Consider the following 72,089-nt stretch of genomic DNA (forward strand, 5'->3'; position numbering starts at 1 on the left):
GTTGCACCCATTCAGCATGATGATGGATTTGGATTCAGCGAAGAAGTGAAAGAGATTGAGAGAATTCTGAACCATGCTCCTGAGCTACCTCAGTCAGGTAATGCCTCTTAAAAATCTTTACCAATCTCTAATACTAGGCGCCTTCAATCTATTTTGCAGGCACCGGTGGTCGAACTAAAGACACTTCCAAAACATCTCAAGTATGTTTTCCTTGGAGAAGGAGAAACATTACCAGTCATCATCTCCAATAGTTTGGAAGCCGATCAAGAGGAACAATTAGTCAAAGTTCTACAAGAGCACACAAGACTGCTGTTGGGTGGACTATAGCAGACATCAAGGGAATTAGCCCTTCTACATGCATGCACAGAATTTTGATGGAGGAAAGAGCGAATCCCTCACGTCAGCCGCAAAGAAATTTGAACCCACCGATGATGGAGGTGGTGAAGGCTGAAATTCTGAAACTCCTTGAAGTGGGAGTCATTTACCCAATTTCTGACAATCAGTGGGTCAGTCCAGTCCAAGTGGTGCCCAAAAAAACCGAGATAACTGTGGTGAAGAACAAGGATGATGAATTGGTTCCCACCCGAATTCAAAATGGGTGGAGGGTTTGTATAGATTATAGGAAGTTAAATGCTGGAACCCGAAAGGACCATTTCCCTTTACCCTTTATTGATCAAATGATTGAACGCTTAGCATGTCATCCTTATTATTGTTTTCTTGATGGGTATTCTGGTTATTTTCAGATTGCTATTGTGCCGAAAGATCAGGAAAAGACGACATTCACTTGCCCGTTTGGCACCTTTGCATATCGACGGATGCCTTTCGAACTCTGCAATGCACCGGCCACTTTCGAACGGTGTATGGCTAGCATTTTTTTCAGATTTCATTGGGCATATCTTAGAAGTTTTTATGGATGATTTCACTGTCTATGGCGATTCATTCGAAAACTGTCTGTCTAACCTTGCTCTTGTCCTTAAGAGGTGTGTCGAAACCAACTTAGTCCTAAATTTTGAAAAGTGTCATTTTATGATTGAACAAGGTGTTGTTTTGGGTCATGTCATTTCATCTAAGGGAATAGAGGTAGACAAAGCTAAAATTGATATTATTCAGTCTCTCCCTTACCCCACATGTGTGCGGGAAGTGCGTTCGTTTCTTGGCCATGCAGGTTTCTACAGGAGATACATTCAGGACTTTGCCAAGATCGCATCCCCCATGTGCAAACTGTTGCAAAAAGATGTCCCGTTTGAGTTTGATGAACCATGCAAAACATCTTTTGACAAACTCAAAAATACATTGACATCTGCACCAATAATCCAACCACCGGACTGGAGCCAACCATTCGAGATCATGCGTGATGCCAGCGACTATGCTGTGGGCGCAGTTTTAGGCCAAAAAGTTGGGAAAACATCGCATGCTATCTACTATGCTTCGCGTATCCTAAACGATGCCCAACGGAACTACTCCACCACTGAAAAGGAGCTCTTGGCTGTAGTTTTTGCATTATAAAAATTTCTCTCTTATTTACTTGGTGCTAAAGTCATTGTTAATTCTGATCATTCAGCTCTTCGTTTTCTGATGGCGAAGAAGGAGGCGAAACCAAGTCTAATAAGATGGATACTACTCCTGAGCGAATTTGACGTGGAAATCAAGGACAAAAGAGGGACGGAAAATCGAGTCGCTGACCACTTAAGCCGTCTAGTTCATATCGATGAGGAGCTGAGCTTGCGTGAAGAATTTCCTGATGAACAATTGTTTTCAGCAAGCGCCGAATTACCCTGGTACGCAAATATTGTCAATTATTTAGTTACTAAAGGGTTTCCCTTTGAATTCTCCAAGGCACAAAAGGACAAGGTGAGAAGCGATGCCAAGTATTTTGTATGGGATGATCCATAATTGTGGAAACACTGCACTGATCAAGTTATACGTCGATGAGGTAATCCTTATTCTCACATTTTGTCATTCTCATGCGCGTGGTGGCCATTTTGGAGCAAAAAGGACAGCGAGAAAGGTGTTGGATTGCGGATTTTTTTGTCCATCCTTATTTCGAGACGCTTACGTTTTTTGTAAGTCGTGCACTCAATGCCAGAAGACAGGTAATATCTCTCAGCGTAAGGAGATACCTCAACAACCTATTTTAGTTTGTGAAGTATTTGATATTTGGGGCATCGACTTCATGGGACCTTTTCCAAGTTCATATGGATATATATATATATATATATATATATATATATATATATTACTTGTTATTGACTATGTTTCGAAATGGGTGGAATCAAATGCCACCCGTACTGACGATTCTAAAGTTTTTGCAGAGTTTATCAAGCACAACCTTTTCTCTAGGTTTGGAATTCCACAAGCAATCATCAGTGATAGAGGAACACACTTCTGCAACCGAATTGTGGCTAGTTTTCTTAAAAAGTACCTTGGGACGCACAGGATCTCCACTGCATACCATCCACAATCCAACGGTCAAGCTGAGGTATCGAACATAGAGATCAAGTCCATCCTAGAAAAGACCGTGAATCCTACAAGAAAGGACTGGAGCTTGAGTTTGGATGATGTCTTGTGGGCGTATAGAACCGCGTTCAAGACGCCGATTGGAATGTCCCCATATCGGCTGATTTTTGGAAAACCATGCCATCTGCCAATAGAATTGGAGCATAGAGCCTATTGGGCTATCAAAAACTTTAACATGCAGATGGATGAGAGCGGCGAGCACCGGAAGCTACAGTTGCAAGAATTAGAAGAGATCCCCAATGATGCTTATACCAGTTCAAAGATCTACAAAGACAAGACAAAGGCATTCCACGACAAAATGATTTCTAGACGAGAATTCGAAGTCGGTCAGAAAGTTTTACTCTATCACTCACGACTTTGGCTATTTCCAGGTAAGTTGCGTTCACGTTGGAATGGTCCGTTTGTTGTAACTAATGTCTTTCCCAATGGTGAAGTCGAAATTCAAAGCTTGGACACATCCAAAACATTCAAGGTCAGTGGCCACTGGCTTAAACACTACTATGAATGAGTCCAAGCACATGTAGTAGGGGACGAGCATGATATCACTCTAGATGCTCCGCCATATGTCGAGTAAATCGCAGAATTCAGTCGAGCCAACGACCGTAAACAAAGGCGCTGACTGGGAGGCAACCCAGTGTTTCTATTCCTTTTGTTTTTATTTCGTCTTAGTTGTTTGTTTGTTTGTTTGCTTTGTTTTTATTTGGGTTTTAGAAAATTTTGAAAAAATTACAAAAAGTTTCACTGAATGAATGCCGCGCTCGATCTTGCGTACTCATGGGATCGGGCGCGCGTTTTTTCCTCAACTCTCTGCCCCGAAATATTGGGCGCACTCGATCCTGCCAACTCATGGGATCGAGCGCGCGGAAATCCCAAATTCACTGCCCCTGACTTTTAAGTGGCGCGCTCGATCCTGCGTACCCATAGGATCAAGCACGCCCCCTTTTGCGCGATATATTCCCTTCTTTTCTTTTCTTTTCTTTTCCCTCATTCTCCCCTCACTCACTCCCTCGGCTACCTAGAACCCTAAACCCCCAAATTTTGAATTCTCTCAAATTTCACCAATTGTTCTTCATCTCTTGCAGGCATCATTCTACGGCTCAGAATCATCACCCCTTCTCCCATCTCCACTTCCCCATCGCCATATTTTTCTAAGAAACACCGGAAATTTTGGTGCACACCACGTGTTCGACGAATTGCCTCTATCAATTTTTCTTGAAATTCTTGCGACATCATGGCCCCAAAACGCAATCGTGAGATATGCAAATCTTCTCGCCAGGGCACACGAGCTTCACCCGCTTCACTCACTGTAGTGACCCTTACCCGGATCACCTACTAAACAGAACTTATGCATGCAATTAACTTAATTAAATAGATATCAGAATAAAACTGCGGAAACCATAAACAATATACAATCCCAAGTAAAGGAATCTGTAATTTTATCCAATAATATACAACCAAATCGAATAGCTGTATGAACCCAAACAACAGTAATAAAACCTAGACGAAGCTCCAGCTGGCCAACCACTGACTAGCCCCTCCTAGATCCACCCTCCTCGTCCAATCGCAAACCTGCCCCATGGAATAGGGTGTCCAGAAAAATACAGAGTACGAGACGTGAGCATAAAACGCTCAGTACGAGAGTATGAGTATACATGCATGCAAAGTGAACTCCCTATAGACTCGAGGTCAAGGATCAGATAACAGAGACAGACCGGGCCCTGGTATGTAGCACGCTGTGCCGTCGCTTCAGGAGGTGGCTCCCATACCGAGATAACCGTGGATACGCCGGACCCAAATCTATGGAAGTCCATCCACTAACAGGATAGGGTACAACCCTACTAACAGACATCTCGAAAGAGATACAGCAAGATGCAAATGAATGCAGCATAATATCATGGCATATAAATCATGCAGTCACATAATACATGCATACTCAGTCAGGATATCTCGAACAATACTTTCGTACCTCAAAACAGTGCAAGCTCTACCAACTCTAGGTCCACGCCTATAGTCTGCTCTACACTGCCAAATGATACTACTATCATTAAAGTGCTCTAAAAGCCTTAACTAAGCTATTGCATACTCCTAAATATTTATAGGAAGCAAAAGCTATACCTTCGTCCGTCGTTAGCCCTTTGATGTCGATGCCTCCAGAACTTGGGCACAACTCCGCTACGACTACCGAACGCCTCGCCGACCTCCGAACCAAGCCTAAGAAGACTAGAACAGCTCCAAAAGGACTAGAATGGAAAGGAGAACTCGGAATTGGCAAATGAAAGTGAAGCCTCGGCATTCTATTTATAGACAACAATCGGAACTTCCGATCCTTGATCGGAACGTCCGAACCTCGATCGGAACGTCCAATCCTGCCATCGGAGCTTCCGAAGATCCTGATCTGCCACGTGTCAAAATATCACTTGTTGACTCCGGATAGGGGTGATCGGAGCTTCCGGTCCTGATCGGAGCTTCCGATCTTGCCACACGTCATGCCTGACGTAATATCGATCGGAGCTTCCGATCCTGTTCGGAGCTTCCGATCCTGATCGGAGCTTACGAACTCACCTTCGGAGCTTCCGAACCCTACCCAAGTAATTATGATTAATTCCTTAATTACTGATTTTGGCTACGGGCTACTACATTCTCCCCCACTTAAGATATTTCGTCCTCGAAATCAGATCTTAAGTACCGAATGCAAATACAGAAATCAGAAACATTCTATATTCAAATCAAACGTTTACAGAGTTTGCAACTGAATACAACTTAATGAATGAAATCAAAACAACTCAGGATGGTCTTTACGCATCCTGTCCTCAAGCTCCCAAGTAGCTTCCTCAGTGCCTCGGCGCTGCCACTGAACTAAAACCAAAGGAATGAATTTGTTCCGTAAAACCTTATCCTTATAATCCAGGATACGAAGAGGTTTCTCAACATAAGTCAAATCCTTGTCTACCTGAACCTCAGACCGCTGCAGAATATGAGATTCATCCGCCACATACCGTCGTAACAGAGATACGTGGAACACGTCATGAATACTGGATAGATGCGGTGGCAAAGCTAGTCGATAAGCCAAATCGCCAATGCTCTCCAAGATCTCAAACGGACCGATAAATCTAGGAGACAACTTGCCCTTAAGGCCAAATCTGAGAATCTTGCGAAAAGGTGACACTTTCAGAAAAACTTTCTCCCCGACCTCGAACTGCAAGGGCCTACGCTTGATATTAGCATAACTGGCCTGACGATCCTGTGCAGTCTTAATCCGTTTCTTGATTTGATCAACAATATCTATCGCCTGCTGGATAAACTCCGGTCCCTCAGCCTGTCTCTCTCCCACTTCTTCCCAAAAGAGTGGAGTACGACAACGTCGCCCATACAATGCCTCAAAAGGTGCCATCCCAATACTAGTGTGATAGCTGTTGTTGTAAGCGAACTCGATCAACGGCAAATGATCCTGCCAGGCTGAACCAAAATCCATGACGCACGCTCTAAGCATATCCTCTAACGTACGGATAGTGCGCTCTGACTGACCATCAGTCTCCGGATGATAGGCTGTACTCAAACTGAGAGTAGTACCCATCGCACGCTGAACACTCCCCCAGAATCTAGAAGTAAACCTGGGGTCCCGATCGCTGACAATGCTCACAGGCACTCCATGAAGTCGAACGATCTCCTGAATGTACATCCGTGCCATGCGATCTACAGAGTACTCTCGGCTATAGGCAATGAAATGCGCTGACTTGGTGAGTCGGTCCACCACAACCCAGATAGCATCACAGTTCCTCGGGGATACCGGCAAATGGGTCACAAAGTCCATTGTGATAAACTCCCATTTCCATTCAGGAATAGGCAGACTGTGAAGCAATCCTCCAGGTCGTCGGTGCTCTGCCTTGACCTGTTGACACACCAAACATCTCGAAACAAACTGATAAACACTGCGTTTCATTCCCTTCCACCAGAAACGAGTACGTAGATCCTTGTACATCTTGTTGCTTCCAGGATGAATACTCAACTTAGTGCGATGCGCCTGAGACAAAATCTCCTCTCGCAACTCTTCATCCTGCGGAATCACAAGCCTACCAGACAAACACAGAAAGCCATCTGACTGATAATGAAATCCAGATGAGCTACCCTCGTTAGCTAGACGAGCTAAACGCTGGGTCTTCGAATTAGACATCTGAGCATCTCGGATCCGCGAATACAAGGCTGGCTCAGATAATATCGCAAACATCTGGATGCTCTGCATACCTTTCTTATGCTTGAAGGTATAACCTAAAGTACAACAGTCACTGATTGCACTAGACATCGAACAAGTCTGAAGTGCGGATAGTCGCACCTTGCGACTCAAAGCATCAGCGGTGAGATTAGCAGCTCCCGGATGGTACTTAATCTCGCAATCATAGTCCTTAAGCAAGTCCATCCAACGTCTCTGCCTCATGTTCAACTCCGCCTGAGTGAACAAATACTTGAGACTCTTATGGTCGGTGAAGATCTCAAATTTCTCGCCATATAGATAATGACGCCAGATCTTCAAAGCGAACACAATGGCTGCTAACTCCAAATCATGGACTGGGTAGTTGTCCTCGTGAAGCTTCAGCTGTCTAGAAGCGTATGCGATCACATGCCCATTCTGAGTCAGGACACAACCTAACCCCTGAAGAGAAGCATCCGTGTAAACTACATAACCTCCAGATCCGGACGGTAATGCCAACACCGGCGTAGAAGTCAACCGCCGTCGAAGCTCACAGAAATTCTCCTCACACTCGGAGGACCACTCGAAATCCACACCCTTGCGGGTAAGCTGCGTCAACGGTCGAGCTAACTGAGAGAAGTTCAGAATGAAGCGACGATAATACCCTGCTAGACCCAGAAAACTACGGATCTCAGCAACTGTCGTCGGACGCGACCAATTAAGTACCGCTTCAATCTTGCTTGGATCAACAGAAATCCCTTCCCTGGATATGATATGGCCAAGAAAGACCACTCTATCCATCCAGAACTCACACTTGCTCAGCTTGGCGTACAACTGCTCATCTCGAAGAGTCTGTAGTACTAACCGCAAGTGAGAAACATGTTCTTCCGTATTACGCGAATACACCAAGATGTCGTCAATAAAGACCACGACAAACTTGTCCAAATACTCCATGAAGACACGGTTCATCAGATCCATGAATATAGCCGGCGCATTAGTCAAACCAAATGGCATCACTAGGAACTCGTAATGCCCATAGCGAGTACGGAATGCATTCTTGGCTACGTCCTGACCACGGACTCTCAACTGATGATACCCAGATCTCAAGTCAATCTTGGAGTAAACTGATGTGCCCTGCAGCTGGTCAAACAAGTCATCAATACGAGGCAACGGATACTTGTTCTTCACAGTGACTCGATTCAGCTGCCGATAGTCAATGCACAGCCGCATCGACCCATCCTTCTTCTTCACGAAGAGAACAGGAGCTCCCCAAGGAGATACACTAGGACGAATGTACCCCTTGTCCAAAAGATCCTGTAGCTGATTCTTCAACTCACGCATCTCTGACGGAGCCAGACGATACGGTGCTCTAGAAATAGGCGAAGTACCCGGCATCAACTCTATGCCAAACTCGACTTCCCTAGCAGGAGGAAAACCCGGAATCTCATCAGGAAATACATCTGGAAATTCATCCACAACAGGAATGCTCTCTATCCCAATACTCTTAGCGGACAAATCAACTGCATAGATAAGGTAGCCTTCCCCGTCAGACTCTAGAGCTCGACAGGCTCTCAAAGCTGATACCAAAGGCATCGGGGGTCGCGCTCCCTCACCATAGAAAAACCAACTCTCACTCCCCTCCGGATGAAAGCGTACTAATCTCTGATAGCAGTCCACTGAAGCTCGATAGGTAGTCAACATATCTATTCCCAGAATGCAATCAAAGTCGTCCATCGCCAGGACCATGAGATTCGCTAACAGAATGTTCCCTTCGAACTCTAAAGGGCAACCCATCACTAGACGCTTAGCCAAAGAAGATTGGCCCGTCGGAGTAGAAACAGACATCACTACGTCTAGTGCAATGCATGGTAACTTATGCCTCTGAACAAAACGTGCAGAAATGAAGGAATGAGATGCACCAGTGTCAATAAGTACAAGAGCAGGTATACCATAAAGCAAAAATGTACCTGCGATGACTTTCTCGTTCTCCTCCACAGCCTGATCATGTCTCAGGGCAAACACTTGGCCAGAAGCTCGTGGCCTCAAATGAGAACTCCCAGCAGACTGTCCCTACGACCTCTGCTGAACGGTATCCTGAGACCCAGATCCTGAACCAGATCCAGAACCGCCTCCCCCAGACAGTGGACAATCCCTCCGGATATGACCAGTCTCTCCACAACAGAAACAAGCTCCAGAAGCTCTATGGCACTTGTCGGATGGATGGTTCTTCCCACAGTGATCACACTTGTCCTTCTTACCGTAACGGACAACACCTCCAGAACCAGAGGAAGAAGAAGATCCAGACTTCTTGAAAGTTTGGGCACGGGGACCCAAAGAACTAGCAGGCCTCGACTGAGGGAAAGACCTATTCCGCCGAATGCTGTCCTCCGCCTGATGACAACGGCTCACCAAACCCTCGTAGGACATGTCGTCGCCAACCGCCACACGGTCATGGATCTCAGGGTTAAGGCCCTGAAGGAACAGATTATACTTCATCTCTGAGCTATCAGCAATCTCGGGGCAATAGGATAGCAGATCAAAGAACCTTTGCTGATACTCATCGATAGACATGGCTCCTTGTCGCAGACTCAGTAGCTCGCCTGCCTTCGACTGACGGAGTGCAGGAGGAAAATACCACTTTTGGAAAGCTATGCGGAACTCGGCCCAGGTGGCCACTCCTCTCGCCGCAACAAAAGGTGCAGAAGTAAACCTCCACCACCTGCGCGCACGCCCATCCAGAAGATAGCCAAGGGTCTCCACCTTCTGCTCCTCGGTGCATTGGAAAGTCTGAAAAGTCATCTCCATGCGGTCTAACCAGTTCTCCGCATCCTCTGGAGACTCACCTCCAACTAAGGGCTTAGGACCCATATCTAAGAATCGACGCACAGTGAAACGCTCATCGTCATGATGACGATGACGCCGTTCTCGACGAGGCTCCCGGTCGGCATCACCCCAACGCCCACCAACACTGCCATGAGAACTCCGGTCGTCACGATTTGCCATCTACAAAAATACCTCATGATGAGACTAAATCCCAAGAATTCTTTTGCATGCTCTGATACCATAAATGTAGTGACCCTTACCCGGATCATCTACTAAACAGAACTTATGCATGCAATTAACTTAATTAAACAGATATCAGAATAAAACTGCGGAAACCATAAACAATATACAATCCCAATTAAAGGAATCTGTAATTTTATCCAATAATATACAACCAAATCGAATAGCTGTATGAACCCAAACAACAGTAATAAAACCTAGACGAAGCTCCAGCTGGCCAACCACTGACTAGCCCCTCCTAGATCCACCCTCCTCGTCCAATCGCAAACCTTCCCCATGGAATAGGGTATCCAGAAAAATACAGAGTACGAGACGTGAGCATAAAACGCTCAATACGAGAGTATGAGTATACATGCATGCAAAGTGAACTCCCTATAGACTCGAGGTCAAGGATCAGATAACAGAGACAGACCGGGCCCTGGTATGTAGCACGCTGTGCCGTCGCTTCAGGAGGTGGCTCCCATACCGAGATAACCGTGGATACGCCGGACCCAAATCGATGGAAGTCCATCCACTAACAGGATAGGGTACAACCCTACTAACAGACATCTCGAAAGAGATACAGCAAGATGCAAATGAATGCAGCATAATATCATGGCATATAAATCATGCAGTCACATAATACATGCATACTCAGTCAGGATATCTCGAACAGTACTTTCGTACCTCAAAACAGTGCAAGCTCTACCAACTCTAGGTCCACGCCTATAGTCTGCTCTACACTGCCAAATGATACTACTATCATTAAAGTGCTCTAAAAGCCTTAACTAAGCTATTGCATACTCCTAAATATTTATAGGAAGCTAAAGCTATACCTTCGTCCGTCGTTAGCCCTTTGATGTCGATGCCTCCAGAACTTGGGCACAACTCCGCTACGACTACCGAACACCTCGCCGACCTCCGGACCAAGCCTAAGAAGACTAGAACAGCTCCAAAAGGACTAGAAGGGAAAGGAGAACTCGGAATTGGCAAATGAAAGTGAAGCCTCGGCCTTCTATTTATAGACAACAATCGGAACTTCCGATCCTTGATCGGAATGTCCGAACCTCGATCGGAACGTCCGATCCTGCCATCGGAGCTTCCGAAGATCTTGATCTGCCACGTGTCAAAATATCACTTGTTGACTTCGGATAGGGGTGATCGGAGCTTCCGGTCCTGATCGGAGCTTCCGATCTTGCCACATGTCATGCCTGACGTAATATCGATCGGAGCTTCCGATCCTGTTCGGAGCTTCCGATCCTGATCGGAGCTTACGAACTCACCTTCGGAGCTTCCGAACTCTACCCAAGTAATTATGATTAATTACTTAATTATTGATTTTGGCTACGGGCTACTACACTCACCCTCGTCGGCCGATTCGTCAACCAAACGACTCGGGATAGGTATGATCATGCTAATCAACATCGCTCCCTTATTACTGAAAGGGGTTTAGATCTTGAACCGATGAAGAATGGTTGCAACCAATGCGCCCCATTGAAAAAGCAGCTATCGATGCCAAACGAGCATATCGGAGAAGCCAATTCGTGGTGGATAATCAATTTATGCCGGTCCACGATCCCGTACGCCCTGTGCCGCCTCCCCGCCGAACTACTACTGTCACTGTTCTGGAGTTGGCCAACTATGCCCAGCACCAGTCATCATGTTGCATGCATCATATATATACGTTTACTCATGTTTATGTACTGGGCGTTAGCGCTCACGTCCTAGTTATTATCTTGGACACCCTATTCCACGGGGCATGTCGCTGGATGGACGGAGCCGGTAGCTCGAGGCAAGACTAGGGAGCTGGAGCTTTTCAGGGGATTTTATACAACAGGATTTGTTTAGCTGTATAATGTTTAGACAGTTGTATTTTAAGCTTTTCGATATGATTGTATCACTATTACAATAAGCCTAGATATGTTTTACTAAGCTTTGTTTTTATGGATTATGTTTCCACACGTTTTACTCTGTTAAGCATTCTTGCTTTATTAAGTTTAATGCATGCTATTAGTTTCCAGTTAGTAGGTGATTTAATGTAGGGTCACTACAGTTTCTAAGTGTTTTTAAGGGCATTTTAGCCATAGTAACCGAGGGTCGGTTGATAGGAAGGCGTTTCGGGGTCGTAGCGGAGCTGTGCCCAAGTGTTTGGGCTATCACCATCAGCGGACTGACGACGAAAGCTGGTATAGTTTTGGCTTCCTAAAAATATTAGGGAGTATATAATAGCTTAGTTAAGGCTTTTAGAGCTTGTTAATGATGCATGGGTATTTTGCATTGTAGTGCTGAACGGTAGGCTTGGAACCTAGGGTGGGACTTATAGGACTACCTTAGTAAGTTACATAAGTACTGACCGAGATAGCCGACATGATATATGATCTGATATGTTGCATTTGTATGTGCTTTGTATATACCATGTTTTACTACTTTACCACATGCATGATTTATATCCGACAACATCTCGTGAGATATGGGGTCAGGTGGGGAGGCTCAGCCCTGTATGGTTTTGTCTATCACTGGGAGACACCGCGACGGTGGAGACTGACGCTATAGTGATAGGGGAGTATACGAGTACCCCGCGGAGTCGCTCTCCAGCACGGTCTGTATATTCGTTGGTGCCCCTGTGCAGACTGATTTTACCTAGTTTTAAATTCATCTGTATGCATCATATTTGTTTATATATCATTGATTCCGTATTGAGCATAGTTGCTCACGTCCAGTGTTTTCTGTATGTCTGGACACCTCATTCGACGGGGCAGGTGCAGGTACAGGTAGTTCGCCCAGTGACTTGGAGTAGTCGGTGATCAGAGAGGATAGCAGTGTTAGCTGTTAGGTTGTATTTTAAATTATTCAATTGGTTTGTATTATTGGATTTATTTAAACAAGTGTATTCCGCTGGTCCAGTATTTATTTTGTTTCCGCAGCTTTTCTCTGATTAATTTTAATTGCATGCTTAATAAAGCTTTATCCTCTGATTAGTAGTGGATCCGGGTTGGGTCACTACATGCATGCTCATCCATATAATGGGAATAAACCAGAATATCATCAATGAAGACGATGAAAAATGTATACAGGTAATAACTGAACACACGATTCATCAAATCCATAACGACTGCAGGTGCATTAGTCAAACCGAATGGTATCACCAGGAATTCATAATGTTCATACCTAGTACGAAAAGCAGTCTTAGGAATATCTGAGTTGCGAACACTCAACTGGTGGTATCCCGATCTCAGATCAATTTTAGAATATAGAGAAGTACCTTGTAGTTGATCAAACAGATCATCAATGTGTGGCAATGGGTACTTGTTCTTGATGGTGACGCGATTCAACTGTCGATAATCAATGCATATCCGCATCCATCCATCTTTGTTTTCCCACAAACAGGATTGGTGCTCCTCAAAGAGAAACACTTGGGCGAATATATCCCTTGTCCATCAAATCCTTTAATTTTTGTTTCAACTCCCGCATCTCTGACCGAGCCAGACGATATGGCATTCGGGATATCGGAGATGTTCCTGGCAATAAATCAATGCCAAATTCTACCAAGTACCAGAGGAAAACCAGGAATCTCGTCAGGAAAAATGTTAGAGATCTTGCTGACTATGGGAATATGCTCAATATCATGACCACTCTTGGTAGTATCAACATCATAGATGAGATAGCCTTCCTCGCCAGACCCAAAGGCATGACAGACCTTCAGAGCCGACACAAGTGGCATCGGGGGTTCGCTTGCTCACCATAAAAATACCAACTGTCACCCTCATCAAGATGAAACTGAAACAACCTTTGGTTATAGTCCACAGTAGCATGATATAATGTCAACATATCTGTTACGCCTTAAACGCATACAAATCTCGTGTTGTGAGATTAAAATTTTTAATGCATTAACATATCTCAAAAATTATGTTTTGATGATTACAAAACTAGGTTAATTATTACTAATGTTTTCAAGTGAGAAATTTGTAGATATTAGAAAATAAAATTGATTGCAAGTTCAAAAGATTGAAGAAATTATTGTGCACACTTTGAAAACCATTTCCGAAACTTGTTCGGAAGCTGTACAGAAGCACTGGTTCGGAAGCTCTGATCAGCGGTTCGGAATCTCCGATCATTATTTGTCATTATTTAAAGCTTTGGAAGCAAGTTCGAAACCAGCGTAGGCCGGTTCGGAAGCTTCGATTGCAGATCGGAAGATCCGATAATTTTTCCATCATTTGTTTATTCTTCGGAAGCAATTCGGAAACTGCGAAGACATTGGTTCGGAAGCTCCATTCCCAGATCGGAAGTTTCGATCTCCGACGATGAAGATAAGATATTGTTCGGAGACTTTTTTCCCGACAATGTATTTAATATCGTCGATTGAAAGCTACGATGTACAGATCGAAAGTTCGATCTCCACTCGACGCCAAAAATTTAAATTTGAATTTGATGACGATCGGAATATTCAAATTCTGGATCAGAAGTTCCGATCTCACCCGTTTTAGCGCTATAGAGCACTTCCGAGGCCATTTGGAGACACAACTCATCCAAAAATTCTCTCATCCATTCAAGCATCTTTTGAGAGATCATTGAAGCTTTCTAAGCATATTTCGAGTCCCTCAAATATATTTGTGTAATCGAGTTTTATAGTGCTTGAAAATCAAAGTTGTATACTCAACTGTGAAGCCGAGTTTATCGAGTTGTTGTGGCTATCCTTGGAGCCCTTAAGGCCAAGTGTATTGAGTTGTTGTGTGGCTATCCTTGGAGCTCTCAAGGCCAAGAGATGCGGTGATCGTATTATTGTTGTATCGGCTTACTTGGAGTCATCAAGGTCAAGAAGAAGTGCTAGTGATACCTAGGTTAATCGACCTTAACCAAGAAGGGGAGGCGCAAACGATTTATTGTTGAACTTCCATAAACATATCCTCTATTATATACTGTTTTATTTACTTTCCGTCATTTACTTTATTTACTCACTGCATTAATATTTGATTGTCCCTAAGTCTTCCGCCTGCATTTTTTCAAAATCATTTAAAATTGCTAAAGTTGCCAATAGAAACTAACCAATAAGTAGTATCAGAGCCACATTTTGAAAATATTTTTCAAAAGACTCTATGGCCAATCTAGCGAGTGATTATGCTCAAGGACAATCAACCAATCATCCTCCTCTTTTCAACGGCATAAATTACGGGTATTGTAAAAATAGAATGTCTCTATATATTCAATCCTTATATTATGATCTTTGGAAAGTGAAAGTGAAAGATCCCTATATCCCTATGAAAATAGTGGATGGTAACGAAGTTCTGAAAGGAATGGACGACTTTCAAAAGAGGATATGCGATTATTTTCTCAAAATGTTAAAGATATGAATATTTTGCATTGTTCTCTAGATATGAATGATTACAACCAGATCTCTATGTGCTCCTCCGCAAAAGAGATTTGGAACAAATTGGAGATTTGCCACGATGGAACGAATCAAGTGAAGGAGACAAATATTGATCTTCTACAACTAAAATACGAGACCTTCGAGATGGATCCAAAAAAAGATATCGACACAATGTTTCGAAGGATCACTCAAATCATCAACGAACTTTCCCAACTCGGTGAACACTATCCAACCAAGCAAGTATGGAGAAGAGCACTTCGAGCACAACCCAAGGAGTGAGATGCAAAACAAACGGCGATTATCGAGTCAAACAAAGGCGACACTGCCTCCTATGATCTCGACCAACTTCATGGGACCTTAAAAACCCATGATCTAGAATTATCCATAAGAAAGGAGATAAAGAAGGAAGATGAAAAGGTCAAAGCAAAGGGGATAGCCTTATCAAGCCATGTTGAAGAAGAAGATGATGATGATATGGCTCTCTTTGCAAGGAAATTCAAAAAATTAATACGAGAGAATAAATTCAAAAAGGAGAAGCAGTCGGAGAAGGAAGTGACTTGCTACAACTGCCAACAACAGGGGCACTATGCAAATGAATGCCCTCTCTAGAAGAAACTTGACTAAGGGAAAAAAAAGGCACTCATAGCAACGTGGAGCGACATTAACGATGACGATGAGGAAGCCAACATCTGTCTTATGGCTAAGCATGATGACATCGTCTCCGATGATGATGATGAGGTATCTTTTTATTATTAGTTAATACATTCTTATAAACTTATGTTTGATATGGCTAAATCACTTAGAAAATTTTAAAATGAATTAGAATCTAAGAAGCATAAAAACCTGAGATTAAAGGATGACATAGCTCACTGATAAGTGCATTTTGTATGCATTAGTTTGTGATATTTTTATGTTTATTTTGTGTGCATTCATATTGTTTTTATGTATTTTTATGTGTTTTAAGTGCATGTGTGTGTATTTCATTACTCCGGTTAATTTTGTAGGAAAATGGATTTTTGAAGAGTGAATTATGGAGCAGCCTTGATCGAAAAATCATATTTAATTTTATAGAGACCCAAATCCGATCTTACCAATCAGAATGAAGTTAAAGATGTTTTGAAATTGATGTCCAAATTTCAGCTTGATCCGACGGCTAGAACTCAAGATACGAATTTTTCAAAATTGTCGCTCGGAGCAGGTTGAAAGTTGCGCTGATGGTGAGTGTGTAGCGCGTTTGCCCTTGTGTTTGGCGCTAACAAGACATGGTGGAGGCCCTATCGCGCTAAGGAAATGGAGTTCAGCGCAGGGGAGAAGCGCAATCGCGCATGATTAATTCTTTGGCGCAATCGCGCATGATTAATTCTTTGGGCAGAAACTTGCTCGCTTGAGCGAGAGTTGGTGCTCGCTCGAGCGAGCGAGACGTGATTTTTATTTTTCGGAAACAGAGAGTCTCTCGCTCGAGCGCGACCCTATGCTTGCACTAGCGAGCGAGCCGCACGACCAGAGTTTTATTTTTGGAAAATTCTTGCTCGGGAAGGATTTTATCTTTTTAATATTTGGGACCTATAAATATATTTTTTAGCATCAGAATAAGGGTTCCAGTTCCAGATTTTCAGAGACGGCGGCTACTACAACTTGGGAGAGAAGATTTCTCGTTTCTTCTTCTTTTCTTATTTTTATTTTCAATTCATGATCAAAAACTTTGTTTGAATTATGAAATTGATTTTTGAGTAGTTTTCCCTTTCGATCAAGGCCACGTGATTGGGCCAGACAATTTATGTATAAAACTCGTTTGTTTATTTGAGATTTTCAGACTTGATTGATTTTATTGATTATCGATTTTATATTTGTCTTACAAATTTCTTGGCCAGTTATTTGTTTGCTCGTTAATTGATTCCAAGTCGACAGAGGAGGTATCGAATTCGATCACTTTGATTTTCAACATAGTGTAAAACTGACTAGAAATAGAATTCGGTTTCATTATGCGGTTTAGGTGTTTACTGAATTTTCACAGTTCGTTATGCATTCAAATTTGATTAGAATTACGAAAGATTAGTTCATCAATATTTAAATAGGTTTGATTGTTCTAGAAATAGTCTTTTGAAAAAATTAGGAAAATTCCCATGAATTAAGATTAAGTCTGATGTTTTAGATCGACTGCTTGTTACATGAATTGTCTGGTACCTACGTGAGTCCTTGATCGAATTTTCCCAAATTTGAAGTAATCCAAAATTTTCCAGCTGCGTTTTTACTTAATTTAATTTTAAATGCAATTTTAAATTATTAGTTAAAATCTGAAATCGCTATTTTTGATTAGTCTAGATTAGGTAGAAATAAATATATTTTGGTAATCATTTTTATACAGTCCCTGTGGGTTCGACACTTGGACCTTTGTCCACTATATTATTACTTGACCTGGTACGCTTGCCAGTTGAATTTATTCACACCGATTAACGCGGTCTAGTTTTTGGCGCCGTTTCCGGGGACTGTTTTGATATCAGAATTTTTGTTTCTCTTGAGATTAGACTTTATTTTAATTTTTTTTTAAATTCTGAATTCCTCTCTTTTCTTTGTAACTTTCAGGTGCTAGGATAGATGGCGGACAATCATACTGTTTGGGATATTATTAAGCCGCCAGTTGAAGGTTATGGATCTAGCATCGTTCGCCCCGCTGTTGAGGCGAACAATTTTGAACTGAAGCCCTCTACAATTCAGCTGATCCAATTACAAGCTAGATTTGGGGGTACGTCTGTGGAAGACCCCTACGCTCATCTGGAGCATTTTCTGTCGATCTGCGACACATTCAAAGTTAATGGGGTAACATCTGATGCAGTGCGACTGCGGTTATTCCCATTCTCTCTTCAAGGCGAAGCTATTGAGTGGTTAGATGATTTACCTGCGGGTTCCATCACTACATGGAACCAACTTGTTCAGACTTTTTTGAACAAGTATTTCCCTCCTACTAAGATGGCGAAGTTGTTCTCAGATATTATATCTTTCAAGAAAAAGGAGGGAGAATCTCTACATGCGGCGTGGACCAGGTTCAAAAAGATGTTGAGGACATGTCCTCAGCATAATCTTACTCAAAGCCAGCAGACCCAAACATTCTATAATGGAGCCGATCAGTCGGTTTGATCTATGCTGGATGCTGCTGCTAATGGATGCTTGTTCAGGAAAACGCCGGCAACTGCCTGGGAGATCATCGGTAATATGGCAGAGAGCAATATTGGGTGGCCGGATTTGAAGAAACAAAAGAAATCCGGAGTTCTAGAGGTCGATGCTCTAATGGCTCTGAATGCAAAGATCGACGCTCTCACACACCAAGTCGCACTCATGAAAACAGCGTCAGTTCAAAGGAATCTGCAAGATGAGAAAAAGTTGTTTGAAGTTGAAACGGCTAACTTTACAGGAAATCAAGGATGACAGCCGTACAACTCCTACAACAACAATTATAATCAGAACTGGCAGCCCAAGCAAGAGGAGAAGAAGCTGAGCTTCGAGGAAATAATGATGAAATATGTGGCGGGTACTGAGGCTCGCTTACAAAATCAAGAAGCTATGATGCAGAGGTTGGAAAGTCAGATGGGTCAAATCGCTTCTCAATTGTCAACTCGTCCTGCTGGATCCCTACCGAGCAACACTGAGCTCAATCCCAAAGGTGTGAATGCGATTATGGTAGTGACGAGATCACAAACTGACAAACCTGAGGAGCAGACCACCAAGAGGAGGTGCGGACAGAAAAATCCTCCAAGGCAGGTAAAAAAGGTAAGACTTCAAAATTTGAAGTTAATGAGAATGTTGATATATCTACTTTACCTTTCCCCCTTAGAGCAAAGCAACTGTTATTTGATTCTCAATTTAAAAAGTTTCTTGAAATTTTCAAGAAACTGCATATTAACATTCCTTTTGCAGATGCCTTAGCTCAGATGCCGAGATATGCTAAATTTCTGAAAGACCTGCTGAAAAATAAGAAAAAATTGAATGATCTTACGCAGGTTACAATGAACAAGGAATGCTCGGCGGTGCTGCAGAAGAAGCTTCCAACAAAGTTTCATGATCCAGGGAGTTTTTTTATACCCTGTCATATTGGAAGTCTGTCTTTTAAAAATGTTTTGTGTGATCTAGGATCGAGTATAAATTTAATGCCATATTCTATTGCTCGAAAACTAGGTGTAGAAAATATTGAACCTGCTGCTATCTCTCTCAAATTTGCTGATGGTTCTATTAAATATTCGAGAGGGATCGTAGAGAATGTCCTAGTCAAGATATATAATTTAATTTATCATGTAGACTTTGTTATTCTTGACATGGAGGAGGATTCAGAGGTTCCAATTATTCTAGGACATCCTTTTCTTGCTACAAGTAGGGCGTTAATTGATGTTGAGAGAGGAGAGTTGGTGTTGAGACTGAACGATGAACAAGTAGTTTTTACTATGTCTAAGTCGGCTACTGAGAGCCCAATTTTGAAAGCTTTTTCTGCTATTCGTTTGATTGATATGATTGGTGTTGAAATTGATGCATGTCAGCAGGTGCAGTTGTCTGCAGGAATTGGTCAAATGCATAAAATTTTAATGATGTAGCATGCAAGTGCAGGACTGATTTGAGTTTTTCACAGACGGTGGATAAACCACCTTGAATTTCGCCACTCAAAAGATGAGTATAGTCGGGCTATAGACTATAAATTTTGCGCCGACTGGGAGGCAACCCAGTGTTTTTGCTTTTGTTTTTTTATTTTGTTTTTGTTTTGTTTTTATTTGAGTTTTGTTTTTTGTCCCATGCCAGTTGGTCGTGCCTGCCGATATTCTAGAATGCTGGTACCGTCCCGAAGGATTCTGTCAAGAAGGAAGAGAATGAATCGAAAACCAGGGGAGTGTTATTTTTGTTTTCTTCGTGTTTTTGTTTTTCATTGCATTGTGTGTTTGTTTGCATTATGTTCATTGTTCTGAAGCATTGAAGGCAATGCTTTGGATAAGTATGGGGGGGTATACTAGTTCATTGCATTGGTTATTATCTTTTGTGGTTATTATCTTTTGTGTTCTTTCTGTTTGCATTCATTTGGTTTAGTTTTTGTGTTTGATTCGTAATCATGCATATCATTTTGTTTTTGTTTGTGTTGTCTTGCATGAGTAGGATGAGTCATGGTAGCCTATGATGATGAAGTTTTTTTTTTTTTTTTTTGAAGAAAAAAAAGTTATTTTTGAAAAATTTTGCTCTTGACTTGACATGAGAAATTGTAGGTTGAATCGTGAATATTTATAAGCACTTGTGTTAGAACAGTGGAGTGTAACGAAAGATTTCATGAAGTTTCTGTCTGTTTGACCATTGCACGGCAATAGGTGGTTTGTGGATCTTGATTGTGTTCTATGAATTTTGATGAGACTCTAGTTTACACTTGTGATCTTGGGCGCACCTAGAAAAAAAAAAATTAATATACAATTCCATCCGGGCCTTGAAAGGATTAAAATCCTATAAAAAATTAAATTTAAGGCTAAGTATGCGGGTTAAATGGGATTGATGCTCCATCCGGGCTATAGACCAGGGGATTAGAAAGAAAAAATAGAATGATTTTTCGTATCCTAGCCAGTCATAGCTAAGTCAGCGGGTAATTATTGGGGCTAAAGCAATACCGGGTGCAAATTCCGGAGGTGTGTAATTCATTATCTCAAGGGAGGTGGGTATGTCTAGAGGTAGTTGGAAGGAGTGGACACTTGAAAAGTGAAACTTGCACTAAATTGTCATAGGTTGCTAAGCAGTTTTGAAACAAATTCGGTCTAAGTTGCATGAAACTGGAATGACATTTCACACACACACGTTCACATTAAATCGAAAGTGTTTTATGAAAAGTTGAGAGCATGTCTGTGTTTTTGGTTTTATGATTGAACTTCTCGGAGGCTTTGCACATTTATGAATCGTCCTTATTATGTTTTTGTTTGCATTTTGTTTTGCATGTCTTGCTCGAGGGCGAGCAAGAGTTAAGTATGGGGGTGTTGATAAGTGCATTTTGTATGCATTAGTTCGTGATATTTTTATGTTTATTTTGTGTGCATTCATATTGTTTTTATGTATTTTTATGTGTTTTAAGTGCATGTGTGTGTATTTCACTACTCCGGTTAATTTTGTAGGAAAATGGATTTTTGAAGAGTGAATTACGGAGCAGCCTTGATCGAAAAATCATATTTAATTCTAGAGAGATCCAAATCCGATCTCCACCAATCAGAATGAAGTTCAAGATTTTTGAAGCTGATGTCCAAATTTCAGCTCGATCCGACGGCTAGAACTCAAGATACGAATTTTTCAAAATTGTCGCTCGGAGCAGGTTGAAAGTTGCGCTGATGGTAAGTGTGTAGCATGTTTGCCCTTGTGTTTGGCGCTAACAAGACATGGTGGAGGCGCTATCGTGCTAAGGAAATGGAGTTCAGCGCAGGGGAGAAGCGCAATCGCGCATGATTAATTCTTTGGGCAGAAACTTGCTCGCTCGAGCGATAGTTGGTGCTCGCTCGAGCGAGCGAGGCGTGATTTTTATTTTTCGAAAACAGAGAGTCTCTCGCTCGAGCGCGACCCTATGCTTGCTCGAGCGAGCCGCGCGACCAGAGTTTTATTTTTGAAAAATTCTTTCTCGGGAAGGATTTTATCTTTTTAATATTTGGGACCTATAAATATATTTTTTAGCATCAAAATAAGGGTTCCAGTTCCAGTTTTTCAGAGACGGCGGCTACTACAACTTGGGAGAGAAAATTTCTCGTTTCTTCTTCTTTTCTTATTTTTATTTTCAATTCATGATCAAAAACTTTGTTTGAATTATGAAATTGATTTTTGAGTAGTTTTCCCTTTCGATCAAGGCCACGTGATTGGGCCAGACAATTTATGTATAAAACTCGTTTGTTTATTTGAGATTTTCAGACTTGATTGATTTTATTGATTATCGAATTTATATTTGTCTTACAAATTTCTTGGCCAGTTATTTGTTTGCTCGTTAATTGATTCCAAGTCGACAGAGGAGGTATCGAATTCGATCACTTTGATTTTCAGCATAGTGTAAAACTGACTAGAAATAGAATTCGATTTCATTATGCGGTTTAGGTGTTTACTGAATTTTCACAGTTCGTTATGCATTCAAATTTGATTAGAATTACGAAAGATTAGTTCATTAATATTTGAATAGGTTTGATTGTTCTAGAAATAGTCCTTTGAACAAATTAGGAAAATTCCTGTAAATTAAGATTAAGTCTGATGTTTTAGATCGACTGCTTGTTACATGAATTATCTGGTACCTACGTGAGTCCTTGATCGAACTTTTCCCAAATTTGAAGTAATCCAAAATTTTCCAGCTGCGTTTTTAATTAATTTAATTTTAATTACAATTTTAAATTATTAGTTAAAATCTGAAATCGCTATTTTTGATTAGTCTAGATTAGGTAGAAATAAATATATTTTGGTAATCATTTTTATACAGTCCCTGTGGGTTCGACACTTGGACTTTTGTCCACTATATTATTACTTGACCTGGTACGCTTGCCAGTTGAATTTATTCACACCGATTAACGCGGTTACTCACCTAGGAAAATCATTTGATAAATTCAATATTAGTAGCAAAAAATTGAATAATCTACTAAGCATGCAACAGTGTAGCTTTTATAAATGTGGATTAGGATATGGTAGTAAATCTATTGACTTTGCTAGTCTTGTAGCTAAAGCTAAAATGAGATCACCTCCTATTTGTACTTATTGCTATAAAACTGCTCATATTAGATCTAAATATAGATCACTTAGACATCAATATAATAAAAGAAATTATTTGAAATGGGTGCCTAAGATATCTCAATAATTATAAGGTGACATTATGAAAACATGATTTAAGGGATTTCTTCACATACCGGTTTAAACTACCTTGACTTGCGACTAGTCTCCCTAAAGAATGCTGCTCTGTCTAAGGAGATAGGTTTTTAAATAGGCCTTAGCACTACCTATATTTCCTGGAGCACTCTTAGAAATTGACAATTATGTTACTAAGTGGTTATTGATTTATATCTCTAACAATTATGGACCCGAAAAGAAAGGGTACCAAAAATCAACATGGATCTACTTTTTGTAGGTACCAAGAAGAACATGTATACAAGCATTGTATCTCGATAGTGGATGCTCTAGACACATGACGAGAAACAAAGATCTTCTTCAATCAATCAAGCCAAAGAAAAAAGGGACGGTTACCTTTGGAGACAACAACAAAGGAGTCATTGAAGGCATATGATCTTTAGATATATCTAACTCTACAATGATTCATGATGTTCTTCTTGTGAAAAAACTTAAGCATAACCTACTAAGTATAAGTCAATTGTATGATAGAGGTTATGAAGTCAAATTCACTTCTCAAAACTGCACTGTATCACTCACTCATGACAAATCCATAAATTTCAAAGGATATAGAAGTGAAAATGTATACAAGGTTTTTTAAATGTTTTATCTTTTTCAAATGTAAAAAGTCTTGTATCTGTAAATGTTGATGACAGCATTCTTTGTCATAGACGATTAGGTAATGTTGGTCCTAGTACCATTGAAAAACTTTTTAAACTTGATCTAGTTGTTGGCATGTTAAAGCTAAATTTAAAATTAGATTCTGTTTATGATGCATGTCATCTTGGCAAACACACAAAAGAATCCTTTAAAAGAAAAAATTTTGTTTCCACTTCTATGCCCCTTGAACTTCTCCACCTTGATCTATGTGGTCCCTCTAGGAACGCTAGTCTAGGAGGAAAGTTTTATCCTTTTGTCATTGTGGATGATTTTTCATGATTCACTTGGACATTGTTTTCAGCACGGAAAAATAATTTCTTTGACTATTTCAAAGCTTTTGTCAAAAGAGTTGAGAATGAGAAAAATCTTTCTGTCAAACTGCTCTGTAGTGACCACGAAACTGAATTTCAAAATGAAAATTTTACAAAATTTTGTGTAGACAAAGGCATTGGTCACAACTTTTCTTGGCCTAGGACTCCCCAACAAAACGGTGTCGTTGAGAGGAAAAATAGGACACTTGTAGAGATTGAGAGGACCGTGATTTGTGAGCATTCTCTACCAAAAAATATTTTTGGGCTGAAGCAATGAGCATTGCTTTTTACATCATCAACCGTGTATCAATAAGGTAAATTCTCATTGTGATGGTATAGTGGCAGCGCCGAGGCATTGAAGAAGAAACTTGGGAAACCGAGAGTCGTATCCGAGCAGAATATCCTGAGTTGTTTGCTTTGTACTTTTGATTACCATGTAAAGATGTAATTACCGTTTGTTGTAATAAAACATGGTTTCTGTTTCATATTGTTATCTTAATTTGTCTTTAGATTTTATTTTGCGGACGAATTATCTAAAGGTGGGGAGAATGTAGTAACCTAGATTTTATTTTAAGATAATAATATGATAATCATGATTAAGGGTCTGGTCTAAACTGCTGAACTGATGAGCAGCTAGGGAAATTGGAGCAGCTAGGGAATATGAGCAGGTATGGAAATTGGAGTAGCTAGGGAAACATGAGCAGCTAGGGAATATGCTGCTAGGGATTTTACGGCTAAGGATTCTTTAGCTAGGGAGTTCTCCTGCTAGGGATTCTATGTCTAGGAAATTCTGCTGCTAGGGAATTCCGTTAATAAGGATGTTTGAAAAGCTTCTAGGGAATCCTGAACTGCTGCTAGGGAATCCCGAGCTGCTATTAGGGAATCCCGAACCCTCAAGGACAGGCAGGCAGGTGCGTGGACGCTTGCATGAGTGACAGCTGGCGCCTAAGCATGAGGTGTCAAAAATGGTAATGACTCAGCTCAAGCATTTGATACGTGGCGTGCATACAGGAGCTCGGATATCAGCTAGAGAATCCCGAAAACCCCAGATATTTGCCTATAAATAGGGTGTCGTAGATTCATTTCAAAACACATTTTTCAGAGTGAGACCATGCTCATGTGAGGATATGAATCCCGACCCGAACTAAAATTTCCCGGCCCGAACTAAGAGATCGAGAGATCCGACCCAAGCCAATATTGGAAAGACCCGAACTGATATTCCCTACCCGAACTGATATTCCCCACCCGAATTGAACTATATAGAGGGCACCCGAGCAGAATTTTCAAAGGGCTAACGACGGACGAAGGCTTGGTACCTAGGTCCTGAATTGTACTCGAACTAGCACTTAGGAGGTACGTACACATTGACTGAGATTTCCAGCGAGTATTCATATTTATATGTTGCATTTACTTGGCATTATTATATGGCATGATAAATGATTTACCGCTTTCCATATTCATATATCATGTGCATATACACGTTGAGCCTATACCTTGTTATACCTGATTATAGAGCCGCTTAGCTCTATACTTGTTAGTCCGTCACTGAGAGTACCGCGACAGCGGAGACATGTATGTCTGTCTAATCTAGTGTACTAGACAAGTGTGGTTGTACCCAGAGGTTGATCCGCGAGGTTACAACATTCATGTGGTGCCGGTACTGAGCATGACTTTTCAGATGACCCTTTACCAGTCATCATGTTGCATGCATCATATATATACGTTTACTCATGTTTATGTACTGGGAGTTAGCGTTCACATCCTAGTTATTATCTTGGACACCCTATTCCACGGGGCAGGTCGCAAGATGGACGGAGCCGGTAGCTCGAGGCAGGACTAGGGAGCCGCAGCTTTTCAGGGGATTTTATACAGCAGGATTTTTTTAGCTATATTATGTTTTAGACAATTGTATTTTAAGATTTTTGGTATGGTTGTATCACTATTACAATAAGCCTAGATATGTTTTACTAAGCTTTGTTTTTATGGATTATGTTTCCGTTTTACTCTGTTAAGCATTCTTGCTTTATTAAGTTTAATGCATGCTATTAGTTGCCAGTTATCAGGTGATTCAATGTAGGATCACTACAGTTTCTAAGTGTTTTTAGGGCTTTTTAGCCTTAGTAACCGAGGGTCGGTTGATAGGAAGGCATTTCGGGGTCGTAGCGGAGCTGTGCCCAAGTTTTTTAGCTATCACCATCAGCGAGCTGACGACGGAAGCAGGTAAAGTTTTGGCTTCCTAAAAATATTAGAGAGTATCTAATAGCTTAGTTAAGGCTTTTAGAGCTTGTTAATGATGCATGGGTATTTTTCATTGTAGTGCTGAACGATAGACTTGGAACCTAGAGTGGGACTTCTAGGACTACCTTAGTAAGGTACATAAATACTGACCGAGATAGCCGACATGATATATGATCTGATATGTTGCATTTGTATGTGCTTTGTATATACCATGTTTTACTGCTTTAGCACATGCATGATTTATATCCGACAACATCTCGTGAGATATGGGGTCAGGTGGGGAGGCTCAGCCCTGTATGGTTTTGTCTATCACCAGGAGACACCGCGATGGTGGAGACTGACGCTACAGTGATAGGGGAGTATACGAGTACCCCGCGGAGTCATTCTCCAGCACGGTCTGTATATTCATTGGTGCCCTTGAGCAGACTGGTTTTACCTAGTTTTAAATTCATCTATATGCATCATATTTGTTTATATATCATTGATTCCGTATTGAACGTAGTCGCTCATGTCCAGTGTTTTCTGTATGTCTGGACACCCCATTCGACGGGGCAGGTGCAAGTGCAGGTAGTTCGCCCAGTGACTTGGAGTAGTCGGTGATCAGAGAGGATAGCAGTGTTAGCTGTTAGGTTGCATTTTAAATTATTCAATTGGGTTGTATTATTGGATTTATTTAAACGGTTGTATTCCACTGGTCCAGTATTTATTTTGTTTCTGCAGCTTTTCTCTGATTAGTTTTAATTGCATGCTTAATAAAGCTTTATCCTCTGATTAGTAGTGGATCCGGGTTGGGTCACTACATGCATGCTCATCCATATAATAGGAATAAACTAGAATATCATCAATGAAGACGATGAAAAATGTATACAGGTAATAACTGAACACTCGATTCATCAAATCCATAAAGACTGCAAGTGAATTAGTCAGACCGAATGGTATCACCAGGAATTCATAATGTTCATACCTGGTACGAAAAGCAGTCTTAGGAATATTTGAGTTGCGAACACTCAACTGGTAATATCCCGTTCTCAGATCAATTTTAGAATATACAGAAGTACCTTGTAGTTGATCAAACATATCATCAATGTGGCAATGGGTACTTGTTCTTGATGGTGACGCGATTCAACTGTCGATAATCAATGCATAGCCACATCCATCCATCTTCTTTTTTTTTTTTTCCCACAAACAGGATTGGTGCTCCTCAAGGAGAAACACTTGGGCGAATATATCCCTTGTCCAGCAAATTCTTTAATTTTTGTTTCAACTCCCGCATCTCTGACCGAGCCAGACGATATGGCATTCAGGATATCGGAGATGTTCCTGGCAATAAATCAATGCCAAATTCTACCACGTACTAGAGGAAAACCAGGAATCTCGTCAGGAAAAACGTTAGATATCTTGCTGACTATGGGAATATGCTCAATATCATGACCACTCTTGGTAGTATCAACATCATAGATGAGATAGCCTTCCTCGCTAGACCCAAAGGCATGACACACCTTTAGAGCCGACACAAGTGGCATCGGGGGTTCGCTTGCTCACCATAAAAATACCAACTGTCACCCTCATCTAGATGAAACTTAAAAAAACTTTGGTAATAGTCCACAATAGCATGATATAATGTCAACATATCTGTTATGCTTTAAACGCATACAAATCTCGTGTTGTGATATTAAAATTTTTAATACATTAACATATCTAAAAAATTATGTTTTGATGATTGCAAAACTAGGTTAATTATTACTAATTTTTTCAAGTTAGAAATTTGTAGATATTAGAAAATAAAATTGATTGCAAGTTCAAAAGATTGAAGTATTGTGCACACTTTGGAAACCATTTCAGAAACTTGTTCGGAAGCTGTACGGAAGCACTTCTTCGAAAGCTCTGATCAGCGGTTCGGAATCTCTGATCATTATTTGTAGGGGTGGCAAATTTTTAAAAAATCCCGACCCGTCCCAATTCCCAACCCGTTCCCGTCCCGAATTTTTCCCGTCCCGAACTTTTCCCAACCCAAGTGTTCGGGATTTTTCCCGACCCGATCAATGTCGGGATCGGGATCGAGATAGGCAACCCTTTCCGACGGGATTCCCGACCCGACCCGAATATAAAAATAATTTTTTTTAATTTTATGTTTTAATATTTATGTTTTATAATTATATACCATATAATTTTTTTATATTTATATTTTTTAAAATTAACATTGAGTTATAATTTTTTATTTTTTTTTATTGTTATGAATAATTATATGTTTTTTTATTAATCAAGTAGTTGTTTTAGTTTATTTGTAATGTACTAAAAAAATGTTTTAGTTTTTTAATGGTTATATATAAAGAAATTTTAATTTATTTGTAATGTATTAAGAAATTGTTTGATTTTTTTCATAAATTTTTTTCAAAAAAATATTTTCATAGAATTTATTTTTTTAAAAAATATTATTCGGGATTACCGTCTCCCGACTTGACGGAATCCCGAACATTCGGGTCCCAACACATCTCGGGTGCGGGATCGGGAGAAAAAAAATATCTCAATTTCTATCAGGACGGGAATCGGGTAAGGGGGTTACGGGACGGGTTCCGACCCGATTCCACCCCTAATTATTTGTCATTATTTAAAGATTCGGAAGCAAGTTCGGAACCAGCGTAGGCCGGTTCGGAAGCTCCGATTGCAGTTCGGAAGCTCCGATTGCAGATCGGAAGCTCCGATAATTTTTCCATCATTTGTTTATTCTTCGGAAGCACTTCGGAAACTGCAAAGACATTGGTTCGGAAACTCCATTCCCAGATCGGAAGTTCCGATCTCCGACGACAAAAACAAGATCTTGTCCGGAGACTTTTTTCCCGACAATTTATTTAATACTGTCGATTGAAAGCTACGATGTACAGATCGAAAGTCCAATCTCCACTCGACGCCGAAAATTTAAATTTGAATTTGATGACGATAGGAAGATCCAAAGATTGGATCAGAAGTTCCGATCTCACCCATTTTAGCGCTATAGAGCACTTCCGAGGCCATTTGGAGACACAACTCATCCAACAATTATCTCATCCATTCAAGCATCTTTTGAGAGATCCTTTAAGCTTTCTAAACATATTTCGAGTCCCTCAAATATATTTGTGTAATCAAGTTTTATAGTGCTTGAAAATCAAAGTTGTATACTCAACTGTGAAGCCGAGTTTATCTAGTTGTTGTGGCTATCCTTGGAGCCCTTAAGGCCAAGTGTATTGAGTTGTTGTGTGGCTATCCTTGGATCTCTCAAGGCCAAGAGACACGGTGATCGTATTATTGTTGTATCGGCTTACTTGGAGTCATCAAGGTCAAGAAGAAGTGATAGTAATACCTTGGTTAATCGACCTTAACCAAGAAGGGGAGACGCAGACGATTTATTATTGAACTTCCATAAAAATATCCTCTATTATATACTATTTTATTTAATTTTCGTCATTTACTTTATTTACTTACTGCATTTATATTTGATTGTCCCTAAGTCTTCTGCCTGCGTTTTTTTCAAAATCATTTAAAATTGCTAAAGTTGCCAATATAACCTAATTCCCCCCCCCCCCCCAATTAGGTTCCAATAAGTGGTATCAGAGCCACATTTTGAAAATATTTTTCAAAATACTCTATGGACAATCTAGTGAGTGATTATGCTCAAGGACAATCAACCAATCATCCTCCTCTTTTCAACGGCATAAATTACGGGTATTCTAAAAATAGAATGTCTCTATATATTCAATCCTTAGATTATGATCTTTGGAAAGTAAAAGTGAAAGGTCCCTATATCCCTATTAAAATAGTGGATGGTAACGAAGTTTTGAAAGGAATGGACGACTTTCAAAAGAGGATATGCGATTAATTTCTCAAAATATTAAAGATATGAATATTTTGCATTGTTCTCTAGATATGAATGAGTACAACCGGATCTCTATGTGCTCCTCCACAAAAGAGATTTGGAACAAATTGAAGATTTTCCACGAGGGAACGAATCAAGTGAAGGAGACAAATATTGATCTTCTACAACTAAAATACGAGACCTTCGAGATGGATCCAAAAAAAGATATCGACACAATATTTCGAAGGATCACTCAAATCATCAACGAACTTGCCCAACTCGGTGAACACTATCCAACCAAGCAAGTATGGAGAAGAGCACTTCGAGCACAACCCAAGGAGTAAGATGCAAAACAAACGGCGATTATCGAGTCAAACAAAGGCGAAACTGCCTCCTATGATCTCGACCAACTTCATGGGACCTTAAAAACCCATGATCTAGAATTATCCATAAGAAAGGAGATAAAGAAGGAAGATGAAAAGGTCAAAGCAAAGGGGATAGCCTTATCAAGCCAAGTTGAAGAAGATGATGATGATGATATGGCTCTCTTTGCAAGGAAATTTAAAAAATTAATACGAGAGAATAAATTCAAAAAGGAGAAGAAGTCGGAGAAGGAAGTGACTTGATACAACTACCAACAACAGGGGCACTATGCAAATGAATGCCCTCTCAAGAAGAAAGTTGACAAAGGGAAAAAGAAGGCACTCATAGCAATGTGGAGCGACATTGACGATGACGATGAGGAAGCCAACATCTGTCTCATGGCTAAGCATGATGACATCGTCTCCGATGACGATGATGAGGTACCTTTTTATTATTAGTTAATACATGTCTATAAACTTATGTTTGATATGGCTAAATCATTTAGAAAATTTTAAAAATGAATTAGAATATAAGAAACATAAAAACCTAAGATTAAATGATGACATAGCTCACCTAGAAAAATCATTTGATAAATTCAATATTAATAGCAATAAATTGAATAATCTACTAAGCATGCAACAGTGTATCTTTGATAAATGTGGATTAGGATATGGTAGTAAATCTATTGACTTTGCTATTCTTGTAGCTAAACCTAAAATGAGATCACCTCCTATCTGTACTTATTGCTGTAAAACTGGTCATATTAGATCTAAATATAGATCACTTAGACATCAATATAATAAAAGAAATTATTTGAAATGGGTGCCTAAGATCTCTCAATAATTATAAGGTGACATTATGAAAACATGATTTAAGGGAGTTCTTAACATACCGGTTTAAACTGCCTTGACTTGCGACTAGTCTCCTTAAAGAATGCTGCTTTGTCTAAGGAGATAGGTTTTTAAATAGGCCTTAGCCCTACCTATATTTCCCGGAGCACTCTTAGAAAGTGTCAATTATGTTAGTAAGTGGTTATTGATTTATATCTCTAACAATGATGGACCCGAAAAGAAAGGGTACCAAAAATAAACATGGATCTACTTTTTGTAGGTACCAAAAAGAACATGTATACAAGCATTGTATCTCGATAGTGGATGCTCTAGACACATGACGAGAAACAAAGATCTTCTTCAATCAATAAAACCAAAGAAAAAAGGGACGGTTACCTTTGGAGACAACAACAAAGGAGTCATTGAAGGCATATGATCTTTAGATATATCTAACTCTACAATGATTGATGATGTTATTCTTGTGAAAAAACTTAAGCATAACCTACTAAGTATAAGTCAATTGTGCGATAGAGGTTATGAAGTCAAATTCAATTCTCAACACTGCACTGTATCACTCACTCATGACAAATCCATAAATTTCAAAGGATATAGAAGTGAAAATGTATACAAGGTTTTTTAAATGTTTTATCTTTTTCAAATGTAAAAAGCCTTGTATCTGTAAATGTTGATGACAACATTTTTTGGCATAGACGATTAGGTCATGTTGGTTCTAGTACCATTGAAAAACTTTTTAAACTTTATCTAGTTGTTGGTATGCCAAAGCTAAATTTAAAATTAGATTCTGTTTATGATGCATGTCATCTTGGCAAACGCACAAAAGAATCCTTTAAAATAAAAAATTTTGTATCCACTTCTATGCCCCTTGAACTTCTCCACCTTGATCTATGTGGTCCCTCTAGGAACGCTAGTCTAGGAGGAAAGTTTTATCCTTTTGTCATTGTGGATGATTTTTCACGATTCACTTGGACATTGTTTTCAGCACAGAAAAATAATTTCTTTTTCTATTTCAAAGCTTTTGTCAAAAAAGTTGAGAATGAGAAAAATCTTTCTGTCAAACAGCTCTGTAGTGACCACAAAACTGAATTTCAAAATGAAAATTTTACAAACTTTTGTGTAGACAAAGGCATTGGTCACAACTTTTCTTGGCCTAGGACTCCTCAACACAACGGTGTCGTTGAGAGGAAAAATAGGACACTTGTAGAGATTGAGAGGACCATGATTTTTGAGCATTCTCTACCAAAATATTTTTGGGATGAAGAAATGAGCACTGTTTTTTACATCATCAATTGTGTATCAATAAGGTCAATTCTCAAGAGAACTCCGTACAAGTTATGGAGGGGGAGAAAGCCTAACATTTCATATTTTCGAGAATTCAGATCTAAGTGCTTCATTCACAACAATGGTATTGGTAAGTTTGATGCAAAGTCTGACAAAGGTATTTTTCTTGGATACTCTAACTCTAGTAAAGATTATAGAGTTTTCAATGAACGTACACTTTTAGTTGAAGAATCTATTCATGTTGTATTTGATGAATTTTATCTACTTCTTTATGCACTAACAATGATGATGTAGAATTACTCGAAGAAGAAATGGTCTCCTCGAGCTTGAATTATAACAATGATAAGATTGAAGACACATCCCTTCCAAAGGAATGGACACTTCACAAAGATCATCCTATGGATCTTATCATTGGAAGTCCATTAAAGGGAGTTTCTACTCGATCTACTTTTAATATGTGCAATCATTTTGCATTTTTTTCTCATGTTGAACCTAAATCTATCGATGATGCATTATTAGATGATTCATGAATTATTGCTATGCAAGATGAGTTGAATGAATTTAAATGGAATAATGTTTGGTATCTTGTACCTAGAACTGTTGATAGACCTTTGATAGGTACTAAATAGGTGTTTATAAATAAAATTAATGAGCATGGTACTATCATTATAAATAAAGCTAGACTTGTAGCTAAAGGATATATTCAAGAAGAAGGCATTGATTATGATGAAACCAATGTGCCTGTTGCTATACTAGAATCCATTCGAATGTTACTTGATTTTGCTTGCTCTAGAAATTTTAGATTATTTCAAATGGATGTTAAAAGTGAATTCTTGAATGGTGATTTGAAAGATGAAGTTTATGTTGATCAACCATCTGGCTTTGTCGATCCCCATTTCCCTGATCATGTTTACAAACTTGATAAAGCCTTTTATGGATTGAAACAAGCTACTCGAGTTTGGTATGAAAAAATTTCTTATTTTCTTATCTCTAATTGATTTTCTAGAGGTGGTGTTGATATTACTTTGTTTACCTTGTCTAAAAATGATGAGTTATTGATTGTGCAAATTTATGCAGATGATATCATTTTTGGTTCTACTAATGAAACTCTTTGTCAAGAATTCTCTAAGCTTACGCAGGACCACTTTGAGATGAAAATGATGGGAGAACTTAACTATTTCCTCAGATTAAAAATCAAGCAATGCAAATATGAGTTCTTTATCAACCAAGGAAAATACATTAAGGAGATTCTCAAGAAATTTGGCATAGAGAACTCAAAGGCATCATCTACACCTATGAGCACATCAGTCAGACTCGACATGGATGAGAATGTTAAAACTGTAGATAAACAATCATTTCATAGCATGATAGGCTCCCTACTATATGCAACTGCTAGTAGACCTAATATTATGTTTAGTGTTTGCTTGTGTGCACGATTTCAATCATGTCCAAAGGAGTCACATTTATTTGCCTTAAAACGCATTTTCAAATATCTTTCAAATACTCCAAATCTCGGCTAATGGTATTCTAAAAATTCTTTTTTTGATTTAAAAGCTTACTGTGATGCAGATTTTGGTGGATATAAGGTGGATATAAAAAGTACTAGTGGAACGTGTTTCTTTTTGGAAAACTGTTTAGTATATTGGTTTTCAAAGAAACAAAATTGTGTTACGTTGTCAACGATCGAAGCCAAATACATGGATGCCGGTAGTTGTTGTGCAAAAATTCTTTTGATGGAGCATCAATTGCTCGACTATGGTGTATCGTTTTCTAAAGTCCCTATTTTCTGTGATAACACTAGCGCCATATGTCTTACAAAGAATCCGATTCAACACTCTTGCTCCAAACATATTGATATTCGACATCATTTTATTCGTGATCACATCGAACGAAATGAAGTTGAACTTCAATATGTTGACACCAAAAATCAAATTTCTGATATTTTTACAAAACCACTAGATCAAAATTCTTTTATTCGTTTGTGTGGTGAACTTAGTATGATTGAGTTGTAATCGCATGTAGACATAAAATAAATTTATTGTCAAATTGAGGGGGATCTTAATAATAATTTTGAGCAATTTAATATTGGATAATACAAATTAAGTGTATTTATTAAAAATTAAAAGCTCACATTTTATATAAATTAAATGTTTAGGACTTAATTGCAATTTATAAGATTTAAGAGTCAAATTTTGAAAATTCTGATCTCGGCCATATCGGGACTTCTGAATTCGGTTCGGAGCCTCCGATCTGTCCTCCCGCCTTTTTACTCAAAATTTTGAAATTTCCCTCCGGAAGCATTCTTTGGAACTTCTGAACGCGTTCGAAGCTTCCGATCCAGAATGACAGCCGTCAGATTCAATTAATTACCGCCTTGGAATTTTTACTGGCCGCCCAAAGAACGGAACCTCCGAACTAGGCAGTGACGATATTAATGTTGCCACATTTATTCAAGTCCGGCACATTCGTTTTTCATCTGCTGATCTTTTGACTTGGTTCGATCTTCCCTGGAATGGACCAGGTATTTTCTTCTCTCACCGATGGCACTCAAAAATATCCTTCTTTTGATCGTGTAGAGGCACTTACTGCTATTCTCGGTCGTCCCCCCACTGCTGCTAACGATCGACTTAATCTCAAACATCTTTGTCCTGATTATCAAATCATTCAAAAACTCATCACCACTTCCATAATTCCTCGCAGTGGAGACCTCTCCACTTGCAAATATCTCGATCTTTACGTTCTTTTTCACATCATTTCCTCCCGACCTTTCAATCTTCCTCACCTAGGTATGCAGGTTATGCATAACATAGCTAAAACTCATAAGCTTGTAAGTATTCCTTTTGCTCGCTTAATTAATCGCATTTTAACTCACTTTGATGTTGACTTTACGGATGTGGACCACGAGCCCATCCTACCTAGTCATACTTTTGATCACGCTTCTATCACTAGGATGGACTTATCTTGGCATCCTGTCTTTTCTTGTTGGGTTGACGACCCTCTTTTTCAAATTTCACCCAGTTACTGATTTTTTCATTCATTTTTCATCTCTTCCTCATTCTATCCAAATTAAGGGATTTCCTACTGGGCCTTCTAGATATTTCATCTTCTTCTGCATGACCTCATTCTTCTCTTATTATAAATATGGCGGATCTTCCCTCTTTTTCAACAAATGTTCCTCCTACTCCACTAAACCAATTTTTTTTATCGCTTCACTGAGTGCTTTACCCGTCTTGAGCATACCATTGCAAGAAATCACGCTGAGACGATTGCTTCTATAACTGAGTTGACTTCTCGAGTTGCTTCTTTGGAGTCTCGCTTTGACCACTTCGTGTCTCATCCTCCGCAGCCAAATGAAGACTCTTAGATTTTATTTGTTGCATTTAAGTTTTTAGTTTTTCAACTTATGTAATATTATTGTTTAATGAAATTTATATTTATTATATGCCTTGTTTATTTAATTTTTACAGCTTTTTGATTATCGCAAAAAGGGGGAGAATAAATTTGGTTAAATTAATTTGGTTAGAATTAAATGCATTAAAAACTTAATTGATTAATTAAGGGGGAGGTCTATTTTGATAAATTTATTTATGTTATTTATTTATGTCCCTTTAATGCATATTTATTTATTCTATTTAACCAAGTTTTGTGATCATCAAAAAGGGGGTGATTGTTATGCCTTAAACGCATACAAATCTCGTGTTGTGATATTAATGTTTTTAATGCATTAACATATCTAAAAAATTATGTTTTGTTGATTACAAAACTAGGTTAATTATTACTAATGTTTTCAAGTGAGAAATTTGCAGATATTATGAAATAAAAGTAATCGCAAGTTCAAAAGATTAAAGAAAATATTGTGCACACTTTGGAAACCATTTAAGAAACTTGTTCGGAAGCTGTACGGAAGCACCGGTTCGAAAGCTCTGATCACCGGTTTGGAAGCTCCGATTATTATTTGCGATTAATTTAAAGCTTCAGAAGAAAGTTCGGAACCAGCGAAGGCCGGTTTGGAAGCTCCGATTGCAGATCGGAAGCTCCAATCATTTTTCCATCATTTGTTTATTCTTCGGAAGCACTTCGGAAGCTGCAAAGACATTAGTTCGGAAGATCCAATCTCCACTCGACGCCGGAAATTTAAATTTAAGTTTGATGACGATCGGAAGCTCCGAATCCTGGATCAGAAGTTCCGATATCACCCGTTTTAGCACTATAAATAGAGAACTTTCGAGCCATTTGGAGACACAATGTGAGACCTTAATTCTAAACCTCTAATCTCGGATTAAACAATAATAGAGCATACAAGATCCAAGATTAAAAGAAATAAGTTTTTTTTTTTAAAGGGGTGCCGCGCTCGGGCGGTAAACCAGAATTTTGCTTGCCAACTCAAACCAAAATCCATTCCAAACATAACAAGATACATAACACATGCAACGACCCCAATCAATCCATAATATTCGAATAATAGAAACTACAAAAAACAAGTTCGACTTCTAACATGCTTCAAAACATAAACTAGATTGACATGCTGATTCGACTTCTAAACCGGGTCCCATTTCTATCTCTCACTCTTGATGCTAACCAGGTCTTCGCTGACTTGATCCTGCCCCACCTGTTGCCAAGTAAACATATAAAACAAAGCAACAGCCGGATAACTCCGGTGAGAATGATATTCCCAATAAAAGCAACATATCATGCAATAACAAGTAAAGTAACACAACATGCTTTCAAGACAAAAACATATTCAATATCAATATGAATGAAATGCATGTCTTTAAAAATGGGATATCAACTCTGATAAACAAGGGAGTGTTGCTATGCTTTTGGGATCCCAAGGATGAGACCACGTAACAACTCACCGACTCTCCCAATCGAGGTGGTGCCACATATCTCATACCCCTAGACTTTGGTGCGACTATAAGGAGTATGCTGACACTAGGTGAACTTCTACACCCAGGCCACTCGCAGTATAGCCCCCAAAACGTCTAAACAAAAAGGGTCGTTCTGCCCGACAAATCAAAGGTTTGGCTCAAGATGAATGCATAAGAAAACATAAAACATTAAGCCATATAACAAAGCTCAAACACAAAATACAGGTTCCACATTCTAGAACAAGTATTGATGCAAGTATGTGATTTAAGGGAAACTCAAGACCCAACTGTCTCGAGTATGCTATCCCGCTAAACGATGACTGCTTGTACCTTTCGATACGAAATGCTCCAACTCTGGATAAGCTACAATAAAAGGATATATCAGAAATTATACAACCTAACAACAACGACGACTCAAGGTAATTTCTTTACCGTTCTTCGTCCAACTCTTAGACGATCGACAGCTGCTAACTCTGGGCTCGACAAATTCAAATGAATCTGTTCAGAGACAATAGATGATCAACAACGACGATCAAACTCAAAAGCCAAAATTCTACGATTCAAACGCTTCAAAATCTCAAATCTCAAACCGGCGGCATAACGGCTATAAACTGATCAAACCGGAAACTCAGACAACAGTATCATATCGATATCAACTCATATCAATGCTAATACAACAATAAAGGCTCAAACCCAACAAATCTCAAAACTCAATTTTCAAAAATAGGCTTCCAAAAATCATAACAAATCCGAACGACGCTCTAATTCAAAACCGACAGAGAATAAACGATCAGAACTCTGTAAAGAACAACATAATCAAAACTCAATCGATTCTAACAACATCCGAAAAAAGAAGTGCTTCTGATCGTAGAAAAACTTACGATATAACGGAGCTCTCGCTGCTGTGATCGCTAATCTGCCTTCAGAAATAAATTCTAATGGACAGATCGAGCTCGGGAAGAAATCTGAAAGGTTGAAGAAATGTTGGAGGCATCTTCAATGGTGGAACACGGCTAAGGGAAGGAGATGGAGTGAAGAAATAAGTCAAAGCTCCTTTAAATATCTAATAAACTTGGTATTTACATTTTAGTCCCTGAAAAATATGAAATTTTCAAAACAGACCCCGATCAAAATCAAGTTGGCTCTTGAACTCTGTAATCTCCGATTAACTCAAATAATCTCAATTAAGATAAAATCGGGGCGTTACAATTCTCCCCCTCTAAGAAGAGATTTCGTCCTCGAAATCAATAAGAATCACAACTCATAAGATAGAATAAAGAACTTAAGACAGTAAGAAGAACTCACGTCATCTGAATAACTCAGGAAAACGCTGTCTCATGTCGGATTCTGTCTCCCAAGTCGCTTCCTCGACTCCGTGATGGCTCCACTGCATTTTCACCAAAGGAATTAACTTGGTTATGAGCTGTTTCTCCTTCCGATCAAGGATCTGAATCGGTCGCTCAAAGTAGGTTAGAGTCTCGTCAAGCTCGGATTTGTCAGGATGAAGAATATGAGAAGGGTCTGGATGATACTTCTGCAACATAGAGACGTGAAAAACGTCATGAATACCAGATAAAGATGGAGGAAGTGCAAGTCTATAGGCAAGATCGCCTAACTTCTCGAGAACCTCTTACGGTACGATGAATCTCGGAGATAACTTTCCTCTCTTTCCAAATCTAACAGTGCCTCTGAAAGGAGATATCTTAAGGAAAAATCAGTCTCCCTACTCGAAACTCAGAGGTTTACGTCTGATATTCGCATACTTTTCCTGTCTATCCTGAGCTGACCTCATTCTCATCTGAATGATCTTTACTTGCTCTGCCATATCTCTAAGCATATCCGGTCCCAAATCAGGTGACTCGGACACATCGTCCCAAAACAACGGAGATCGGCACTTCTTACCTTACAATGCCTCAAAAGGCACCATACCGATACTCGCTTGGAAACTGTTGTTGTAAGAAAACTCGACAAGAGGCAAAGAATCCTGTCAACTAGTGCCAAAGTCTAGCACTACTGCTCGAAGCATATCCTCTAACGTCTGGATAGTTCGCTCTGACTGTCCATCGGTTTGAGGACGATAAGCTGTACTCAAAATAAATCGAGTACCAAGTGCCTCCTGAAGACTGTGCCAAAAGTGCGAAGTGAATCTAGGGTCTCGGTCTGAAACGATCGACTTCGGCACACCATGCAATCTCAAAACATTGCTAACATATAACTCAGCCATATGATCATGACGATACGTCATCCTGTACGGAATAAAACAAGCAGACTTCATCAATCGGTTGATCACTACCCAAATAGCATCGCATCCTCGAACAGATCGCGGTAGCTTTGTGACGAAATCAATCGAAATGTGATCCCACTTCCATTCAGGAATAGATAGATTGTGCAACAAACCACCCGGTCGCTTCCTTTCTGCTTTCACCTGCTGACAGTTCAAACATCGAGGTACAAATCTCGCAACGTCGCTCTTCATTCTCTTCCACCAAAACTGATTCGTTAGATCGTTATACATCTTACGGCCTCCAGGATAAACACTGAACCGACTTCAATGAGCCTCTAGGAGAATACGCTGCCTCAAATCCGAAATATCAGGAACAAAAATGCGGTTATTCACAAACAAAACATCATCTCTAACCTGAAATTCAGATTGATGCCCAGATCTGACTTTCTCTACTGAAATCTGAGTGCTCGGATCAGACTTCTGTGTTTCCTTGATCAAAATAAATAACTCTGGCTTGGCTTGATTGGCAAATACTCTGATAGTCTTCCTATCTGTTTCAAACTCCAAACTAAAAGTTCAACAATCATCGATCAACTGAGAAACACCAATAGTAGAAAGAGATAAAGAACAAAGCTTTCGGCTCAAGGCATCTGCAACTGCATTCAACTTTTCCGGATAATACTTGATTTTGCAATCGAAATCCTTCAAAGATCTAACCATATTCTCAGTCTCATATTCAGCTCTGCTTGTGAAAATAAATACTTAAGGCTCTTATGGTCAAAAAAGATCTCGAAAGACTCACCATAAAGATAGTGACGCCAGATCTTCAGAGCAAAGACGATCGCAGCGAGTTCAAGATCATGAACCGGATAACGAGTCTCGTGCGGCTTTAGCTGCCTCAATGCATACGCTATCACATGCTTATGCTGCATAAGAACACATCCCAATCCTTGGTTAGAAGCATCACAATACATAGTGAAACCTCCAGTACCTTTTGGAAAAGAAATAATCGGAGCACTGGTCAGTCTCCTCTTCAGATCAACAAAAATAGCCTCACAATCTGCAGTCTAGATAAAAGGCGCATTCTTCTGAGTCGGCTGGGTAATCGGCTTGGCAATAGAAGAGAATCCCTCGATGAATCGGCGATAATAACCAGCTAAACCCATAAAGTTTCGAATCTCAGGCACTAACGTCGATCTAGGCCAATTCATAACCGCTTCAATCTTGGTGGGATCGACAGAAATCTCATCTCCTGAAATAATATGACCAAGAAAGACAACTCGATCCAACCAGAACTCACACTTAGATAGCTTGGCAAACAACTGCTCAACTCGCAAAATCTGCAAGACGATTCTCAAATGCTCTGCATGGTCAGTACGACTCTTCGAATAGATAAGAATATCATCGATGAAGATAATAACAAACTCATCCAAATAGCGCTGAAAGATACGGTTCATCAAACCCATAAAAACCACTGGAGCGTTAGTCAAATCGAACGGCATGACTATAAACTCGAAATGACCATACCTCGTTCTAAATGCGGTCTTAGGAATGTCTTCCTCACGTACTCTTAGATGATGATAACATAACCTCATATCAATCTTCGAATAGGCAGAAGAACCCTGCAGCTAATTAAAAAGGTCATCTATTCGGGGTAAAGGTTACCTGTTCTTTACTGTCACTTGATTCAATTGAAGGTAATCAATACAGAGCAGCATAGAACCATCCTTCTTCCGAACAAACAGAACAGGAGCATCCCAAGGCGACACACTAGGTCTGATGTATCCCTTGGAAATCAAATCCTCAAGTTGCTCCTTCAATTCTCTCAATTCAACCGGCGCCATACGATACGGAGCTTTGGAAATAGGTTGAGTACCTGACACTAAATCAATGCTGAATTCGATCTCTCGAATAGGCGGAAATCCAGGAATTTCTTCCGGAAACATATCAGCAAATTCTCTAACCACTGGTATATCAACCAATTCAGGGCTAGATTTCAGTACAACAACTGCATAAACCAAAAATCCCTCTGCATTTCTCTGTAACAAACGAGTCATGGATAACACTAAAATCAAAGGAATTCTAGATCGCGAACCCTTACCAAAGAATTTTCACTCGTCTGCCATTTCAGGTCTGAATCTGACAAACTTCTGAAAACAATCGACGGTTTCCCTGTACTTGGTTAAAGCATCTATACCAACAATAAAATCAAAATCTGACAGCCCAAGTACAATACAATCGAATTCTAACAAATTATCCTCGAAACAAAGTTCACAGTTCCTGACTAATCTGACAGAAACAATTTCTCCACCCAAAGGTGAAGTAACAGTGTAAGGCCCGAAAATATTAAGTTATTAATGACGGGATTTAAGACACGGGATTTAAGATTTAAATTTCGAATAGAGAAAATATTAATTTAAGAATTTATGGAAATTAGAGATTTTAATTTTGGGTCAAAAATATTTAATTTGAGAATTTTTTGGATTTTAAGATTTTAATATCCGGAATTCTTAAATTAAATGAATAGCATATTTTCATTAAGTATTTATGGGATTTAGGATTTAAATTATGAGTTTGATATTAAGAAGAATTTAATTGGAGGAGGAAATCCGAGCAGGGACCAGTTTGCAAATATGGAGAAGTTCAAGGACTAGAATGCGATAAGGTCCGAAAGTATTTAATTTTAATCTGAGAATATTTAATTTAAGAATATTTAGAGTTTAGAATTAAATTATAATATTCTTAAATTGTTTAGGATTGAAATTGAATTAAATCGCTTGTCCGGGGACTGATTTGCAATTAGGCCAAAGTTCAGGGGCCAAAATGCAAATTCCTTGCAACTTGGCCATAAAAAACGTGTAAAGGGGAGAAAAGGCATCAGATTCTTGGCCCAAAACCCAGCAAGAAACCGAGAAGGGAGGAAAACCTTATTCCAAGCCATTTTTTATGCTTCAAGCTTCGATAAAAATCGATTCGCCCGGTAGAATTTCTGATTAATCATATATTTGCGATCACGGCTCCGAGTACTCATTTTGACGTAAGTTTTATGAAGTTCTACCATGTTTGAATTTTATGATGTTTTTAGAATTAAGATTTTATTGTATAAACATGTTCTAGCATATACGACGATAGCATATCTCAGACGGATCGAGAAAAGATCGTCGTTTGAACATGTTATTGAATTATCGAATATTTTATGAAAATGTAAGATGCTGGTCACGTGTGTAAGATGCTGAAATTGTGATGATATTGAGCTTAAATGATTGATAAGATGATGTTTATGCTTTTGGAAGTTCCGGTTTCGATCCGTTATGCCTCCGGTTCGGGATTTTGAATGGTTATGAAGTTTAAGTGTGTAGAGCTGATCTTTACATGTTTTATTGATGAATTTATTATGATATTGAGTTTAGAATATAGGTATGATGGTGTTTGAGTTGTTAGATTTATCGAACTCGAATTGTTGTGTCGCCGGTTTGAATTCGGATTGTCTTATCAAGAGTTGAACTGTTTAAGCATGAAAGATACATCAAGTTAGATTTGAAATTGATGTGTAGTTATGCTATAATCTATTTTAGATTGAAATAGAAGATTATCGAAGTTGAATCGACGAGTTTGATTTCGAATGACTTTACGTGTTTGAAGTTGAAGCAAGAACACCTTCAATTAGCAACGATTGAAATGAGCAAATTTTGATGATAGATGTGGCTAGTTTGAAGTGGATCAACATTTGCAAGACTTTGCAACGATTCAAGATGTTTGAATCCAGATCAAAGGTATGATTCGACATTATCTTCTCCAGGTAGAACAACTTGAGAACGTGGTGGCTTTCGAGTTTTCCTAAAATCACATACTTAATTGTTTATATGCGTTCATATGAATTGTTGTTTGCTATTGTTTGGCTTGATTAAGTGATTTGAGTGTTCAAGATGTTTTACAGTATTAATGCATACAGACTATGTGGCATTCATCTTGAACCCTACCTTGATAAGAACAGAGGGCTGAATGGCCTAGAGTGCATATGACGTTTGGAGAACTGTAGTTGAGTGGCATGAAATGTAGATTTACTTTCAGATTCAGATGACTCATGGCACGGAATATAGATTTACTTTCAGAGCTAGATGACTCAAATATGCAGTTATAAATGCTAGCATGTTTTGATATGTCATTCTAGAAATGAATGTATTGATATGCTTGATATGCTATTGCTTTAGATGAATAGCTATGCGTTAAGAATTTAAGACTAAAGTAGATTTCTATGATTACATGTTGTTACATGTTTTTGAAAATTTAGAATTATTATAGCATATAGATTCAATATGCTTATAGAGTGTATATGTGATAGTCATGTTTTGTTTGCGTATTTTGATGTTACTTTGTTAGTAGTTTGCATGCATTTATTTGCTTTTGTTCATGTTTTATCTTAGTTTTGTCTTTTTCATGCATTTAGCTTCATAACATGCTCTCGGGTTTAATGTGTAGGAGATATAAAGTTTGAAGAAAAAAAGCAAAATTTTGGTAAAAGTCCATGTGCTCGATCCCACGTACTCTTAGGATCGAGCGCAGCATCTGGAGAAACAAGACAGTGAGATCGCATATTTTAGTGCGCTCGAGCGGACGTACTCATGCGCTTGAGCGCCCAAATCTGTTCGGGAAGAATTTTTTAATTTTTGAAACTCTTTTATTTTGGACTCTAGGCTTTATTAGGCTTTTAATTCCGTTTTTAAGAGAGAATGATCAGACTTTGACATTCTCTCTTGGATCATTCTCTCTTGGCGGCTAGGTTTTATTTTCCATCTCTCTCTCAAGTTTTCTTCTCTTTTTTTGAATTTTTATTGAGTTTTTGATGAATCGTTTTAGCTAAAATTTTAGTACTTGGATGAGGAAGACGAACCCTTGATTTTGTTTATTCATGAGATTCGAATGTTTCATTGTTTAATTCCAATTTGCATATCAAGAGTTGTTTTGAATTGATTGGTATGCTTGTATGTGAGATTTTAGGATTGATCAACTTAGGATTTTGCTATACAATCTACTTCTAAAATAGAATTCAAATCCGTAATTGTTTGAATCATCTAATTTGTGAAGCAACTATGATTAATATTTTCTGCTGTTGAATTTGTTAAATCATAGGAACAACAATTGGCTAGGCTAAATACATCCGCTGGTTCATGAGTTGTCTAGATTCATCAGTATTACTTATTTGAAAGCTACCGTGGATTTAAATCTAATCGCTGGTATTGGGTTAATTTATGGGGTAAGGGTTAACTTAGAACACTGGTGTCTAGTTAACTAAAATTAAGGTGAAACAGGAATTAAATTTTCAATGATGAATATTCAATGTGAATTAATTATTTTTAGGGAATCGATGATCGAATGAATAATTTCAAGGGTTTAGTCGACCAATACCAAGTCTCGTCTCTTATTGATTTCTCTAGTTGAATTTTCAGTAGTTAATCTCAAATCTCAAAACTCCCCTTTTATTTATTTCCAGTATTTTTAATTACACAAATAAATTTCACTGTCCTCGTGGGAACAATCCCTACTCTCGCTACTACATGTTTATTTAGTTAATCTGAGTTGGGTTAATTTGGGCGTGACACGTCGAAGCGCTACCAAATTTTGACGCCGTCGCCGGGGAACAGTGTTTAATTTAATTGTGTTCTTATTTTTATTTTTATTTTTTATTCTTCCCCCAGTGCTTCTCGGGTTTGTTCATGCTTCCAGGTGATTCTTCAGAAGAAGAATTTCCATACGACCCGGAGATAGAAAGAACTTTGCATAGATGAAGGAGAGAAGCTCGTAGGAGACAAGAAGAGAACGAGCGCGTGGTTGAAGATCTGACAAGAGAAATGGCTGCCAACGCAAATCTGAGCCTTAGACAATTGGGCACTCCTGATCCAAACCAACAGCCCTTATGCATTACTTTTCCTACTCTAGAAAATAATGCTACTTTTGGGCTTAAATATGGATTGATTCACTTATTGCCTTCTTTTCATGGTCTTGCAGGTGAGGACCCTAACAAACACTTGATGGAATTCCATGTGGTTTGCACGAGTATGAAACCCCATGGAGTGACAGAGTAGCAGATTCAGCTGAGAGCTTTTCCTTTCTCTTTGAAGAGTGCTGCTAAGGATTGGCTATATTACTTGCCCTCTGGATCCATCACGACTTGGACTGAGATGAAAAGAATTTTTCTGGAGAAGTACTTCCCAGCTTCTAGAGCCGCAAATATCAGGAAGGAAATCTATGGGATAAAGCAATACACAGGGGAATCACTTCATGAATATTGGGAGCGGTTCAAAAAGCTTTGTGCTAGCTGTCCACAACATCAGATAAGTGAAAACCAATTAATTCAATTTTGCTATGAAGGTTTATTGTCTCATGACAGGAATATGCTGGATGCGGCCAGTGGAGGAGTTTTTGTGGATAAACCTCGAGTCCAAGCAAGGAACTTGATAGAGAAGATGGCTGTCAATTCTCAGCAATTTGGCACCAACAGGAGTGATCATGCGCCCAGACGAGGCAATGAGGTAAATGTGTCTTCCCTTGAACAACAACTGATTGTTCTGACGTCTCTTGTGCATCAAATGGCTGTAGGGAATGGACAAACTGTGAAAGGGTGTGGAATTTGCAATGCGATGGGACACGCTACTGACATGTGTCCCACATTTCAAGAGGAGTCGGTCGAACATGTGAATGCTACTGGTGGATTTCCTGGACCTCCACAGCGGAAGTATGATCCATACTCCAACACATACAATTTTGGTTGTAAGGACCATCCAAATTTGAGATACGGAAACTCACAGGCTAATCAACCGGGGCCTCAGGCACCACCGCACAATCAATCTTATAGACCACCGTATCCTCAATATCCACAGCGCCTCAAGTCCCCACGCCTGGTGAGTTTCTAAAAAACATTTTTAAGGATCTTGCTAATAATAATGTAACTTTTCAACAGGAAATTCGAGCAAGTATCCAACAGTTGAACACTCAAATGGGGCAGTTGGCAACCGCAGTGAACAGGTTGGAGGCACTGAATTCGAACAGATTACCATCACAGACTGTGGTGAATCCGAGGGAGAATGTGAGTGAAATCACCTTAAGGAGTGGAAAGGAGTTGAAGGTTAATGAAGAAGTGGTAAAAGAACCAGTACAGAACAAAGATGAGCAGAAATCCAAGGTAGAGGAGGACGAAATAATTCAAGAAGCACCAAGAGGTAAGTTCTGTAAGGCCCGAAAATATTAAATTATTAATTATGGAATTTGAGAATTAAATTTCATATTAAGGGCTAATATTGATTTGAGAAGTTATGGAAATGATAGATTTAATTTCCGAACCGAAAATATTTAATTTGAGAATTTACGGATTTTGCGAATTAAATTCCGAGAATTCTTAAATTAATAGAATAAATATTCGATTTGAATATTTATGGAATTTAAGATTAAATTCCATGTTTCGGGAATTAACGAAGGTTAATTTTGAAGATGAAACCCGACCAGGGGTTGATTTGAAAATATCAAAGATTCGAGGGCTAAAGTGCAAAAGGCCGGGATTATTGATTTAATCCAAATTTATTTAATTTTAATCCGAGTATATTTAATTTGGAAATATTTAGAGTTTCGATTTTAATTCTAATATTATTAAATTATTTTGGATTGAAATTGAATTAAAACGAAGGCTGAGGACTGAATTGCAATTTACAAAAATTCAGGGACTAGATTGCAATATTGATTGAACATATCTGATTTTAATTCACATTATCAGCATGCTACGTGTATATGTTATGTGTATTCAGAATTATTCAGAAAATTCGAACAGAGGAAGCCGAACCCCTCTTATTCCTTTTTCGTTTTGAGTTTCAAATCGCCGTAACTTTTGATCCGCTCGTCCGATTTCAATTTCGAAAGATGTTCTGGAATCCTTGCGATGAGGGCTTCGATTTGATGTAAGTATTTTGTTATCTTGGCATGTTTTAAAGAACAAAATTTGGCAGAGATCAGATTATGACTTGATGTTTGTGTTCTTGAATTCGTATGCCGTTATATATCGAAGCTGGATTGAAAATGAATTAAGGAATGAACTTGTTATGATGTCAAGCTTACATTTGATATATTTAGCTGCTGATATGATGAATTGAATGATGAATTCAGCTGATATAAGTGATACGAATGATTGAGTTGATTATAAATGAATTCGATACCGAGTCGGTTCCCGATTTTCAATCGCTATGCCGCCGGTTGATGTTTTGACTTCGTTTTGATAGCCTATAACTGAGTTGAGATAGTTGTTTAGATGTTATGAATGTTATGACATTTGTATTTCTCGATTTCAGTTGAGTTTCGAAGGCTAACGATTCAAGACTCCGAGTTATATCGAATAAGAAGAAGTTGAAGTTTGAAATGATGTTGATTGAATCTATATTGATGATTTTGATTCAATTCTGAAATGATTGAATAGAATGAAGTTTGATATGCGTGTTTTGATGATATATTTCAGAGTTTAATAGGAGACTATTGACTCAAGAACCTCAACTTGAAACCGAAGAAGAAATGATGATAGTTGAAGTTGTTCTACCTTGAAGATCGAATGTTATTTGAATGAGCAGATTTGCTATGAGTTGGTGTACTTCCTATCCAGATGTGGAACATGACAAACTCGAGAATGAAAGGTATAATGATGACATCGCGAGGTAGGGACTTTGAAACTCAAGAACGACTAATCTTGAGTTGGCCCGCAAAAACCACATACTTGTTTATGTTTTGATTTATGTTTGATGTTGTCGATCCATCGCAGGTAGTGGATCTTTGATTTTGAGTCGATATGATTGTATATTGAATTGATTCTATGCCAAGGTTGCGGTTAGACTTATTTTCTAGCCCGGAATGGCTACGATAGATGGATATACATGTCAAGATCGGATACGAATCTTGATGGCAACGAAGTGATAAGAATCAATTCTTGAGATAAGCGCGCTATATAAATTGAGTCTTGATTTGAAGTTGAGTCGATATATGCGTTATTTTTACTCTATTCTTGAGTTGATATGTTTAGAGTTGATATGAATTTATTTAACGCATTTATATGTCGATTATACTGAGAATGATTTCTCACCGAAGTTTATCCGGCTGTTGCTTTGTTTTGTATGTGTGCATTGCAACAGGTGGGGCAGGAGCTTGGTTGAGAGAACATTGATAGCTCGAGAGAGAGTGGACTCGGGTTAAGTTGAAGGATGGTAGTAAATAGCATTGAACTTGACATTGAAATCTTGTTTAGAAGCTCACTATTGAGAGTTAGTGTAGCTTGTTGATTTATGTCTTTTATGCTATTCATTGGATGTATTAAATTGTATGAGTTGATAATAGGAACTTGGTATATGAATGTATGCATGTTTTCAGATTTATAACATGCTTAGAATTGATTTGGATGATGATATATACCTTGTACTAAAGTTTTGACAGCAATAGATCAGCAGAAGAATTCGAGCAAAAGATGGCTCGCTCGATCGGGTAAAAGTTACCGATCGAGCGAGGCCTGTTTTTCATGGGCAGAGAATTCGATTTTTATTGCTCGCTCGATCGGTAGCTTTTGCCCGATCGAGCGAGGCCATTTGTGTTGCAGACCCGAGACTTTGATATTTTGCTCGCTCGATCGGATGACTTTAACCGATCGAGCGAGGCTTGGGTTTTTTTTTTTTAAAAAAAAAAAAAATTTCTGCTCTTGATCTATTATTCTTTAATTGTTTAATTAATCATTAGTTGCCCTAAAACGAGATTAGCAACCCAAGGTCCCCACAAGTTCCCTCCTTTTTCGAGTATAAACCTATAGCCCCTTTTCCCTTAGCATTGAAAGAGTCTAGGAAAGATGATGGAATTAAGGGGTTGTATGAAGTATTTCGTAGATGCGAGGTAAATATCCCTTTGTTAGATGCTATTAAACAAGTACCTCGCTATGCTAAATTTTTAAAAAAATTGTGTACTACGAAAAGGAAACAAAACTTGAAGGGATGTCAGAAAGTTGAATTGGGAGAACAGGTCTCTGCCGTAATTCAAAGAAAAATACCTACAAAATGCAAGGACCCAGGTATGTTTTCTATTCCTTCTAAGATAGGAGATGTTCAGCTTGATACGGCCATGCTAGATTTAGGAGCATCGATTAATGTCATGTCATACTCTGTTTATGCTTCCTTAAATCTTGGGCCTTTGACTGAAACTACAATCGTTATCCAAATGGCTGATAGATCTACTATTTATCCTAGGGGGCTGTTAGAAAATGTTCTTGTGCAAGTTGGTAATGTGGTTTTTCCTGCTGATTTCTATGTGCTTGATATGAAAAATAATGATTTGAATAGTCCAATTTTTCTAGGAAGACCATTTTTGAAAACTTCAAAGTCTATCATAGATGTTCACAATGGCACTCTCACTATGGAGTTTGATACGGATGTTGTTAAGTTTCATATTTTTGATACCCTGCAAATTTTTGATTTTTAAAGTGTTGTTAATAATCTTGATGTCATTAATCACTTGTCGCAAGAACACAAGAATGTTGTGAATGGAAATAAAGTTAAGAAGGTTATTGCAAGACCTATTGAGAAATTTACTGCTGAAAGTTTTCGTTTTGATCCGCAGGTATCCAGGAAATCGAAACCAAGGAAGAATAGACCTAAACTTACTTCAAAACTGCTCAAGTGGGTGAAGGTGGTTGGGAAAACTAGATATGAACCACCATGAGTAAAATAAAAATGCAGTCGGGCCGACGACTGTAAAAAGAGGCGCTGACTAGGAGGCACCCAGTGTTATTTTCTTTTCGTTAGTTTTTATCTTTCATTTTGTTTTTGCGTTTTATTTTCGTTGATTTCAGAAACCGAATGCCTCCACCTCTGCAGTCAAAGTTTCAATATGATTCTTCCGTGATGTTTTCAGACGTTGAAGAAGACAATGCCAACACTTAAACCAGGGGAGTTTCGTTTTACATTTGTGCATTGCATTGTGTTTAGTTGTTTGCTTGTGTCTTGTATTTTGATGCATTGAGGGCAATGCTTCATTTAAGTATGGGGGGGATGCATTCATTACATTCATTGCATTCACGTTGTTTTTTGTTTGTGTCTTGTATGCATGAGTTGAGGATGAAATTGTTAGCCTATGACGAGGTAGTTGAAAAATAATGAATTTTTGAAAAAAGTTTACTCTTAATTGGATATGAGAAACCGTAGGTTGAGTAGTGAATATTTCAAGCACGCTTGTTTAACCATTGAATTGTAGCGATGTATTAGATATCGTGGATGTCTGTTGGACCATTGCACGACAATAGGTGTTTGTGGAACTTGATAGTGCTTGAATCTTGATGATTTTTTTTGATATGATATACACTTTTTTGGGCGCACCTCAAATTTTTTTTGTTTTTTAAAAAAAGAAAAAACAATTTTTGGAAACCAATTAACTCCATCTGGGTTGCGAGCAAGATGTTTGAAATTCTATTCATCTTGTTTGTGGCTAAGTATGCGGATTACATGAGGTTAATCTTTTAAAAAATAACACTTTAATTCCATCCGGGCTTGGAAAATGATTGAAATTCTAGGAACTATTTCATAGCTAAGTTTGCGGACCTAATGGGATTGTAGTTCCATCCGGGCTATAGACGAGAGGATTGAAATTCAAGTCATATCTAGTTATAGCTAAGTATGCGGGTAATTATTGGGACTTTAAAAATGTCGGGTGCAAAATCCGATGGTGCGTAATTATTCTCAAGGAAGTTATGTTGTGTTGAAGGATTGTTGAGAGGAGGGTTTTTGATTGTGAGACTTACATTGAATTGTTTTAGGTCGGCGAACAGTCGTAAAACTGACTCTTTTGAAGTTTCATGTAGCTGGAATAACATGACACACACACACGTTCGCATTCGACTGAAGGTGTATCATTGATGATTGAGACTAGCTATGAACTTGTTTTGGATTAAAGTGGTTTTCTCTGAGGCTATATTATGCATGATTGTCCTCACTTATGTGCTTGTTTGTTGTTTCATTCTGTTTTTTCATGACTTGCTCGAGGGCGAGCAAGGATTAAGTGTGGGGGTATTTGATAGTCGTGTTTTTTTTTGCATATTTTGATGTTATTTTGTTAGTAGTTTGCATGCATTTATTTGATTTTGTTCATGTTTTATCTTAGTTTTGTATTTTGCATGCATTTAGCTTCATAACATGCTCTCGGGTTTAATGTGTAGGAGATATCAAGTTTGAAGAAAGAAAGCAGAATTTTGGTAAAAGTCCATGCGCTCGATCCCACGAACTCATAGGATCGAGCGCAGCATCTGGAGAAACAAGACAGTGAGATCGCATATTTTAGTGCGCTCGAGCGCGCAAGTTTGTTCGGGAAGAATTTTGTAATTTTGGAAACTCTTTTATTTTGGACTCTAGGATTTATTAGGCTTTTAATTCCGTTTTTAAGAGAGAATGATCAGACTTTGACATTCTCTCTTGGAGGCTAGGTTTTATTTTCCATCTCTCTCTCAAATTTTCTTCTCTTCTTTTGAATTTTTATTGAGTTTTTGATGAATCGTTGTAGCTAAACTTTTAGTACTTGGTTGAGGAAGACGAACCCTTGATTTTTTTTATTCATGAGATTCGAATGTTTCATTGTTTAATTCCAATTTGAGTATCAAGAGTTGTTTTGAATTGATTGGTATGCTTGTATGTAAGATTTTAGGATTGATCACCTTAGGATTTTGCTATACAATCTACTGCTAAATTAGAATTCAAATCCGTAATTATTTGAATTATCTAATTTGTGAAGAAACTATGATTAATATTTTCTCTTGTTGAAATCGTAGGAACAACAATTGACTAGGCTAAATACATCCGTTGGTGCATGTGTTGTCTAGATTCATCAGTGTTACTTATTTGAATGCTACCGTGGATTTAAATTTAATCGCTGGTATTGGGTTAATTTATGGGGTAAGGGTTAACTTAGAACGTTGGTGTCTAGTTAACTAAAATTAAGGTGAAACAGGAATTAAATTTTCAATGATGAATATTCAATGTGAATTAATTATTTTTAGAGAATCGATGATCGAATGAATAATTTCAAGGGTGTAGTCGACCGATACCAAGTCTTGTCTCTTATTGATTTCTCTAGTTGAATTTTCATTAGTTAATCTCAAATCTCAAAACTCCCCTTTTATTTATTTCCAGTATTTTTAATTACACAAATAAATTTCACTTTTCTCGTGGGAACGATCCCTACTCTCGCTACTACATGTTTATTTAATAAATCTGAGTTGGGTTAATTTGGGCGTGACACGACTAAGAGCTACCAAATTTTGTTAATTCACATTGAATATTTTTCATTGAAAATTTAATTCATGTTTCACCTTAATTTTAGTTAACTAGACACCAGCGTTCTAAGTTAACCCTTACCCCATAAATTAACACAATACCAACGATTAGATTTAAATCCACGGTAGCATTCAAATAAGTAAAACTGGTGAATCTAGACAACACATGCACCAGCGGATGTATTTAGCCTAGTCAATTGTTGTTCCTACGATTTAACAAATTCAACAGAAGAAAATATTAATCATAGTTGCTTCACAAATTAGATGATTCAAACAATTACGGATTCGAATTCTAATTTAGCAGTAGATTGTATAGCGAAATCCTAAGGTGATCAATCCTAAAATCTCACATACAAGCATATCAATCAATTCAAAACAACTCTTGATACGCAAATTGGAATTAAACAATGAAACATTCGAATCTCATGAATAAACAAAATCAAGAGTTCGTCTTCCTCAACCAAGTACTAAAATTTTAGCTACAACGATTCATCAAAAACTCAATAAAAATTCAAAATAAGAGAAGAAAACTTGAGAGAGAGATGGAAAATAAAACCTAGCCGCCAAGAGAGAATGTCAAAGTCTGATCATTCTCTCTTAAAAATGGAATTAAAAGCCTAATAAAGCCTAGAGTCCAAAATAAAAGAGTTTCCAAAATTACAAAATTCTTCCCGAATAGACTTGCGCACTCGAGCGCATGAGTACGTCCGCTCGAGCACACTAAAATATGCGATCTCACTGTCTTGAAATTCCGAGGCCGCGCTCGATCGCATGAGTTCGTCCGCTCGAGCGCGCTAAAATTTGCTATCCCACTGCCTTGTTTCTCCAGATGCTGCGCTCGATCCTATGAGTTCGTGGGATCGAGCGCATGGACTTTTACCAAAATTTTGCTTTCTTTCTTCAAACTTGATATCTCCTACACATTAAACCCGAGAGCATGTTATGAAGCTAAATGCATGCAAAAGACAAAACTAAGATAAAACATCAACAAAAGAAAATAAATGCATGCAAACTAATAACAAAATAACATCAAAATACGCAAACAAAACAAGACTCTCAAATACCCCTACACTTAATCCTTGTTCGCCCTCGAGCAAGTCATGCAAAAACAGAATGAAACAACAAACAAGCACATAAGTGAGGACAATCATGCATAATATAGCCTAAAAGAAAACCACTTTTATCCAAAACAAGTTCATAGCTACTCTCAATCATCAATAATACACCTTCAGTCGAATACGAACGTGTGTGTGTGTCATGTTATTCTAGCTACATGCAACTTCAAAAGAGTTAGTTTTAAGACTGTTCGCCGACCTAAAACAATTCAGTGTATGTCTCACAATCAAGAACCCTCCTCTCAACAATCCTTCAACACAACATAACTTCCTTGAGAATAATTATGCACCATCGGATTTTGCACCCGACATTTTTAAAGTTCCAATAATTACCCGCATACTTAGCTATAACTAGTTATGACTCGAATTTTAATCTCATCGTCTATAGCCCGGATGGAACTACAATCCCATTAGGTCCGCAAACTTAGCTATGGAATAGTCACTAGAATTTCAATCACTTTTCAAGCCCGGATGGAATTAAAGTGTTATTTTTTTAAAAGATTAACCTCATGTAATCCGCATACTTAGCCACAAACAAGATGAATAGAATTTCAAACATCTTGCTCGCAACCCGGATGGAGTTAATTGGTTTCCAAAAATTGTTTTTTCTTTTTTTCAAAAAATAAAAAAAATTTGAGGTGCACCAAGAAAGTGTATATCATATCAAAAAAAATCATCAAGATTCAAGCACTATCAAGTTCTACAAACACCTATTATCATGCAATGGTCCAACAGACATCCACGATATCTAATACATCGCTACAATTCACCGGTTAAACAAGCGTGCTTGAAATATTCACTACTCAACCTACGGTTTCTCATATCCAATCAAGAGTAAAAAATTTTCAAAAATTCATTATTTTTCAACTACCTTGTCATAGGCTAACAATTTCATCCTCAACTCATGCATACAAGACACAAACAAAAAACAACATCAATGCAATGAATGCATCCCCCCATACTTAAATGAAGCATTGCCCTCAATGCATCAAAACACAAGACACAAGCAAACAACTAAACACAATGCAATGCACAAATGTAAAACGAAACTCCCCTGGTTTAAGTGTTGGCACTGTCTTCTTCAACGTCTGATAGCATCACGGAAGAATCATATTGAAACTTTGACTGCGGAGGTGGCGGTATTCGGTTTCTGAAATCAACGAAAATAAAACGCAAAAACAAAATGAAAGATAAAAACTAACGAAAATAAAATAACACTGTGTTGCCTCCAGTCAGCGCCTCTTTTTACAGTCGTCGGCCCGACTGCATTTTTCTTTTACTCATGGTGGTTCATATCTAGTTTTCCCAACCACCTTCACCCACTTGAGCAGTTTTGAAGTAAGTTTAGGTCTTTTCTTCCTTGGTTTCGATTTCCTGGATACCTACGGATCAGAACGAAAACTTTCAGCAGTAAAATTCTCAATAGGTCTTGCAATAACCTTCTTAACTTTATTCCCATTCACAACATTCTTGTGTTCTTGCGACAAGTGATTAATGGCATCAAGATTATTAACAACACTTTAACAATCAGGAATTTGCAGGGTATCAAAAATATGAAACTTAACAACATCCGTATCAAACTCCATAGTGAGAGTGCCATTGTGAACATCTATGATAGACTTTGAAGTTTTCAAAAATGGTCTTCCTAGCAAAATTGGACTATTCAAATCATTATTTTTCATATCAAGCACATAGAAATCAGCAGGAAAAACCACATTACCAACTTGCACAAGAACATCTTCTAACAGCCCCCTAGGATAAATAGTAGATCTATCAGCCATTTGGATAACGATTGCAGTTTCAGTCAAAGGCCCAAGATTTAAGGAAGCATAAACAGAGTATGGCATGACATTAATCGATGCTCCTAAATCTAGCATGGCCGTATCAAGCTGAATATCTCCTATCTTACAAGTAATAAAAAACATACCTGGGTCCTTGAATTTTGTAGGTATTTTTCTTTGAATTACGGCAGAGACCTGTTCTCCCAATTCAACTTTCTGGCATCCCTTCAAGTTTTGTTTCCTTTTCGTAGTACACAATTCTTTTAAAAATTTATCATAGCGAGGTACTTGTTTAATAGCATCTAACAAAGGGATATTTACCTCGGATCTACGAAACACTTCATACAACCCCTTAATTCCATCATCTTTCCTAGACTCTTTCAATGCTAAGGGAAAAGGGGCTATAGGTTTATACTTGGAAAAAGGAGGGAACTTACCTCTTGGTTCTTCCTAAATTGTTTCGTCCTCCTCTACCTTGGATTCCTGCTCATATTTGTTCTGTACTGGTTCTTTCACCACTTCTTCATTAACCTTCAACTCCTTTCCACTCCTCAAGGTGATTGCACTCACATTATCCCTCGGATTCACCACAGTTTGTGATGGTAAGCTGTTCGAATTCAGTGCCTCAAACCTGTTCACTGCGGTTGCCAACTGCCCCATTTGAGTGTTCAACTGTTGGATACTTGCTTGATTTTCCTGTTGAAAAGTTACAGTATTAGTAGCAAGATCCTTAACAATGTTTTCTAGAAACTCACCAGGCGTGGGGACTTGAGGACGCTGTGGATATTGAGGATACGGTGGCCTATAAGATTGATTGTGCGGTGGTGCCTGAGGCCCCGGTTGATTATCCTATGGGTATTCGTATCTCAAATTTGGATGGTCCTTCCAACCAGGATTGTATGTGTTGGAGTATGGATCATACTTCCGCTGTGGAGGTCCAGGAAATCCACCAGTAGCATTCACATGTTCGACCTACTTCTCTTGAAGTGTGGGACACATGTTAGTAGTGTGTCCCATCGCATTGCAAATTCCACACCCTTTCACAGTTTGTCCATTCCCTATAGCCATTTGATGCACAAGAGACGTCAGCACAATCAGTTGTTGTTCAAGGGAAGACACATTTACCTCATTGCCTCGTCTGGGCGCATGATCACTCCTATTGGTGCCAAATTGCTGAGAATTGGCAGCCATATTCTCTATCAAGTTCCTTGCTTGGACTGGAGTTTTATCCACAAAAACTCCTCCACTGGCCGCATCCAGCATATTCCTGTCATGAGACAATAAACCTTCATAGCACAATTGAATTAATTTGTTTTCACTTATCTGATGTTGCGGACAGCTAGTGTAACGCCCTGTTTTTATCTTAAAGGAGTTTATTTGAGTTAATCAGAGATTACAGAGTTCTTGAGCCGGTTTGATTTTGATCAGGGTCCTTTTTGCAAATTTTGGAAATTTCAGGGACTAAAACGCAAATATTGATTTTTATATATTATCTACACTTGAAATTGACTTCTAAAGTCTTCCTCCTCCTCCACACAACCGAGAGACTCCATTGAAGACGCCTTCAAGCTTTTCCAAGCTTCCAGATTTCCTCCCGAGCTCGATCCGGCCGTTAGAAATTATTTCTGAAGGCAGATTAGTGATCACTGCAGTGAGAGCTCCGTTATACCGTAAGTATTTCTCCGATCAGATATGTTTTGTTTTTCTAAGGTTGTTAGAATCGATCTAGATTCTAGTATGTTGTTCTTGGCGGAGTTCTGATCGTTTATTATCTGTCGGTTTTGAATTAGAGCGACGTTCGGAATTGTTATGATTTTTGGAAGCTATTTTCGAAAATCATGATTTTTAGATTTGTTGGGTTTGTCTTGTTGTTGTTGTATTAGCATTGAATTGAGTTGATATCGCTATTGAACTGCTGTCTGCATTGTCGGTTTGTTCAGTTTTTAGCCGTTATGCCGTCGGTTTGAGTTTTGGGATTTCGAACCGTTTTTGAGTTGTTGAACTTGGCTTGTAAGTTGATCATGGTTATTGATCTTTGATTTGTATCTGAACAGATTCGTTTGGAGTTTGTCAAGCCCAGGGTTAACAGCATTTGTTCGTTTCAGAGATTTGGACGAAGAACGGTATAGATAATTACCTTGAGCCTTGTTGTTGTTTAGATTGATTAGACTTTGATACAATCTGTTGTTGTAGCTTCCCAGAAGTTGGAACTACTGCCTTGAAAGGTAAAAGCAGTCATCGTAGCGGGATAGCATACTCGGAACTGTTGGTTCTCGAGTTTTCCTTTTTAAATCACATACTTGCATCTACACTTGTTCTAGCATGAGGAACTTGTGTCTTGTTTGATTGTATTGGCTTTTGTTAAATGGCTTATGTGTTATGTTTATGTTATGCATTCATCTTGAGCCAATCTTGTTTTCAGCGGGCAGAACCGCCCTTTTTGTTTAGATGTTTGGGAACTATGATTGAGTGGCCTGGGACGTAGTCGTTTCGCCTGGTGCTAGCATACTCATTATAGTTTCTCAAAGATTAGAGGAGTGAGATACGTGACACAACCTCGATTGGGAGAGTCGGTGAGCTGTTACGTGATCTTATCCTCGGGATCCCAAAAGCACAGCAGCAATCCCTTGTTTATCAGAATCGATATCCTGGTTTTTAAAGACATGCATATCATTAACCTTGACTTGAATATGTTGTCTTGATAGCATGTTGTTTATTCAATATTTGATATGTTGCTTTTACTGGGATTATCATTCTAACCGATTATCCGGCTGTTGCTTTGTTTTGTATGTGTACTTGGCAACAGGTGGGGCAGGATCAAGTCAGAAGAGGCATGGTTAGCTCCGAGGGAAAGCTGTAGAAGTGAGACTCGGTATAGAAGTCGTGTCAGCATGTTCATCTAGTTTAGATTGTAGCATGTTAGAATTCGAACTTCTTATGTTTGTATTCGTATTGTAATAGCCAAGACCGTTGCATGTTCTAGCCTTTTGGGCATTTGATCAACTCTAGAACTTCATGTATTAGTTGGATCATGTTAGAGTTCTTTTGGTTATGTTATTGCACTTTTGGAGGCTTGTTTTGAGCCAATTCAGCAGGCCATGCACGCCCGCGCATCCCGCACTTTGTTTCGGAAGATTTGGGCAGAGCTTCAGGCGCGCCCGCGCCTCGGGTGGCGCGCCCACGCGAGGGCTTGGGCAAGACGCCATGCGCGCCCGCGCGTCCCCTTTAAAAAAAAATGCTCTTGGCTTTTAATTGCTTACTTCTTGAATTACTCCTTTAATTATTGTTTAGAACCGAGGTCTCACATTAAGTGGTATTAGAGAGTTAAGATTCTTGGTCGAACTAGAGTGAGCGGGTAGATCGAGTCTGCGTGTATTGGCTCCTCGCATGTGTTTGAATTATTTTAACTGTGTACTTAATTCCATGCGAGCATGCTTTATTATTGAGAATTATTGAATTACATGGTTATGTGATTTAATTTATAAAGCATGATCTACTTGAAATATAACTGTTTCTGTTATCGACTGGTATCCGGTATTCCAAGCGGTTGTAAGGACACTGATTGTAGAGATTGAGATATCTCGTGTCCTAACCTTTGATTATCAGATGGGTCCTCGTCGAGTGATAAACAGAAACACACCGCCAGTTATCCCTGCAACTGAGCAAGCTAGCACTGAAGTTGATCAGTTGGATGCTTCAGCAACGCCTATGGAAACCTTGTTGAAGAGGTTTCAGTCGTTCAATCCGCCATTATTGATGGGTTCAGAAAATCCAGTTGACTGCGAGAGTTGGTTGGATGATATTGATCAGCTATTCGATTCCATTGATTACACAGATGACCGCAGAATCAGGTTAGTCATTCATCAGCTATGTGGGGTTGCTAAGAGCTGGTGGATCATGACAAAGAAAGCAATAGAGAATAGAGGTACGGAAGTTACTTGGACTCTTTTTAAATCTGAATTCTATAAGCGGTTTTTCCCTATCTCGTACCGTAAGGACAAGGGAGCAGAATTTGCCAATTTGAGGCAAGGGAATCTGAACATCGAAGAGTACGTTGCCAAGTTTGATAGTCTGTTGCGTTTTGTGTCACTAATTGCCGGAGATGAAGAAGCTAAGGCAGATCACTTCATTAATGGCTTGAATCCTGACATCTTCACTTTGGTGAACATTGCTAGGCCAGACAACTTTGCGGATGCCATGGATCACGCAAAGGGAGCAGAAGCAGACTTGTGGAGGCAAAGAGTTAATCAGGTAGCACCTCAGCAGCAGAGGCAGTATCAGAACCAACCCTCTCAGTATCAGAATCAGCCACCTCAGCATCAGAACCAGCAGCAGAGGTATGAAGGTGGTAACAGTGGGGGAAACAGAAAGGATCAGTACAAGGCAAGAGGTAAACAGTTCAAGAGGCAGGGGTTTGAACCGCTCCCAATATTCATGAAGTGATTCCCCTGTGTATTGCTTTATCCCATAGATTTCCTTCCTGATATTTGCGGCTCTAAAAGCTGGGAAGTACTTCTCCAGAAAAATTCTTTTCATCTCAGTCCAAGTCATGATGGATCCAGAGGGCAAGTAATATAGCCAATCCTTAGCAGCACTCTTCAAAGAGAAAGGAAAATCTCTCAGCTGAATCTGCTCCTCTGTCACTCCATGGGGTTTCATACTCGTGCAAACCACATGGAATTCCATCAAGTGTTTTTTAGGGTCCTCACCTGCAAGACCATGAAAAGAAGGCAATAAGTGAATCAATCCAGATTTAAGCTCAAAAGTAGCATTATTTTTTAGAGTAGGAAACGGAATGCATAAGGGCTGTTGGTTTGGATCAGGAGTTCCCAATTGTCTAAGGCTCAGATTTGCATTGGCACCCATTTCTCTTGTCAGATCTTCAACCACGCGCTCGTTCTCTTCTTGTCTCCTACGAGCTTCTCTCCTTCGTCTATGCAAAGTTCTTTCTATCTCCGGGTCATATGAAAATTCTTCTTTTGAAGAATCACCTGGAAGCATGAAAAAACCCGAGAAGCACTGAGGGAAGAATAAAAAATAAAAATAAAAATAAGAACACAATTAAATTAAACACCGTTCCCCGGCAACGGCGCCAAAATTTGGTAGCACTTAGTCGTGACACGCCCAAATTAACCCAACTCAGATTAACTAAATAAACATATAGTAGCGAGAGTAGGGGCATAAGCAAGTCAGACTTGGCTTGGATAGCTCAAGATTGAAAGATTAGAAGTGGTGACTCGGGTTTTAAGCAGATGACATGTAGTTTATAAATTTGGTAAACATGTTAGAACAACAAGCACCTTTGTATATGTTGTTGTCGAATATTGATTTTATACTTGCGAATTCATGTATTACAGATATGTAGATTGATGTTTAAATGCATGTCACGTATATAGAATCATGTTGAGAAGCTTTGATGAAGATTGTATCCTTTTTCAGACTTGAAAATCTTGAGTTCTGAATTTTTAGTACAGGGAACGGACCCCGTGTCAAGGTCCGTGCAAGGGTCCGGGTGGACTCTGCCTTGCAAATCCTTCATTTTTTATTTCAGCCTTGAGCACGGACCCAGGTCCTGAGGAGGCACGAAGCCCGTGTCTTGGTTCGTGCAGGGTCCGGACTAAGGTCCGTGTGGGGTCTGCCCATTAAAAAAAAATTATTCTTTTAGCGACGTGTTTTTGCGTCGCCAAATGTAAAGTTTTGCTTCGCCAAATGTCCTGTATTATTTACTTGATTATTAAGCAGACTAATATTCAGATTGAATATTTGCATCAATGATGTTTAATGTATACTTTGCCCTAAGAAAATATTAGCAACCCGAGGTCCCCACAAACAGCTACTACAGTAGGCAACAACTCAATAGGCAAAGCATGAATCAACACAAATTTTTCAGAGATAAAGGAATGAAAAGCACCTGTATCTATCAAAAAATGAGCAGAATAACCGAAAATCTAACAGTTACCTGCTATAACATCGTCAGGTGCTGCCTGAGCCTGATCCTCTGTCAAAGCAAACACTCGTGCCTATTGTCTCGGAGGCTGGTTCGCACTAGGGTTACCTCCCTTCCTGTTATGCTGCTGAGGCTGGAAGGAGTGAACCGCAAAATTATTCCTCTTAGGCTGAGCTGTAGGTATAGAAGAACTCCTACTCTGAGCTCGATCTTTACCTCGCTGAGGGCACACCTTAGTAAAGTGTCCCGGTTGCTGACAGACATTGCAGTTCCCAAAGACTCCTACACACTGATCCGGGGAGTGTCTACCCCCACACTTGTTGCAGAACAAAGATGAAGATCCAGAACTCTGTCCTGAACCGAACTGCTTGGAACCACTGAAACTAGAAGAAATGTTCCCCTGCTTCTTGAATTGTTTCAAATGTGGGACTTTGGTTGATCATTCCTAACAATCCTCCCCTCAAACGAAGTCCCACCAGGCCTCCCCTCAATCCGTCCCTCCAATTGAGCCTACTCACCTTCAATGCGTTGCAGCACATGCCTTACATGAATTTCTGGGAGCGTCCCTTGAGAGCTTTTTTCACGGATCATTAATCGGGGCCTCAAACTTCTTCTCCTTGAGTCTCTGAGGATTCCACCCACATTGGTTCGATCAGACCATGGCTCTGATACCACTTGTTAGATCAATGGAATCCGGATATCTCCACAATGATATGATATTGTCCACTTTGGGCACAAGCCCTCATGGTTTTGATTTTGGAAACACACCCAAAAGTTCTCATACCAATGGAGATATCATTCCATATATTAATCCATGATCTTTCACTTAAATTTCCAATGTGGGACTTTGGTTGATCATTCCTAACACTCACCGACTCTCCCAATCGAGGTGGTGCCACATATCTCATACCCCTAGACTTTGGTGCGACTATAAGGAGTATGCTGACACTAGGTGAACTTCTACACCCAGGCTACTCGCAGTATAGCCCCCAAAACGTCTAAACAAAAAGGGTCGTTCTGCCCGACAAATCAAAGGTTTGACTCAAGATGAATGCATAAGAAAATATAAAACATTAAGCCATATAACAAAGCTCAAACACAAAATACAGGTTCCACATTCTAGAACAAGTATTGATGCAAGTATGTGATTTAAGGGAAACTCAAGAACCAACTGACTCGAGTATGCTATCCTGCTAAACGATGACTGCTTGTACCTTTCGATACGAAATTCTCCAACTTTGGATAAGCTACAATAAAAGTTTATATCAGAAACTATACAACCTAACAACAACAACGGCTCAAGGTAATCTCTTTACCGTTATTCGTCCAACTCTTAGATGATCGACAGCTGCTAACTCTGGGCTCGACAACTTCAAATGAATCTGTTCAGAGACAATAGATGATCAATAACGACGATCAAACTCAAAAGCCAAAATTATATGATTCAAACGGTTCAAAATCTCAAAACTCAAACCGGCGGCATAACGGCTATAAACTGATCAAATCGGAAACTCAGACAGCAGTATCATATCGATATCAACTCATATCAATGCTAATAAAACAATAAAGGCTCAAACCCAACAAATCTCAAAACTCAATTTTCAAAAATAGGCTTCCAAAAATCATAACAAGTCCGAACGACGCTCTAATTCAAAACCGACAGAGAATAAACGATCAGAACTCTGTCAAGAACAACATAACCGAAACTCAATCAATTCTAACAACATCTAAAAATATAAGTGCATCTGATCGTAGAAAACCTTACGATATAACGGAGCTCTCGCTGCTGTGATCGCTAATCTGCCTTCAGAAATAAATTCTAACGAAATCGAGCTCAGGAAGAAATCTGGAAGCTTGTAGAAACGTTGGAGGCATCTTCAATGGTGGAACACGGCTAAGGAAAGGAGATGGAGTGAATAAATAAGTCAAAACTCCTTTAAATATCTAATAAACTTGATATTTGCATTTTAGTTCCTGAAAAATCTGAAATTTTCAAAATAGACCCTGATCAAAATCAAGTCGGCTCTTGAACTCTGTAATCTCCGATTAACTCAAATAAGCTCAATTAAGATAAAATCGGGGCGTTACACATAACTCATCCAACAATTCTCTCATCCATTCAAGAATCTTATGAGCGATCCTTTAAGCTTTCTAAGCATATTTTGAGTCCCTCAAATATATTTGTGTAATCGAGTTGTATAGTGCTTGAAAATCAAAGTTGTATACTCAAGTGTGAATCCGAATTTATCGAGTTGTTGTAGCTATCCTCGGAGCCCTTAAGACCAAGTGTATTGATTTGTTGTGTGGCTATCCTTGGATCCTTCAAGGCCAAGAGACGCGGTGATCGTGTTATTGTTGTATCGGCTTACTTGGAGTCATCAAGGCCAAGACGAAGTGCTAGTGATACCTTGGTTAATCGACTTTAACTAAGAAGGGAAGACGTAGACGATTTATCGTCGAACTTCCATAAACATATCCTCTCTTATTTACTGTTTTATTTACTTTCCGTCATTTACTTTATTTACTTACTGCATATATATTCGATTGTCCCTAAATCTTCCGCTTATGTTTTTGCAAAATCATTTTAAATTGTTAAAGTTGTCAATAGAACCTAATCCCCTCCCAGTTAGTTCCAACAATATCAATTCCAAAGATGCAATCAAAATCTGAAATAGCTAATATCATCAGATTCTAACATACATATCATCACTAAACGTTTAATTATAATCTATTTAATCATAGGAGTAGATACAACTAAGTCAAGATCTAAGGACACATAGGTCAATTTATACTTCTTGACAAAACAACTATATATGAATGAATGCGATGCACCAGTATCAATTAAGACACGCACATGTATGCCACATAATAAGAATGTACCTGCTAGCATACATTCACTTTCAGCATTCGCTTGGTTCTGATTGAGAGCAAACACCTACCCTTGAGTCCGAGGTCACAGGGTAGAAGTAATCGGAGGTACAGGCGGCTGATACAGCTGGACAGAAGCCCAAGATCCACTAGAAGTTCCAGAACTAGTGTCTCTTGTCCGATGAGGACAATCTCGACACAGATGTCCTTTCTCACCGCAGATGAAACAAGCTCCAGATGCCCTCCGGCATTCCTCAGTCGAGTGTTTTTTTGCCACAGTGATCACAAAGTCCTTCCTTCTTCTTCTTTTTGCCAAACTGAAAAAATCCTCGAGATCCAGAAGAAGTAGAAGTAGAACCCTGCTTCTTGAATGGCTGCGAGCGGGGTCCAAGTGATCCACTGGATTGAGAAGGTATCAGTACCTTTGCACGCCTCATACTGTTCTCTACTTGACGACATCGATTGACCAGAGTCTCATATGATGTCGAATCATCACAAATCGCGGCCCATTCAAAGATCTCGTGTTTGAGTCATTGCAAGAATAGTCATATTTGGATTCATCACTGGCATTAATATGAGGAGAGAATGGCAACAGATCCATGAACCTCTGCTGAGATTCGCGATATTCATCGACCCTTGCTTCAAAGTAAATAATTCCATATATTGTGTGCCTAGCAAACATTTGGAGGAAAGTAAAATTTCCTAAATTGCTGACGGAAATCTTCCCATGATACCTGACCTTTTTTCGTTCGTACCTGGGCAGACTTTTCTTTCCACCATTTTCATGCTCGCCCTCTAACAATAATTCTAGCACTTCCATCTTTTGCTCCTCAGTGCAATCAAAAGCTCGAAAACTACTTTCTAGTTCGTCCAACCAATCCTCAGCAACCTCGGGATTCTCACCTCCCACCAGAGGTTTCGGCCCAACCTGCAAGAACTTATTCAGGGTATAGCGACGTCGACCTTCATGGTGATGATTTTATGTGGGGATGTCCCTGTGCATCTCCCGCTTCTACAGGACTTATTGCATGTGGTTCCTCTCCTTTACCGACCATTATGCTACAAGGATTATCAGATATTACATCCCAATTCATTATACTAAATCCCAAATGATTAATTTTCATGCTCTGATATCATAAATTTAGTGACTCACCCGGATCACCTACTAACTAGCAATCTTAAGCATGTCATTAGCTTAACATAAAAACATCATAAAATTATTCAAAATTATCAGAGTTTATTGCAAAAACTTAAAAATCTACTAATTATAAGATAAACCGACGGAATACAACCGGTATTACAAACCCGAGTGTATACACCCAAAATATATACAAGTGAAACTGACTGTAGCAAGTAACTCCTAACATCTCTAGAACCTGCAACTAACCCTGCTTTGATCCACCCGCTCCGTCCAGCTTGAGACTTGCCCCATAGAATGGGGTGTCCAAGATAATACCAAGGACGTGAGCGACTAACACCGTAAATATGAATATACAAAACTTAATATGATGCATGCAGTGTGATGACTGGGTTCTTGGTCAACTACCAAATCCTGCTTAGACTAGACGCAAATGCTTATGTAGCTCCATCTGGGACTCTGTCCTCTGGTTAGCTCTCAGACTTGTCTAGATCACCATAATATCACTCTCCGCTCAGTGCGGTAACTTCAGTGTCAGATAATATAAACAGGCGTATGGCTGAGCGACCGTATGAGAAAGGCTATCTCGAAGAAGATAAGACTCAACATGTATGTGCACATGTAATATATATATATATATATATATATAAAACAATAAACATATATCATGACACATAATTCAACTCATAAGCATGAATACTCAGTTGGCAATCTTATTCAGTACTTACGTACCTCTAGTAGTAGATCAATCCTAGCAGAGTTTAGGTTCCCAGCCTATAGTCAAGTATTCGTCGTATCACTAAACATGTTCTAAAATTCTTAACTAAGTTAACATATACTCCTATAATTGAAAAAGGATTCTTGGACCATACATTCATCTGTCGTTAGCCCGTTTATGTCGATAACCTAGTTTCTACTCTCAACTAGATGCTATTACAGAAGAACCTCACTTATATCGTCGGGCCCTCAATTATAAACTGAATCAATGTAGTGACCCTTACCCGGATCGCCTACTAAACAGAACTTATGCATGAAATTAACTTAATTAAAACAGATATCAGAATAAACTGCGGAAACCATAAACGTTATACAATCCCAAGTAAAGGAATCTGTAATTTATCCAAATAATATACAACCAAATCGAATAGCTGTATAAACCCAAACAACAGTAATAAAACCTAGACGAAGCTCCAGCTGACCAACCACTGACTAGCCCCTCCTGGATCCACCCTCCTCGTCCAATCGCAAACCTGCCCCATGGAATAGGATGTCCAGAAAATATAGAGTATGAGACGTGAGCATAAAACGCTCAGTACGAGAGTATGAGTATACATGCATGCAAAGTGAACTCCCTATAACTCGAGGTCAAGGATCAGATAACAGAGACAGACCGGGCCCTGGTATGTAGCACGCTGTGCCATCGCTTCAGGAGGTGGCTCCCATACCGAGATAACCGTGGATACGCCGGACCCAAATCGATGGAATTACATCCACTAACAGGATAGGGTACAACCCTACTAACAGACATCTCGAAAGAGATACAGCAAGATGCAAATGAATGCAACATAAATCAATGACATATAAATCATGCAGTCACATAATACATGCATACTCAGTCAGGATATCTCGAACAGTACTTCCGTACCTAACACCGTAGTTTGAACTAAGCTGGAAGAAGACAACCCCTAACTGCCTTAGGTCCAAGCCCGACCCGACCCGGTCTCAAGACTGACCCGACCTGAACTGCTCCTGGTCAAGACCCGACCTGAACTGCACCTGGTCAAGCCCCGACCTGAACTGCTCCTGGTCAAGCCCCGACCTGAACTGCACCTGGTCAAGCCCCGACATGAACTGCTCCTGGTCAAGCCCCGACCTGAACTGCACCTGGTCAAGCCCCGAGCTACTACCGAACTCCCGAGCTACTCTTGGTCCGATCAGAACTAAGAAGTGAGGTGAAATGGTGTAAAATGACCGAACCCTCGACTTCTATTTATAGAGGATGAGCCGGGAGAGCTGTCCACCGAGTGCGTGACACCTGGCAGGACACTAATCGTGCTTTTTCTTCAGCCACGTGTTCACTCCCGACCTACCTACCATGTGCTCTTCCCATGACCGAACATTACCTTGGCTTTCATCATGACCGACCCGAGCCCCAAAGGAAAGACCCGAGCTCAAACCAAACTCCACACACATACATGACCGAGCCCTAGCTCCCTGCCCGAGCCCTAGATCTATACCCGAGCACTAGCTCTATACCCGAGCCCTTGCTCCATGCCCGAGCCCTTGCTCTATACCCGAGCCCTTGCTCCATGCCCGAGCCCTTGTTGATCAACCATGACCGACCCGAGCTGCTCATGACTGACCCGAGCTGCTCATGACTGACCCGAGCTGCTCATTCATGTCATGTATTCTTTGACCTTGACTTGTGCTCTTGGTAATAAAATATTTATTAGATTTAAACATAATTAACCATTAATCTTGTAAATTGGAACTGGGCTACTACATTCTCCCCCACTTAAGATATTTCGTTCTCGAATACAGATCTTAAGTACCGAATGTAAAGCAAGATACAAACTGAATACTACTCAAGAATGAAATCAAAACAGCTCAGGATGGTCTTCACGCATCCTGTCCTCAAGCTCCCAAGTAGCCTCTTCAGTGCCTCGGCGCTGCCACTGAACTAGAACCAAAGGAATGACTTTGTTTCGCAGAACCTTATCCTTATAATCCAGGATACGAGTAGGTTTCTCAACATAAGTCAAATCCTTATCCACCTTAACATCAGACCACTGTAGGATGTGGGACTCATCTGCCACATACCGTCGCAACAGAGATACGTGAAATACGTCGTGAATACTGGAAAGATACGGTGGCAAAGCCAGACGATAAGCCAAATCTCCAATGCTCTCCAAAATCTCAAATGGACCGATAAATCTGGGAGACAACTTGCCCTTAAGGCCAAATCTGAGAATCTTGCGGAAAGGTGACACTCTCAGAAACACTTTCTCCCCGACCTCGAACTGCAAGGGCCTACGCTTGATATTAGCATAGCTGGCCTGACGATCCTGTGCAGTCTTAATCCGTTTCTTGATTTGATCAACAATGTCTATTGTCTGCTGGATAAACTCCGGTCCCTCAGCCTGTCTCTCCCCCACTTCTTCCCAAAAGAGTGGAGTACGACAACGTCGCCCGTACAACGCCTCAAAAGGTGTCATCCCAATACTAGTATGATAGTTATTGTTGTACGCGAACTCGATCAACGGCAAATGATCCTGCCAGGCTGAACCAAAATCCATGACGCACGCTCTAAGCATATCCTCTAAAGTACGGATAGTGCGCTCTGACTGACCATCAGTCTCCGGATGATAGGCAGTACTCAAACTGAGAGTAGTACCCATCGCACGCTGAACACTCCCCCAGAATCTAGAAGTAAACCTGGGGTCCCAATTGCTGACAATGCTCACAGGCACTCCATGAAGTCGAACGATCTCCTGAATGTACATCCGTGCCATACGATCCACAGAGTACTCTCGGCTATAGGCAATGAAATGCGCTGACTTAGTGAGTCGGTCCACCACAACCCAGATAGCATCACAGTTCCTCGGGGATAACGGCAAATGGGTCACAAAGTCCATTGTGATAAACTCCCATTTCCATTCAGGAATAGGCAGACTGTGAAGCAATCCTCCAGGTCGTCGGTGCTCTGCCTTGACCTGTTGACACACCAAACATCTCGAAACAAACTGATAAACACTGCGTTTCATTCCCTTCCACCAGAAACGAGTACGTAGATCCTTGTACATCTTGTTGCTTCCAGGATGAATACTCAACTTAGTGCGATGCGCCTGAGACAAAATCTCCTCTCGCAACTCTTCATCCTGCGGAATCACAAGCCTACCAGACAAACACAGAAATCCATATGACTGATAATGAAATCCAGACGAGCTACCCTCGTTAGCTAGATGAGCTAAACGTTGGGTCTTCGTATCAGACATCTGAGCATCTCGGATCCGCGAATACAAGGCTGGCTCAGATAATATCGCAAACATCTGGATACTATGCATACCTTTCTTATGCTTGAAGGTATAACCTGAAGTACAACAGTCACTGATCGCACTAGACATCGAACAAATTTGAAGTGCGGATAGTCGCACCTTGCGACTCAAGGCATCAGCGGTGAGATTAGCAGCTCCCGGATGGTACTTAATCTCGCAATCATAGTCCTTAAGCAAGTCCATCCAACGTCTCTGCCTCATGTTCAACTCCGCCTGCGTGGACAAATACTTGAGACTCTTATGGTCGGTGAAGATCTCAAATTTCTCGCCATACAGATAATGACGCCAGATCTTCAAAGCGAACACAATGGCTGCCAACTCTAAATCATGGACTGGGTAGTTGTCCTCGTGAAGCTTCAGCTGTCTAGAAGCGTATGCGATCACATGCCCATTCTGAGTCAGGACACAACCTAACCCCTGAAGACAAGCATCCGTGTAAACTACATACCCTCCAGATCATGACGGTAACGCCAACACCGGCACAGAAGTCAACCGCCGTCGAAGCTCACAGAAATTCTCCTCACACTCGGAGGACCACTCGAAATCCACACCCTTGCGGGTAAGCTGCGTCAACGGTCGAGCTAACTGAGAGAAGTTCAAAATGAAGCGACGATAATACCCTTCTAGACCCAGAAAACTACGGATCTCAGCAACTGTCGTTGGACGTGACCAATTAAGTACCGCTTCAATCTTGCTTGGATCAACAGAAATCCCCTCCCTGGATATGATATGACCAAGAAAGACCACTCTATCCATCCAGAACTCACACTTGCTCAGCTTGACGTACAACTGCTCATCCCGAAGAGTCTGCAGTACCAGCCGCAAGTGAGAAACATGCTCTTCCGTATTACGCGAATACACCAAGATGTCGTCAATGAAGACCACGACAAACTTGTCCAAATACTCTCTGAAGACACGGTTCATCAGATCCATGAATATAGCCGGCGCATTAGTCAAACCAAATGGCATCACTAGGAACTCGTAATGCCCATACCGAGTACGGAATGCAGTCTTGGCTACGTCCTGATCACGGACTCTTAACTGATGATACCCAGATATCAAGTCAATCTTGGAGTAAACTGATGTGCCCTGCAGCTGATCGAACAAGTCATCAATACGAGGCAACGGATACTTGTTCTTCACAGTGACTCGATTCAACTGCCGATAGTCAATGCACAGCCGCATCGACCCATCCTTCTTCTTCACGAAGAGAACAGGAGCTCCCCAAGGGGATACACTAGGACGAATGTACCCCTTGTCCAAAAGGTCCTGTAGCTGATTCTTCAACTCACGCATCTCTGATGGAGCCAAACGATACGGTGCTCTAGAAATAGGCGAAGTACCCGGCATCAACTCTATGCCAAACTCGACTTCCCTAGCAGGAGGAAAACCCGGAATCTCATCAGGAAATACATCTGGAAATTCATCCACAACAGGAATGCTCTCAATCCCAATGCTCTCAGTGGACAAATCAACTGCATAGATAAGGTAGCCTTCTCCGCCAGACTCTAGAGCTCGACAGGCTCTCAAAGCTGATACCAAAGGCATCGGAGGTCGCGCTCCCTCACCATAAAAAAACCAGCTCTCACTCCCCTCCGGATGAAAGCGTACTAATCTCTGATAGCAGTCCACTGAAGCTCGATAGGTAGTCAACATATCTATTCCCAAAATGCAATCAAAGTCTTCCATCGCCAGGACTATGAGATTCGCAATCAAAATGTTACCCTCAAACTCTAAGGGGCAACCCATCACTAGACGCTTAGCCAAAGCAGATTGGCCCGTCGGAGTAGAAACAGACATCACTACGTCTAGTGCAATGCATGATAACTTATGCCTCTTAACAAAATGTGCAGAAATGAAGGAATGAGATGCACCAGTGTCAATAAGTACAAGAGCAGGTATACCATAAAGCAGAAATGTACCTGCGATGACTTTCTCATTCTCCTCCACTGCCTGATCATGTCTCAGGGCAAACACCTGGCCAGAAGCTCGTGGCCTCAAATGAGAACTCCCAGCAGATTGTCCCTGCGACCTCTGCTGTACGGTGGCCTGAGAACCAGATCCTGAACCAGATCCAGAACCGCCTCCCTCAGATAGTGGACAATCTCTCCGGATATGACCAGTCTCTCCACAACGGAAACAAGCTCCAGAAGCTCTACGGCACTTGTCGGATGGATGGTTCTTCCCACAGTGATCACACTTGTCCTTCTTACCATAACGGACAACACCTCCAGAACCAGAGGAAGAAGAAGATCCAGACTTCTTGAAAGTT

The sequence above is a fragment of the Henckelia pumila genome, chromosome 4 (genome assembly GCF_033568475.1).
Source record: "Henckelia pumila isolate YLH828 chromosome 4, ASM3356847v2, whole genome shotgun sequence".
In the NCBI taxonomy this organism is placed as follows: domain Eukaryota; kingdom Viridiplantae; phylum Streptophyta; class Magnoliopsida; order Lamiales; family Gesneriaceae; genus Henckelia; species Henckelia pumila.